This window comes from Hyperolius riggenbachi, chromosome 4 (genome assembly GCF_040937935.1).
Source record: "Hyperolius riggenbachi isolate aHypRig1 chromosome 4, aHypRig1.pri, whole genome shotgun sequence".
Classification (NCBI taxonomy): Eukaryota; Metazoa; Chordata; class Amphibia; order Anura; family Hyperoliidae; genus Hyperolius; species Hyperolius riggenbachi.
In genome coordinates, this window is record NC_090649.1 from 190,135,881 (window position 1) to 190,207,969 (window position 72,089).

The 72,089-nt window shown below is 44.7% G+C and overlaps 1 protein-coding gene and 1 long non-coding RNA gene across 2 annotated transcripts in view; one reads left to right on the forward strand and one right to left on the reverse strand.

Moving 5' to 3' along the window:
* Positions 1-6,298: 6,298 nt before the first annotated feature.
* On the reverse strand, positions 6,299-32,524 carry LOC137571663 (uncharacterized). Its single transcript, XR_011031401.1, has 3 exons — positions 32,404-32,524; positions 19,396-19,579; positions 6,299-6,490 (listed from the first exon to the last, which is right to left on the reverse strand). It is a non-coding gene; the product is annotated as an uncharacterized lncRNA (long non-coding RNA).
* An 11,008-nt stretch (positions 32,525-43,532) lies between these two features.
* ACAP2 (ArfGAP with coiled-coil, ankyrin repeat and PH domains 2) overlaps positions 43,533-72,089 on the forward strand; it is a 121,992-nt gene continuing 93,435 nt past the window's right edge. Inside the window, exon 1 of the mRNA XM_068233321.1 lies at positions 43,533-43,815. Coding sequence (XP_068089422.1) covers positions 43,763-43,815 — 53 coding nt within the window. The 5' untranslated portion in view covers positions 43,533-43,762. The remainder of the gene's footprint in view (positions 43,816-72,089) is intronic.

Genomic DNA, 72,089 nt, shown 5'->3' on the forward strand with positions numbered 1-72,089 from the left:
GGATATAAGCTTTAAGATAAAGTGAGAAATGCGTAATGCAAGTTACTGTTAAATAATGTTATCCAGCTCAAGTGATGGTAGTGTTGCAATAGGGCTCATGGATATGGTCATCTCTGTACTATATCAATGACCCAGTGTTTTAATGCCTGCTGTATGCAGATCAGTTCATTTCTGCTGTATGTACATACAGGTCTGTGCCACTGTGTGTGCTTTACTAGCTGTAGTTAGCAGACCAAATCAGCAACAGTAGCTTAGCACAATGGGAATCATGAGCCTCAAAAGTGTCCTCAGCTGAGAACTATAGCATCAGCAAGCACAATTCTATGAGCTGGATCAATTTAAATAAATGTTTGCTATGAATACTTTTGGTTTACTTTATTATTTTTCTACTTGTGTAGCTCCAGACAAATCAAAACATACTAATGCAATCATGAGAGTGACCGCAGCAGTCTTTAGATGTGACATTTCATGGGTCAAATACTGACATGCGTGGTGTTACATATGCTGCCATTCGGCTGCATTTTAATGGGACTTGAATGCTACTTATAATCAACAGGCTGGGCGCTAAACTGCCCGACAAGTGCGCAGTTCAGTCTCCCATCTGAAAATGGTCTAAAGCCGCATCTACACGAGTAGATGCGGCCGCGATGCTCCTTATCAATCGAGCCGCTGATGCGGCTCGATTGATAAGATCCGACAGGACGGATCTCCGCACCGCCGATTCCCTGCTCGATCCCAGCGAGGGGACAATGGCAGGGAATCGTGCGGGAGATAAGCGGCGCCGGCGGGGACGAGCGGGCACGAGCGGGGAATCGAATGCGGCGCGGCGAGCGGGGACGCGGCGGGCACGCGCAACAGGCCGCCGATAGCCACAACATCTCCCCGTGTAGACGGGGCTTAAAGCTGAAAGAAAGCGTTGTCTGTTACTAGATTGGAGCCAGGGCAGGAGATGAGATTCAGCTTACTATTTTTGAGGAGAAGAGTGATACTCTGAAAGAAAACTATATAATGGAAAAAATAGTTATGCAAGACCCATAAGGCTCCATTACTTTCAGTGGAGAGTCCTATGTTTGTGCCTAATTCACTTTGTTATTAGGTATAGCTTAACAGAGGTTCTCAGTGTACAATTAAATAGTACACATAATTACTAAACAAGAAATGGATGTTTTGTAATTCATACTGTATTTGCAGACTTTGGCTGATGTGAGGTGCTTTAACTTCTCACTTTAAAAATGAGTGTTGCTGTGTGGTGTGCTGCGAGTGCATTCTCTGTGGTGTTGCGACATGCAGGTGAATGTGCTATGTGACAGGACCATGAAGCTTGCTGCTAAAGGATAACTGTGCTTACAAAATACAGCTATTCCAAATGCCCCCCTCAGCCTCTTGAATGCCTTCATTTTATCTCAGAGATTCTGGGGCCTCCAGGAACAGTAAAGCATTAACCAGTTTAACCTTAGTAGTAGCAGTAGAGTTGTACGTGTTAGCCATCAGTAAAAGCAAGACGTTTTGAATCAGGATGATACCATTTATTTGCTAACTTAAAGAGAACCCGAGGTGTGTTTAAAGAATGTTATCTGCATACAGAGGCTGGATCTGCCTATACAGCCCACCCTCTGTTGCTATCCCAAACCCCACTAAGGTCCCCCTGCACTCTGCAATCCCTCATAAATCACAGCCGTGCTGTGAGGCTGTGTTTACATCTGTAGTGTCAGTCTCAGCTGCTCCCCCGCCTCCTGCATAGCTCCGGTCCCTGCCCCCGTCCCTTCCCTCCAATCAGCAGGGAGGGAAGGGCTGCAGGCGGGGACTGGAGTTCTGCAGGAGGCGGGGAGAGCAGCAGACTGACACTATAGAAATAAACACAGCCAGCTCTGACAAGCTGTTTGTCAGCAGCACGGCTGTGATTTATGGAGGGATTGCAGAGTGCAGGGGGACCTTAGGGGGGTTTGGGATAGCAACAGAGGCTGGGCTGTATAGGCAGATCCAGCCTCTGTATGCAGATAATATTCTTCAAACCCACCTCGGGTTCTCTTTAAGAAAATAAGAGTAAGCTTTCGGCTGGGCAGCCTTTGTCAGACTTCAATCCTGTTTTTGAAGGATTGAAGTTTGAGGAAGGCTGCCCAGCCGAAAGCTTACTCTTATTCTTTTAAGTTAGCCAATAAATGGTATCATCCTGATTCAGGATTCTTTGCAATAGAAAGTAAAAGCTTCTCAGGACACCTGCTTTCTAATCAGCAGCACCACCTAATGGTCAGAAGGAGCATTGGCACTTAATGTCTTTTCAGATCCCTCAGTCCCCAATGCCTGTGGGTGCAAACATGGGAACAGGTACCAGGGATCTGAAGCAGCATTAAATGGGCTGAGGGGAGCATTTAGGAGAACTGTGCTTTCACTTAATGATACCTAGAGCTGCTTTCATCATGCATATAGGAAAGCCTCTGCATGGTGTAATCCAATAAGAGAAGGCCAATGCATTACTTGATAATAAATGTTCAATTCAAGATGAACTGACCAAAAATCTTGAAAAAACCCACTAAAGAGTACTATGCATTAACTATTGGGATGTAATTCAAGTTACTATATATAGTAACAACATGGGCTTCTGCAATAAAATATGACTTTTATTACAATATGCTAAAACATCACAAATAATATTAAAATCCCTTTAAGGGAAACGAGCAATAACCCCACAGTGCGCACTGTATAATGACACGGTGTACTACACCATGTGACTTAGTCTATGGCCTGCAGACTCAAAAAATTGTGGCAAAAGATTGTATATATGTGGCTGGAGTAGTCCCAGATAGAGCATTCCTCTCTGTATGCTTGTCCAGTTATATGTTCATCCACTGCAGTGCAATTTCCCCAACAGATGGGCGCTTTGACTCGCCCCATTGAACTGTGAACCTAGCTGTGGGATGACACATACGGACTGTTTCCCAGTGGAGCCTCAGTACTATTGCGGATTACACTGCGAGGGTGAGACGTCACCTGCAGCTGCACGGCAAACACCCAGCCTGACGAACAAAGTATCGCTGCGATGATGTGTGAAACAGCAGGGGCTGATTGGTGAGACCGTTTATGTTTTATAACTACTTACTGAGGCAAGCTGGATGGACTTTGTTTGGCGAGATATAGCAGCTTTTTGATTGTTGGAATCAACAAGTCTACCTACAGACTGCATTTATATTACTGAATCATGGCATTCTATTTATTGATAGATATGGATCCATGAAAGTGGATGAACATATAACTGGACAAGCATACAGAGAGGAATGCTCTATCTGGGACTACTCCAGCCACATATATACAATTTTTTCCCACGATTTTTTGAGTCTGCAGGCCATAGACTAAATCACATGGTGTAGTACACCGTGTCATTATACAGTGCGCACTGTAGGGTTATTGCTCGTTTCCCTTACAGGGATTTTAATATTATTTGTGATGTTTTAGCATCTTGTAATAAAAGTTTTATATTTTATTGCAGAAGCCCGTGTTGTTAATATACGGTATATAGTAACTTGAATTACATCCCAGTAGTTAATGCATAGTACTATTGATAACAAATGTAACTGAATTATACATTCTATGCTAATTTACATCACATAAAGTGCTAAAAGGCAACTATTTTTACGTGTTCTAGACCAGTGTTTCTCAACATTTTATTGGTTTGTACTCCTTTTAAAACCCTATACTCACCAAGTACCCCCTACCATAGTAAATATTATCACAAGTACCCCTTGACACATATATATTTAATTTTTACATAATTGGTTCTAAACAAATTCCAAGCATTTACTATTGCTTTTAATTAACTAAAACACTAATTTGGTGTTGAAATAAGATTGATCATTTTCATAAACTCTAAATTTGTTTTTCTTGGTTAAGTATATAAAGCCCAAGTACCCCCAGAAACCATCAGAAGTACCCCCTGGGGTATGCGTACCACACGTTGAGAACCTAGGTTCTAGACTGTAATTATTCTGACCTTGGAAAAGATATAATTCCTCCTGGCAAGGGCTTAGATACTCTCTCTAATATTTTGTCTCCAGTTACGTAATGCATTAGATGCTTTACAAAACATAAACATTGTAGATTTTAGGCTTTGTTTGCATATATGCATGCCACTAAAACTTGTGTTCAGCGCAATGCATACATGATATTTTGCAGTGTCTGTTACAGCCTGGTGTGAATACATGCCATAAAGGCAACTCATCTGCCACCTGGACATGTGCCTGGTTGTACTGCATTGTGTAAAACGATCCATGCAAAAACAGATCTGTTCATTGCACACCCATCGCCCGCTGCTTTACAACACAACGGACACCGTGTTAACCAAGCTTTATAGGCTTATTTGAAACAGAACCTGTTTTATTTACATTAATATTTCAGAATGTATTACTCATTGCAGTGAGCCCTGTTGTTGGTTTACTTCCTACACACAAAACTGCTCTTCTGTGCATATAGCGTGTATCACACAACTGGTTTTGAAGTAGTGTATAAACTGCTGTTAAACTACTGAACCATCTGGAGATTGCTTCCTGTATATCGTGTGTCAATAAATAATACAAATGGCATTTCTCTTAATTCTATGCATTAAATGTTCTCCTACACAGAGCTGAGATACTTATACAGGTTCCCTTTTCTGAATATATAGTATAGAATATATCTATGTGCTATTGGTATGATTCTTTCTTTACCTCTGAAGAGCAACCTGCCAGTATATCTCCTGCCATGACCTATTACTCGATGGTCTGTTAATTCTGTCTACGGCATTTGGCCCCAAAAATGGCAGTCCGATATTCCCTGGATCAATTCTGCCAGGAGTTGCCCAGTAATTATAGCTGTGGATGTCCTTTGAAGTTAAAGCAGAGGTGAAAGTTTAAAAAGACCAAAGTGTTTCACTTACCTGGCGCTTTTCCCAGCCCCTTCCAGCCTTCCTGTCCCCCGCAGGTCCTCCACGAGCCTCCGTTCTCCCGCTGCCAGCTACTTTCGGTTCAGTCAAAGTGGCAACTGCACCCCAGGCCACGCGTAGCTTTCTTTGCTTTCCTACCTGCTATAGTGTCCTGCTTGTCGACTGTATGACTGAACTGAAAGTAGCTGGTGGCGGGAGAACGGAGGATTGTGGAGGACCGCCGTGGGACAGGAAGGCTGCAAGTGGCGGGCAGAAGAAGCCCCAGGTAAGTGAAACGCTTTAGTTTTTTAAACTATCATTTCCGCTTTAAAGAGACTCTGTAACAAAATTTTCAGCCTTAGTTCTTCTATCCTATAAGTTCCTTTGCCTGTTCTAATGTGCTCTGGCTTACTGCAGCCTTTCCTAATTGCACAGTGGCTGTGTTATCTCTGTTATATGATCTAATCTGTTTTCTTCTGTCGGCTCTGTCTGGCTAAGGCTGGAATGTGTGGAATGTGCTGGACTGCTTGTGATTGGATAGAAGCGATACACACCCTCTGCAGGCCCCCTGCAGGCTCTGTATGACTCAAACACTCTGCTTATGTGAGCCTATCACAAGCTGGTTAGTTTGTTTGTAAACACTGCCTAAAACTGTTAATTACAAGCCAGGATTGCAGCAGGGAGTGGCAGAAACAGCACAGAGGGGCCCAGGAGAACATAATGAATAGAATGGTATGCTTTTTGCTGTAAAAATTTTAGAGTACAGATTCTCTTTAAGTGTGTATGTGAAGTATGTTTTTTTTCTTCTGTAATCAGTGCATGCAAAAACACAGTTTTAAAGATTTAAATTTAATTAATTGTAAATTTTACACTAAGGCCCGATTCACATTAGCTTTTAGCTGTGGGTCCAGCCGTACCGTTCCGGTTTCCGTTTCGCTGAATGGGTAAAAAAATGCAGCAGGACCCAATTTTCCTGACCGTTTCACTCAGCGGACCGGAAACTGAAGGTTTTGCAGCAAAATAGCAACCAATGAAAATGGACGTTTTACAGCACACTGGCTGTAAAACGGACCGGGTCCGCAAAAAAACGCAGATGTGTACCGGGCCTTATTCTAGGTACACACCATACAATTTTCTGTTAGATTTTTTGTTAGATATATTTTTTCCAACAGTGGAAAAAATATACATATAAACAGAAAATCTGACAGAAAATTGTATGGTGTGTGCATCAGGAACAATATCTCATACATTTTTATTTTTTTTACCCAAGATACCTGTAAAGCAGTAACACTAATGTCTTGTACACATGCTGGTTGGGAATGCCTCTGAAAGGAATCTGAGTGTACAGCAGTCTCTGATTTCCATATAGACATGAACACACAGCGTGTTTTTTTTCCTTGAACCAAATCCTCTTATTTATTCTTCATATATAATCTCTTCAGATCACCGATATGGCATATGGATACAAAGACACAGACTTCCAATTCACATAAAAAGACTGCCTGACACGTGTCCCACGGCCACAAGCCGCTTCCTCAGAGGCACACGGGAGGCACACCGTATTCAAACATCCGTGTCTATGTAGGTAATAACCACGATCTGAAGATTAGAGAGAGGTAGCATTCAGCTACGATGTGAAGTGTCCCTGTGCTGCAAGAAGTTTCTGATTTCCTCCTGCACCTGGACCTATGATCAGCATAGCAGATGAACACAGCTCTAGATAGCAACAGAACACATCTTTACAGCCTTGGCATAGCACTGTAGCCCAAGGAATTGGGTCTCAATCCCTATTCTCACACGCGTGAGCAAAGCTTAAACGACACATCCAGTTGTACCACTTCCATGTGGTATGAGGGCCAGCGGATTTTGAATGATATTAATACTGCATGGTCATTGTGAAAATGGCCAGTCCAAATTGGATGTGTGCACACATCGTAAAGATACATGCACATCTAATGTTGATTTGCCAACTTTATAACATTTACTATGAGCGCTTGCCTATAGAAACTGTTGAAATGAATTACAATCTGTTGGCTTTTATACTAGATGGAAGTGGTAAAATTGGACAATCAAGATTGGATATGTGTATGCACCCTAAGCGGTTTAGTGAATTTAATATGAGTAGGGATGATCAATGATATGCAAATATTTGAGTTTATGCAAATGTATGTAATTTTTTTAATGCAAATATATGCAGCTTGAAAATGGACCATTCAAGTCCCACCCAGGTTTAAATTGATTGGTCCAATTACAAGCTGCATATATTTGCATAAAAATGTACATATATTTGCATATCACTGATCATCCCTAAATATGAGGAACAGTCAATTTTCCGTCTGATCACACTGATTAAAGAGAACCTGAAGCGGGTATTTTATATCATAAGAGAACACAGAGGCATGTTCTGTGCAAAATGACATGAGACTGTCTCTATATTGCCGCCTCTAGTTCCCCCTGGGGTCTGCTGTGTTCCCCGAGAAAAGTGCCTGCAGCCTGTTATTCTATATTGGCTCCCCTGCCCCGTCCCTGCAGCTGCCCCCCTACGTGTGCATCCTCCAATTAGGAGCTAAGCCGCAACCTGGGAGGTACTTCCTGGGTCGCGGCTTAGCTTTCCGATTGGAGGAAGCACACGGAGGCTGACAGAGGAGGGGGATAGAATGACAGGCTGCAGGTAAATACAAGGCTAGCGACAAGTAGATTGTCACGAGCATAGCACTTTATTCGGGAGACACAGCAGAACCTAGGGGGAATAGAGGCGGCAATACAGAGACACGGGCATGCAATTATGAACAGAACATGCCTCTGTGTTCTCTTAAGATATAAAATACCCGCCTCGGGTTCCCTTTAAAGCCTCTTTTCCACGGATAGTTGAACTGTGTGCTCAGCAAGCAGTTACCAGGCAGCAGCAAGCAGTTGTGAGAGTTTGAGAGACATTTCACTGCCTATCAACTGTGGAAAGGAGGCGTTAGGCCTCTTTTCCACAGACTGTTGATAGGCTGCGAAATGCCTCTCAAACTCTTACAACTAACTGTTCACTTCTGCCTGGTAACTGCTTGTTGGTGCCAGGTAACTGCTTGTTGCTGCCTGGTAACTGCTTGCTGAGCACACAGTTCAACTGTCCGTGGAAAAGAGGCCTCAAAGTTGGTAAGCATTTCACCACTTTACACCACGTGTTTTCAATCCGATTTCAGCAAAAATGTATTTGCAATTCAAATTGCCACCATCACCAAATTCATACCAATCAATGAAGTAGATAGAGTTCCTTCCTGCATGCAGTTATAAAAAAAAATAAAAATGACTGCCTTTCTTACACGTTTTAACAATATATTCAAAATCCATTATAAGAGCCTTTCATTTTTTATTTCAATGCAATAGATTTATTGAATCGAACATCTATTTTATTATAGAAAATCTGAGCTGAAAATTAAAATGACAATCGTGTATATCCTCTGAGAAAATAAAATGACAATCGTGTATATCCTCTGAGAAAATAAAATGACAATTGTGTATATCCTACTCTTAAATATGATGCCTGTTAAAAAAAAGAATGTTTTTATTGTCTCAGCTAAATGGCAGTCTTTTAGTCGTCCAGAGCCTACAATCTATGGACTTCTGACTTGTTTTTTTTCTTGCAAATATTTTATTGAACAGAAAATAGGCACAAAAAGGACATATAACATATATAGATAATTCAATGCTACAAGGGCTTCTTCCCAACATGGGTCACGATGATCAACAAGGTAGTGTCATAATAGCCATTTTATATCTCAGCTGAGCAGTGACACAGCTCTCATGGGCCTTTTCCAAATCTTGTCACAAACTGTTTTGTATAACTGTAGCCCTTTAGACACTTACCTGATAAGCGCAAGTAAGGGGTCCTTTTCCCCTAGAAAGTGCACTTGCGATTGCGCTTTCTGGGTCTGAGACTGTGCAGGCTGCCTTTTCCACCTGCCGCAATTGCGCCATGCAGTCCTTGGGAATGAAATGCAATCGCGCAGGCTGGCAATTGGCAAAATTGTAGCTCGCAAGTGGAAAGATTTACATGTCAATCACTGTGCTATTGTGATTGGAAAAACAGCTGCAATCTGCTTTTTAAAGCAGATCACAGCTCGTGGAAAAAGGTGATCCGTTTTCACCTCTTCAAATACAACAGTTTGCTTTTTTCCAACCCCTCGCAATGGTTTGTTTAGCGGCAATAAGAATATAAGTAAGCGATTTAAACTGGAGCTTGGTCATAGAAGGGTGCTTAAAGAACAACTGTAACGAGAGGGATATGGAGGTTGCCATACTTATTTCCTTTTAAGCAATACCAGTTGCCTGGCTATCTTGCTTCATGCTGATACTTTGCATCTAATACTTTTAGCCATAGACCATAAACAAGCATATGCAGATCAGATGCTTCTGACATTGTCAGACCTGACAAGATTAGATGCTTGCTTCTGGTTTGTGATTTACTGCAGCTAAAGAAATCAGCAGGACAGCCAGGCAACTGATATTGTTTAAAAGGGGAAAAATATGGCAGCCTCCTTATCTCTGTTTAGTTGTCCTCTAAAATGTAAGCTCTCCAGCCAAGGCTATTTCAGTATGTTAGTACCTGTAAATGAATGGATCAGTCCAAATCTATTGGACCAGAACATAACATGGGGCATGTGCAAAACGTATGCAACATATCACCTGGCTGTCCCCATTCTCTGAAACGGATGTTTGAGCTGCCTGGGGTCAGGTGTGCCAACCTGGCTTGCACCCAAAGCCATTGCATCAACACTATATGCTTCTTTAACTTTAGCTAAGTTGATAGATACTTTGGAAATAGTTTCCCAGGCCTCCTGCCACCCTGTAATATCTCTCTAGCCCCCTAATTCTTGCTACCATTTATTTAATAATCCAACTGGGCTTGAATGGTTAAGCTGGGCCTGTTAATATAACTCGGAAATGTACCTTTTAGTACAGGGATCATTAAGAGCATAACTATAATATAGCCGCCGGGAGATTTGGGCCCATGATAAAGCTGATAAGCAGCTTACCCTGCTCCTGCACAAGTCCTGGCATCGTTAATTACTATTCCCCCTCCGGGTCGACGTGGATGGTAGGGAAATATGCCTAATGCCTATTGGTCCTTTAGCATGAAGCTGTTTGTATGTCTCTCCCCTCACCATAGAACAATACACATTGATTTCTCTATGGGAGAATGTCTGTATGGCCTGGGACCCACTTGAGCGCTTTTGGCAGTGCTTTTGGATTGTCAACAAATGCCAGTGATTCCAAACAGCGCTTTGCCAATGAATGTTTATTGAGGGGAAGCGGTAGAGTGATTATGATTAAGACAAATTGCTAACGCTCTGCAGTGCTTTGGAGTGTTTGCGCTCCAATGCAAAGTACAGGATTGCTGCAAAATCGCTTTGAAATCCTGTATAAAACCAATTTTACTGTGATACTACCCCAACCACCCAAAAAATAAATAAATAAGTTGCTAGAAAGAAAGTAAAATCACTACAACAACCTTCAAGGTGATCACACACACCATACATTTTTTTTTAAATATCTGTTCAATTCAAAAATCTGACCAATGTACCACACACCTATGTTCAATTTTTCCCCAATCATGAATAAAAGAATTTAAAGCTCAGAAAAAATTGATTGGAACTGTACATCAAGTAATTGACAATCCATCACACACCATACAATTATTGATAAAGTTTGTCTGAAATTTCCAACATATCCAATCTCAAAAAATTGAAAAAAAGAGCGAAATTCGATCGGATTTATCAATCGAAAACAAAGAAAAGCTTTCGATTTTTTGGGACAACCAATTTAAATTATTGAATTTGTGAAAAATTTTAATTGTATGGTGTGTGGCCACCTTTTATACTGCGTTTCCTCCAAGTCGGTGTCTTTGATGTGGCTCTTCCTATCGGACGTGGGCTCGTAAGTAGTTACGAGTCCCTAAGGACTTGAATTTGTGATTTAAACGAGGCTTAATTGCCTCAGGTGTGCGGCTGGATGAGTAAAGGGTTAGTTACCCATAAGTCCGTCATCCTCCCTGCACTCCAAACAGCTTGCACGCGTCCTAAGGAGGAAGTGTGCGATGGTGGGGCTTGCAACGCGTCCAATAGGACGCGTGCAAGCTGTTTGCAGCACAGGGAGGATGACGGACCTATGGATAACTAACCCTTTTCTCATCCAGCCGTACAACTGAGGCAATTAAGCGGCATTTAAATCACAAATTCGAGTCTTTAGGGACTTGTAACCATTTGTGAGCCCATGCCTGCTCCCTATATTGCATAGCGTATGTAAGGGTCTTCACAACAAAGCAGGTAATTTTGGCAATCACTGCCGAGTGCCAAAGCTGGGTGCTGTCATAGCATTAGTGCTATGCTGCGCGCCCCGCACAAGAGTAATTTGGGGATTCGGTGATCGCCAGACACTGAATTAAATTTCCCACCGAGCTGCTGGAGGGGGGATAGTATTTAATGCTTCTGGGGATTCATCTCATCCTGCGCTCAGCTCACCGGCAGCTGAAACATACGTACGCCTTCACAAGCCAGAAGCGTTCCCGGAGGATGGGAGGACTGAGGTGACATAGTAGTGCAGACTGCGCTTAGTGCTGGAGCCGCGCAAGATAGGATGCACTTGTGTGATTAAACACTTGCATAGTGTGTACAATACAATATAAATGCCAGGCTTTTACAGGAAACCCTGTACACTGTACAGCGCTGCGTAATATGTCGGCGCTATATAAATACTTAATAATAATAATAACCCTGTATCATTACACACACAAATATATAGAATTTCGCTTTAACTGCTATATGCATGCTGACCACTAGGCGGCAGAACAATCAAACTCACATGATGTAATGCAGCAGCTGAAATAATTCTATCACTGGTATTGGGCAGAACATGTTCTCTGCTGAATATGGACCTGTTTTTATTTTTATCATCTACAGTAAAACTGTAACCAAACACAATTTCAGCCAAGCAGCTGTATGGCCACCCAAAATGAATGTATAAAGCTGGGAATACACTTGTCCAGGCAGACAAAAGAAATTGCTGTGTGATTTTAAAACACCAATTAAGCTACATTGTGATGTTGGACCTGTGTGAATTCTGTGCATCATTATATGTGTTGTCAGTCATTGGTCTTCTGATCATCTGGTGTTCAGCATGTGGATTAGCTTTAGTACCTACATCACAGTTCTCATTGTTAAGTAATAGCCAGGATCATACCACAAAGGCAAGCTGACTAGCAGGGGAAGCTAAAATTGCTATCTTGCTGGGGGCCCTATTTCGCCTTCTGCTCGATTCAGACAATGCAGCTGCCTTGTATACTGTATTTGGCAAAATGGGCTTTGCAGAAAGTAAGGGCTGGAACCCACTAGAGCGATTTTTTTTTTTTTTTTTTTTTTTTTTTTTTTAGCGTTTAGGGAGGTTTTCAAAACACTAGCGATTTCCCTAAACGCTCAGCTAATGTTAATGTATGGGCCAAATTCCACTGGAGCGATTGCGATTAGCAAAATCACTAACGCAGGACATGCAGCATTTTTGATCGTTAGTGCTTCTGCAATGTAAAGTTTATAAACGCTGGCGTAATCACTCGTCAAAACCTACACAGAGCGATTTGCTAGCATTTTTAAATTACTGCACACTGGAAAAAATGCAATTAATTGAAAGGACCAATCAGAAAATAAAATCATAAATCGCTACTCAATCACTGGCAAAAAGCTTACAATTTAAAATCGCAACCAAAATCGCCTTGAAAACGCTCATGAAATTGCTTATAAAATGCTAATTAAAAACGATAGCGATTGCGATTTGTAGTGGGTTCCAGGCCTAAAGGAGGTATGCAACCACCTGCCAGCACCCGGCAGATGAGTGTAAGTGGTGGATAAGCTGTGAACTGTTCTGCTATCAGCTGTACATGTGACAGAGCCCTAATGAATGGGATTAAGCTTGTAGGTATTTCTTATGTGTTGGTTCTCACGCATCTGTTTTTGACTTTTCTGTTTCACTTGTTTTTTCAAAGTTCACAAACCCAACAAGGTACGTTTTTTGGACATAATGAAAGTGTATTGGAAGAAGGGGAGCAAGATTTTATTGGGAATCTACTGTAACTTGCTTTTACCAATTATTTTAAACCTGTTTTTGTTTAACTCAACCCCTCTCACAAACCTCTTTTAACGTCATTCTTCCCTAATGCAGTGCGGCTAGGGAGGTGCAGAGCGCCCCAGCTGACCCCAATAGAGGGTGTAAGGGTGACACCTTCTCTTTGGTTAATCTAACTGGCTCTAAAAGGACACATTCTGTACAAATGTGATTGTAAGCTTGCACAGTGGGAGACATGGCAGCGCTTTCAAACAAAACTTATGCCTGAATGATTTATCTGCATTGATGTGCAGAGCTCCAATAACTGGACTATATTACGCAACTAGCACTCACTACAGGCAAAGGGGGGTGTTAGCTTCAGTGATAATGTGTGCACAAATTATGACCTAATAGACTTCCCCACGGTGGTGACGTACCCCCTTGGGGAAGACCTAACACTAATCTAACGATAAAAACATAATAATCCTCGTGCTGCTTATCAAATAGGTAGGATTGTAAGCTTACCTACCACTTCATGGTAAGCCCCTCTAAGGTAGCCATACACCTGACGATTATGGGCAGAATCGATAGAGAGACAAATTTATCTCTAATCAAATCTGATTAGAGATAAATGTGTCTTTTGTCGATTCTGCCCATATTCTACAGGCTGATTCACATCCGATTTCAGCATGAAATCATCAGGGAATCGGCTGAGCCGCCGCTCTCCCCCTGATGTATAAATGTTCCCCCCCATGTGTGTATTTATACATTACCTGTCCTGTTGCAGTCAGCCGTCCGACGCTATGCACCAGTAGCGTATAGCCACCCGGAGGTTACGGGACACCACGTGGAGGCTGCAACAGGACAGGAAATGTATAAATGCACACACGTGGGAAACATTTATACATTAGGGGGAGAGCGGCAGTGCGGACGCAGCGGCTCAGCTGATTCCCTGAAGATTTCATGCTGAAATCGGACAGGAATCGGCCTGTAGTATATGGGCAGAATCTACAAGAGACAAATTTATCTCTAATCAGATTAGAGATGCACATTTATACATTGTGATGGGAGTTTCATCGTCTTGCTGCTTATTCCGGAAATCGCTGCCGTACCGCCGCACCCCGCTCAAGCAACTTTGGCCCGACATCTTGCAGCATGCACGATAAACAAAGCGACCAATTTCTGTCCCAAAATTGGTCGCTTTGTCAGGCATGCACTTGGCAGCAAAGATTTTCATCCAATTTGATTATAATAATCGAATTGGATGGTAGATCGGCCGCCAAGTCACCTGAAGTATGGCCACCTTTAGGGGTGGTCTACTCTACATTTGCCTACACCCATGAACCTGACCTGCTAAGATCACTGCTGCAGCAGAAAATGTATCTGACATCACTACACAGAAGGTGTTAGGGTTTTTTTTCCACTAAGATATTACATTTTACATACGTTTTCCCATACGCATTTTTTTAAGTTTTTCTGCAAATTTGGAGCATGCAGTCCATATTTTTTGTGCATCGCACCGCATTTGAAAAAACACATTCAATGCAAGTGGCTCCATTGGTTTCAGTTTCAATGCAAATAATCACATTGCAAATTCACATTTAGTGGCAATAGGCCCTAATCCTGGGGATACACGGTACGTTTCTGTACCGTGTATCGACCAGCTGATCCGGCCAGCTGATAATATTCAGCTGGCCCGATCATGCCGCTCGATCCAAGCCGGCGGACAATGGCAGGTAATCGAGCGCTGATAAGGAAGAGCCAGCGGGGACGAGCCGCTGGCTCGATCCGGTGCATAAAACGTGTCGTGTATGCCCGGCATAAGAGCTTTCGTTACATACAGAAAGCAGCCTGGTGGGCATATGCGCGCTGTAGCTGTTTAATTATAGACTTCTTTGGAAAAAAGAAGCTTCTTTTCTTCTTCTTCCACTTTAAAAAACATTGCCGTAGGAGAACCAAAGGGAAACAGTAAATTCGGGCGCCTGAGGCTAGTGGACAAATCGGGCGCCGCCATTCACTCCTATAATAAATATCGTTTAATGGGCGCCCGATAGGAAAAAAGGGCGCCGGTGAAAAATAGCTTTTTAAAAGCGGCGCCCGGAGAATTAATGTTTTATTACTGCTTCTCATGATTACACATTATTTAATGATTTATACATTTTTAAATATTATTTTTAAACGAAAAACAGTACAATATTTTTTTCAAACATTATTTTTAAACGAAAAACAGTACATTTTTTAAACATTATTTTTAAACGAAAAAACCAACAGGGGGGTCTTAGGTTTAGGCACCAACAGGGGGGTCTTAGGTTTAGGCACCAACAGGGGGTCTTAGGTTTAGGCACCAACAGGGGGGTCTTAGGTTTAGGCACCAACAGGGGGGTCTTAGGTTTAGGCACCAACAGGGGGGTCTTAGGTTTAGGCACCAACAGGGGGGTCTTAGGTTTAGGCACTAACAGGAGGGTCTTAGGTTTAGGCACTAACAGGGGGGTCTTAGGTTTAGGCACTAACAGGGGGGTCTAGGGGTTAGGGGTAGGTACAGGGAGGGTTACTTAGGCACCAACAGGGGGGGTCTTAGGTTTAGGCATCAACAGGGGGGTCTAGGGGTTAGGGGTAGGTACAGGGAGGGTTACTTAGTAATTATTTTTTTTTACGTTATTATACGTTTCAGTATTTAAACGAAAGATTAACGTTTTTACAATTGCCGATTTAATGCACATTATTTAATGATTTATAACTTTAAAAAAACATTAATTTTAAACGAAATACAGTACAATACATTTTTAAACGTTATCCATGCTTATCGTTAAAAACCAGGCGCCCTTTTTTCCCAGCGCCCCTTTTTAACGTACGCGAACCAAAGTGCCATCCAATACTAGTGCTACTATTTTTCACCAAATATTTATATTGCTGTGAAACAGACTAATAGACTTGGAATTTCAGCTTTAAACATTTGGTAAATATTTACTTTTATTTCTATTCCTAGATTAAAAAGAACAGTGTTTAATTCTGAGAGCAATTGAAGCGATATAGTTTGAGTTCTTCTATTTGTGCAGTATGAGTGTTTACATGTAAATATATATTTTATTGTAAAGCTTCAGCCTGAGGACTTCTAATGGCCCATATCATATTAACTTTTCTCCAGAGTTCTCTATTTAACCACCCTGGCGTTCTGATTAAATCGCCAGGGTGGCTGCGGGAGGGTTTTTTTTTAAATAAAAAAAAAACTATTTCATGCAGCCAACTGAAAGTTGGCTGCATGAAAGCCCACTAGAGGGCGCTCCGGAGGCGTTCTTCCGATCGCCTCCGGCGGCCAGAAGTAACACGGAAGGCCGCAATAAGCGGCCTTCCGTGTTTCGCTTACCTCGTCGCCATGGCGACGAGCGGAGTGACGTCATGGACGTCAGCCGCCTCCGATCCAGCCCTTAGCGCTGGCCGGAACTGTTTGTTCCGGCTACGCTGGGCTCGGGCGGCTGGGGGGACCCTCTTTCGCCGCTGCACGCGGCGGATCGGCGATCAGGCAGCACACGCGGCTGGCAAAGTGCCGGCTGCGTGTGCTGCTTTTTATTTCATTAAAATCGGCCCAGCAGGGCCTGAGCGGCAGCCTCTGGCGGTGTTGGACGAGCTGAGCTCGTCCAGACCGCTCAGCTGGTTAATAAAGAGGACCTTTAACCAAGGATTGAACTTCATGCCAATCAGTAGCTGATTCCCCCTTTCCCATGAGAAATCTTTACCTTTTCTCCAACAGATCATCAGGGGTGTCTGTATGGTTGATATTGTGGTGAAACCCCTCCCATAGTGTGATGTCATTACCATGGTCTTGACAGTTTGCTGTCTGTGAACCTCATTGCATTGTGTTTTTTTCCCAACTACCAAGCAAGCAATATCTCCCTCTGTGCATACAACTCTCAGTAAATGAACATTCTGTACAGATCAACTGGCAGAACTAAATATGTCACCACCTGTGATACATTTCAGAATGTAACTCATGAGAGAGGAAATATTTTACAATGGGCAAATAATGACTAAATAATCCATTAATGAATATTGTAAAAAAAAATAAGCAATTTTATTCATTATATAATTTTCACTAGAGTTCCTCTTTAAATTGAAATGGAACGGGGAGGAAGTGTGTTATGTGAGCAGAGATGCATTATCTTTGTACTACCTCAAGCAGCAGTGCAGATAGTGTTATGCTGGGCATACACGGCTCAATTTTGCCGCTCAATTCTCCCGTCCGCTCGATTACGCAGGCGATTTTTTAATCTTCTGCTTGTTTTTCTTATCTTTTTCCATTGCCCTCAATGCAGAATCGAGCGGGGAAACGATCGGGCAGGAGGTCGGACATGTCAGAAATGATCTATCGAGCCATCTAAATGGCTCAGAATCAAGCCGTGTATTCTCAGCATTTGACTGATGATGTTAGATACAATTCTCTGCTGAGAGCTGTTCTAATATCAGTGAGGCAAGCTGGTTAATATTTGTCATCAGGAAGATATTGATTGTTTACGAGATTTAATATTGTATACCTACCTTACGACATGTCAAATTAAATATTAACATGTAGACATTTTCAAGGAATCAACAATTCAGATGAAACAATGTCTTCACTTTTCTATCCTCAAGCAGAGTGGAAGAAGTTGTGGAATAAAAACAGGTTTTGGACTAGTCCATCTCTTTATAGGGGTTTCTGAGGGATTTATTTATTTTCAAAAGCACTTAGTGAATGGCAGTTTCTCTGTCCAACTGCCAAAAAAACTGTGTAGGGAGCAGGGAAGCTGACCAGCATCATTGTTTAAGTATTTTTTAGGGAATATCTTTATCAAGAATAAAAGCCTTGCCGAGAATCCCCTATGAAGAGATGGACTAGTCCAAAACCTGTCACTTCTGTCAGTTTTCTACTGCCTACTGTAAGTGACAGCATTATAGGAGAAAAGTAATTTATGGCTCATTTTACTCTGGAAAATACGTATTCCTTATTTGTCTGTTTGCACATATTTTACATTTTACAGTTTTTCGCTGTAGTGCCCCTTTAAGTTAAGTCTGTCCTTTTGTCTTAATTTGTTTTTATTTACTGTATTTCAACATTAATGCAAAGTTTATGGTACGTATACAGTGTGGGAAACAGTACTGTTTTTTAGTTTTTAACATTGACTCCTAAAGAGAACCTGTACTGAGTAAAAATATTTAAAATAAACACATGAGGTAACTTCAAATGAACATTGCATAGTTACCTTGCCATCAGTTCCTCTCAGAAGCTCACCATTTTCTTCTGACAATAATCCCTTCCAGTTCTGACAATATTTTGTCAGATCTGAAATATATCAGTTGCTATCAGTAAAATATCAGTTGCTGTCAGTTATAGCTGAGAGGAAAACTGATGTACCAGGTAATGTCCATGTTTCCCTATGGCTCAAGTGGGCGATGTTACAGTTCAACTGTGTGCTGACCAGAAAGCTGTTATGGGTAATGTCCATTTTCAAAGTGGAGGATGGAAAATTCCCCTGATCACAGTGAACAAACAGGACGCGGGACAGGAGAAAGACACTGAGTAGACGACTACATGGGAGGTAAGTATGACTTGTGTATGCTTATTTTGACTTTTAATTTTCAATTCAGGTTTTCTTTAAGCAACCAGGAAACACACTTATCTGGCATCGGCCGCTCCCCAATGGTGTCAGATAATGGGGAGTTTACTGTAGTAGCTTTGATGTCTTACAGGCTAGTAAAGAGAAGCATTATTGATTGGCAAGCCATATCTGAGAGACTATTGCACACTTATCCAGCATCAGCTAATCCCTGTCGGTGCTGTATAACCGAGACTCTACTAAATTCATAAGATCATTCATTGTTGTCAGAAGTGCCGGTACACGTTTAGATTGACACCAAATGTGGCAAAGAGATCAATTCCTCTCTGATCTAAATTTGATCAGAGAGAGATTGAGTCCTTCAATATATTGCACACAGATTTTCAATAGATTTCATCATGAAATCTGTTGAAAATCTATCGAACTGAAGATGACATTTGCTTGTTGGTAAAGCATATCATATGTGTAAGATAAATTATTAAAATCAGGGGTAGAAACATCTGTTGCAGTATTAAATATTCATTACAGAAAGACAAAGGAAATATAAATAAATGTAACTGGATATACTAGCCTTAAAGTAGCAGGGAAGGACCTATCTTCTTCACCTACTGACTAGTGTGATACGCAAAACAGGAAGCTGAAGAAGATTTTCATTTTAAAAGTTATTATAATGAAATCTTCAATAATACAAAATGTGTATGCAAGTGAACAATATAGTCCACAGTCATAAAAGTGGAAACATCACACAATAAAACTAGGACTACTTACTACCGGTAATACTCATTCACAAAAAGATTTCTGAAAACATCTAGAGATGTTTTTCCAAGTACCTACATTTCATTGTGTAGCTGGCTTCTCCTATTAGTCCAGGGATCCCATGTTTTTTAATGTACGGGCAAGTAGCGTTATTTTTTCCAATAGTTGTTTCCTATCAATTTTGGCGATACCATGAGAGAATCGTTAATAGGGCTTATACCATTGTGAGGCAAGGTTTAGGATATTTAGTTTTGTCATGAACCTGGATTCAAAAACAAAAGAAATAAGCTTAGCAACTTGTTTTTATAACAAATTAAAGTTTGTAGAAAAAAATTAAGACCATGGAATAGAGCCTCTTTAACACTATGGGCTAGATTCACAAACCTGTGCTAACTGTTAGCATGGGTGTGCTAAACAGTTAGCACGTGAAATGCCGCTCGCAGACATTTGCGCGCGATGACGCGGAATTTTGCACGCACAAAAGTCCGTGAGCGGCACTTCACGTGCTAACTGTTTAGCACGCCTGTGCTAACAGTTAGCATGGGTTTGTGAATCAAGCCCTACATTGTATTGCAATGTACAATCTTTCAGGTGTAACATGGGTGCCTCCACAGTAATGAATGGCAGACTTGTGCGCTGTCTGTAAAAATGCATGCAGCAATGCAATATGCACTGCGCTGGAGCAAGTGTGAAAGAGCCCATTTAAAACAATGACCCTGATTCATCAAACAGTGGGAAGATTGGCATGCGCAGGGAGCACACAGTAATTTTATTGGTACTAATGGCAGGGTAGCACCACCCATAAGCTTATTAGCACTATGTTTGTTACCGGGGTTATGGGTGTTTTGCTATGGTAACGTGAGTGGCAGTAATAGGTTAATGGGCAGTGCTCCCCCAGTGTTAGTACTGGTAAAAGTGCCATGTGCTGCCTGTGCACAAACTGTCTTAGGCTACTTACATACCAGTACGTTGCGTTTATGGGACGTTATAGGGCACATAACGTGCCCCTAACGCAACGCCTGGTGGTGTTGGAGCAGGACGTTACCAAGAGCCGCGTTACAAGCAGCTCTTGGTGCGCCTGCTCTGTCGGAGGCGCTGCGGAGACCACGTGAGCGGAGCTCTCCGCATCACGTGGTCCTGCCAGCCAATCAGCGGCCGCTCCAGGAAGTAAACACTGCAAGTGCAGTGAATAATAAGTAGCCATGTGCCTGGCTACGTAGCAGCCTCTCCCCGCCTCCTCTCCGCCCCTAAAATTAAAAAAACCACCCGTACTGAGCATGTGCAAACAACCTAACGCGGCTTAGCTGCGTATAAAGTACTGCATGCAGTACTTTGATCTTGACGTGAAGCGTTACTGTGTAACGCAACGTGGGCACTGTGAACAGCCCATTAATTTATCATTGCTGTGCGGTGGGGGTGCGTTACAGGCTGCTCTAACGTGCGTCTGTAACGTCCCACTGTGAAACCAGCCTTACCGGTGTTTGATGAATTGGGTCCAATAAGTCCTTTCCTACAACAGAACTTTGTTGTTGTGTGCATAAAACCCTACAGTGTGAAATTAGCCTAAGATATGTGAAAGTGGAATTGAACAGGATACAATCTAAGCAAACCAGCTAGAACCACATACAAAAAATGGCACTAAACTATGGTACCCCTAGAGTTCTCAAAAAGAGGCCAGCCAAAGATTAATTGGAAAGTAACTAGAAGGAGAGATACTAGGGGTTTCTGAAAGAGCTGGAAAGAAATAAAAGTCCTTGTGGAGATGCAGGAGTGGCACCACATTTCTTTTGAAATGCCCACAGAAACTAATGAACTAAATGAGAATGCAAACCAGGTGGGTGACTACAGGGGAGGACACCAAAATCAAAGGACACCTGTACACACTTTAGATTTGCAGGTGCAACAATCCTTGTTGAAGAAAATGTACCACGTGTACCGAACTCTAGGGATGTTACCAGCCAAGCGTGTGGATGGACATAGAAGAAGGGGCTTGCAGTGCTTGTAAAACCATGGTGCAAATGGACAAAGGCACGTGGACATAGAGGGTCATTGATCTGATCATAGCCTCATAGGATTAGCAGAAAAACATCTGCTCAACATTAAACAAAACTTCACATCACAAAAGTGATCACACAACCAGGAACAATAGAGGTTGTAATTAAAGCACAGACAGAAGTACACAGTAAGAAAATAAGAAACTGGGAGGATTATTGTAATTCATATTCGCTGTAACAATATAAACACATTAACTGTTACTGCTTTTGCGCACACACTGCTGGAATGTAGAGCTGGTTATGTTGTCCCAACAGCTGAGCATTTGGTAAAAGCACCCAGTTTCCCAGACAATGGCAGTGCGGGGCTGCTGGTGGTTAATCTCACATTCTGCATGCCCTGGAGTCCATAGTGATATTTACAGCTTTCCCCATCCAGATTGCATGCTCACAACTAATGAGTAACATATGTTAGCATAGTCCTGGAGCCAGGCGTCCTATGTATTATTCATGTCAGAATACCACAGCTTCTGTAGGCACAAACAATATTGTTTTCTGCACGTTTTTTCTGCTGATTCTGCAGAAGATAAACTATGCAGAACTGTAAGGAATGAGTTCATATAACCCCCTAGAGTGTAAATAGTGTGGCTGGAGTAAATTAGGGTACTCTATATTTAGTGATTTAATGTAAACGTTTATTTGCAAGGAAAGCACAGTTGTATGATTTTTAGAACATCTCTGGCTATAGCACTCGGCTAGCAATGTACATTTTCGCAGATTCCTGGTACCTGGCTGAAATGGATGCTTTGTGCGAGAATAAGGTTTGGTTCATATTGTCATTAAAATGTTGTGTTTAGCGAAACGGAACAGATCCCAGCAGATGAAACGGATCTTATGCAAAGCAGCAGTAGGGTAGCTATGGAGCTATGGGCCCCGGTGCGAGTTTTACATGGGCCCCTCCCCCAAGCACTTTATATGTAACACTTGATATGGCGCAACAAAACCTGCCAAGGTCATCCACAGTATTAGAGGTGCAAGACGGGGATGGGGAATAGTTTGTTAATGATTACTACTGTTCAAAGCATCTATAGAAGTGATTATTACCACCACAGGATCAATAAATAGCTAATACTTTGGTTGAGGAAGAGCCCCATGGGGTGCCTCTGGCCCAAGGGCCCGATGCGGTCGCTGCCTCTACAACCCCTATTGCTACGCCACTGCAAAGCAGTAGGCTCCATTCACAGCAGTCCAATCAGTCAGTTTCAGTGAACAGAATGCAAGTGTGTGGAGTCTGCGGTAGTTCCAGATCAAACAAAATAAGCAGATGCATTGTGGGTATAGTGAGCAGTTGGTGATGGGTAATAAGAAATCAAAAACTGATGCCCAGTGTTAAAAACTGATCCGATAGAAACCGAAAACGGATTCGTTTTTACAGGATCGGTTTTTGATCAGTGCAATGTGATCCGAGCTTAAGTATCTTCCACCGCCTAGGGTCAGTAAACTTCTGGCCGAAGTCCCTCTCCCCCCTGTTTATAAGGGGTGTGTGGTGATCCTCTTTGACGAGTCAACAGAGAATAAAGCCTGGAACACACTCTGAAACTGGATTGGCCTATATTACCTACTCCATGTAGCATGAGTGTCAACAGACTTTGAATACTATGAACAGATTGTTTATGTAAACGCTCATAATACATGAAGGTGATAAAATTGATCAGTGGTGTGCCAATCAAAATTGGATGTGTGTACCAGGCTTATATTTGGGAGTGAGTGCCAAGGGACGGCTGTGCGCTCTCACACAGATTCTCAAAGGGAGTCAGAGGCAGGGCCGGTCCTGGACTTTCTGCTGCCTGAGGCAAAGATCGTGAAGGCGCCCCGCCCCCCCCCCCCCCCCCCGATACCCCCCCCCCATATCCCTGTCTGTCTCCATCTGCTTGTTCTCCCTCCTGTCTTTCTTAGCGGAATTAAGCCTGATTACACACTTTCAATTACGATTGGCCAATCATTGACCAATTTTACCACCTTCCTTCATGTAGTATAAGGAATACCTACAAAATCTGCTCATAGTGCGCAATATCTGCTGCCCAGCCTCATACTACATGACGCAGGTGGTAAAATTGGTCAGTGATTGGCCAATCATAATTGAACGTGTGTACCAGGCTTTAGCCCTCATCTTAGAAGTGGATGTGTTAGAGGATTTAAATGAATCATGTATAATCCAGGGAGTGGGACCGAGTTGGTTTGCTGAGACAGTGTGTTGGTTGGGTGTGGAGAGGAATCGTGACGATTCCACCCAACACGGTGCACCTGACCCAACCAACACACTGTCTCAGCAAACCAACTTGGTCCCACTCCACTAGGTAGGCTAGCTAGGTAGGTAGGTAGGTGCCCCAATACAAGTTAGATAGGTAGGTGCCCCAGTATAGATTACATAGGTAGCTGCCCTCAGTATAGGTTAGATTGGTAGGTACCTCCATTGTAGGTTAGATAGGTAGGTGCCCCCCAGTATAGGTTAGATTAGGTAGGTGCCCCCCAGTATAGGTTAGATTAGGTAGGTGCCCCACATTATAGGTTAGATTAGGTAGGTTACCCCAGTATAGGTTAGATAGGTAGCTGCCCCCCAGTATAGATTAGATAAGTAGCTGCCCCCCTAAAGGAGGGGAGAGCCGCGGGGAGGGCAGCCCGACCTCTCCCTCCCTCCCTCTCCCAGGGCTGGTCTCTGTGCTCCCCCCTCCAGACTTGACATAGAGCAATGTGCAGGGAAGCCTGTACTAAACGACTCACCTCCCTGCGTTCCCATCGCCGCTCAGTCGCCGCTGGTGTTCTTCTCTCCGCATACGCTGATACACACACTGCTTCCTGTAGTCGGAAGCAGTGTGTGTATCAGCGTATGCGGAGAACAGAAGACCAGCGGCGACTGAGCGGCGATGGGAACGCAGGGAGGTGAGTCGTTTAGTACAGGCTTCCCTGCACATTGCTCTATGTCAAGTCTGGAGGGGGGAGCACGGAGACCAGCCCTGGGAGAGGGAGGGAGGGAGAGGTCGGGCTGCCCTCCCCGCGGCTGCGGTTCTCCCCTCCATACAGCGCACCCCCTCTAGGGCGGCTGGCCCGGCGGCATCACGGTGAGTGGCACGTGGCAGCAGAACTGACGTGCGCTGCACTGCACAGCTTAGTTGGGGGCGGGTCCCAGGCAGAACACAGTCCGGGCGGCCGGGTCAATGACTCACGGTGTGTGCAGGCACGGAGGCGTCACAGCCAGGACTTCACTGCAGCCTGCAGGCAAATTGAGGAAGCAGCCAATCAACCAGCACTCGCTCTCCCATACCTCCCAACTTTTTGAGATGAGAAAGAGGGACACTTAAGCCATGCCCCTGCCACACACCCTGATCACACCCTCGTCACACCCCAAGTCACGTATACCATAAAGATTGGTCCTTTCTATCCTGGTTAATTTTCCTTCATATTAACATTTTAAAATCAGCAATATATCAATTTAAAGGATGGGAATAAAGTTTAGTCAATTGAACACTTTTTTTAGTAGAGAAATATATATATTTACATAGAAAGAGTGACAAAGTCCTGAAAGAGGGACAAATGAGGAGGAAAGAGGGAATGAGGGACAGGGCTCTCAAAGAGGGACTGTCCCTCCAAAAGAGGCTGTTGGGAGCTATGTATAAGAGAAAGGAAGATTAGAAAAAGAGCAAAAGAGGGGACAATTATTGCAAACAAGGGGGGGGGGGGGGGGAGTAAGAGAAGGAAAGAATGAGGACACAGAGCAGAGGAAAGAAGAGAGATTGGTAGAGAAGAAGAGGGGGACAGAGAGTGAGATATCAGTGCAGTTTATCAGGTTTCCTTCTCCTCAAAATTGAGAGGAAAGGGGAGTGAGAGGAGCAATAGAGAAGCAAAGGATAGAGATGGGGAGGAAGGGAAAGCCGAAGAGAAAAAACAAGATAGGATAAGGAAACAGTGAGAGAGTGAAGGAAAGTGAAAAGAGTGAAGGAGGAAATAGGACGTTTTTATTGAGGCAATAAATCAGGCAGGCTGAGAGTGGGACAAAGCACACAGCTGCCCTGCAAAGTTATCTTATCTGCAGACAGTATATATTGCATCTGTTTGCTTACTCGTCCCAGCTCCGTCATCTGAAGCAAAACCTCCGTGTGAAACCTCCGTTCTGCTTCATCCCCTCCCCAGAGACACTGCTTGATACACAGGTAAACTAGTCCAGCAATAAGCCGGGAGAGAACGGCAAGCAGCATTTCCATTTGAGAGGAGTAAGTATTGATGTTCCCGCACTGTGCGAGGGGGCGGAGTGTGAATTGTACACACGCACACACAGTAGGGGGAGGAATGAAGCTCCTGCTTGCCGTAATGGAGCTGCTGGCTCCGTGATCATTTTTTTTTCGCCTCCAACTCTGCCAAGCCACCGGGACAGAAGGGGGGGTTCCCGGGATTGCGGGAGAGCCCCCCCAAATAGAGACAGCCCCGCAGAATGCTCCTCCCCAGGCAGTCAGACTAGAAGGCGGCAAGGACCAGGCGCAGTTACTTCCTGTTATGCCTGATGCCGCCCCTCCACATCTTGCTGCCTGAGGAACCCGCCTCACCCCGCCTCATGGGCGGGCCGGCCCTGGTCAGAGGTCTACTCAAGGATGGATGTATATTTTTTTGCCCTTAGACCAAGTGTATTGGGGCTCCCCTTCCATGTGCAGCAGTGCCCCTCCCATTCCATGTGCAGCCCCCTCTTCCATGTGTATCATCAATGTACTGAAGACCCTCTCTATCATGCACGTCTCCCTTGGGCATCAGCTTCCCTTTTCATGTGTTGCTCTCCATTTGCAGCCTTCTATTTCATAAGTAGCAACCATTCTTTCATGTCCACTCACCCGCTTGTGCTGCAGCAGCCTTTGTGGCTTTTCCAGAAATCTAGCCCTGGGACTACTAATCCCAGACTTTTTGCCTTCTGAGTTCAGAAAGTGCTTAACTACCTAAAGACCGCGTCACGCCGATGGGCGTGACAGTGGCGGCATAATGCTGATTGGCGTCAAGCCCTGGAGCTGCAGTTTACCAGGGAATGCTCTGATGCGATCAAGGCTAGCAGACTGTTCAGAGCCGAAAGGGGAAAGAAATCCTCTTTGGTTACATTTGTACAGCGCAGCTATCTCCTGCAGCGCTGTAAGGGGGGACACTCGGCTGTCCCTCAGAGCGGCACATGATGTGTGCCCTCTCATAGGCTGATGCCTGTGAGAGGCGGGGAAGAGAGCTGATCGCCGTCCTATGGCGATTTAGGATGGCACAGGGGGGAAGGCAGACAAAGGGAGGAAGGATGGAGGGAAAAGCCTCACGTTTTTTAACCTCCCTGGCGGTAAGCCCGAGCTGAGCTCGGGCTATGCCGCGCAGGGGGAGATCTCAGCGATTTTCATTCTGTAAATTGCTGTGCGCGCAGCCAGCACTTTGCTAGCCGCGCGCACAGCTTGATCGCCGCCGCTCTGCGGCAATCGGCCGCACGCAGCGGCTGAAGAGGCCCCCCCCCCGCCAGAGCCCTGCGCTGCCCGGATCAATGAGTTCCGGGCAGCGCTATGGGCTGGATCGGGTGTGCCTGACGTCAGGACGTCGGCCGACGTCCATGACGTCATCCCGATTGTCGCCATGGCGACAGGAGAAGCCAAACAGGGGAACGCGTTATATACGCGTTCCCCTGTTTGCTATAGATGCCGGCGACGATCGGACTAGAGGGCCACATGCGCCCTCTAGTGGTGTTTCATGTAGCTACCACTCTGGTAGCTTTACATGAAACATTAAAAAAAAAAATAAAAAAAAATTGGAATTCTGCAATTTTTGCAGAAAAAATTAACCGCCAAGGAGGCTAAGTCTGTTTAGTTACTGCACAGCTAGACATTTAGGCTAGTTTCACACCAGGATGTTGCGTTTTAGGGGACGTTATGGTCGCATAACGTGCCCCTAACGCAACGCCTGGTGCTCCCTGCTTTGGACGTCAGAGTGAGCCGCGTTGTGCAGCTCACTCTGGCGTCCGTGATGCCGTGATGCGTACTCTTGTGCGCATGCGGCATCACGTGGTCCCGCCGGCCAATCACTGCACAGAGCGGCCGCTCCAGGAAGTAAACACTGCACGTCACTGAGTGCAGTGAATATTAATTAGCCATGTGCCTGGCCGCTCTCCGCTCCTCCCCAACGTTACTGAGCATGTGCAAGCAGTCTAACGCGGCTCTGCCACTTAGAATGTACTGCATGCAGTACTTTGTCTGGTGGCGCAGCATTACTATGTAAAGCAACGTGGGCACTGTGAACAGCCCATTGATTTTTCATTGCTGTGCGGTGGGGTGCGTTACAGGCTGCTCTAACGTGCGCCTGTAACATCCCACTGTGAAACCAGCCTAAGAGCAGGAAGAAAACAGGAGTGAGAGAAACAGCAGAGAGCTCAGCTGACTGTGTCACTCTTATGTAAATCGATAACTAAAAGCTGTAGGATATAAACAGAAGCTGTTCATATCTAAGTAAACAATATTTCGCTACACAAGTCGTCCTTTTGGTTGTTGCTACTTTCCTTTACAAAAAGTTAGTTTCCTTGTCAGTGCATTTTGCAAATTACTTGTGGCTTAGACAGGAGAAGAGAAAAAAGGATGTGAAGAAAACAATATTGCTGTTATATAACACAGCTGACCTCTGTGCATGCATCACATCCACGTAATGTCTGACAAGGACTGGAACACCAGACAAAACTTTTCCCCCCCCTTCTTTTTGGTTTTACTTTTGGATGGAGTTTTATTTACAAATGACTGTTTAAAGGGGCACTATTGCTAAATGTATCTATTTTAGACCCTTTAGCATACATATGTGTTGTTGGAGGATTGTTTTATGACATTATGCACTCTTTTGCAAATGTTTTTTTTTCCTGTCAATAAACATTTAGAGACAGGTATTGACGTCAGTTGTTTTACCTTTCCGACGCCAATGCAGCCTATACCATTCTGAAAGAGGGAGGCATCTTGTCCTGTATAGTGAGTGGCCGTTATTTTCCACCCCTCTGGCCATCTCATGTATTTTTGCCCACCTTGTAACTGCTCTATCGAGCAGTTACTTAGCTTACAGCGGCCGCCGTAAAGAGATGGATGCAGCCGCCTCCGTGCTGCGTACTATGTTGTGAGTGGCTGTGTGTACGCTGCCCGGCTGCCAAGGACCCCCACTTCCTATGCAGGCAATGAAACGGACACCTACTAGCAACCCATTCTTTCATAATCACTTCTTTGAGTTTCTCAGAATTAGTTGGTTTTGGTTTGTCCACCCGCCTCTTGAGGAATGACCACAAGTTCTCAATGGGAATAAGATCTGGGGAGTTTCTGACAGTTTTGACAGTCTCAAAACTTTTGGCCAGGACTGTACACTTTGGCAACTTTCCTTGGTGTTTAAACTTTTTCCCTAGCCTACATGTACAGTGACTTTGGTGTATATCTTATATGTTGCTCGATTATTGATTTCGATTTTACACTTGCGTCGCCCAATGCTTCCGAAGATAGGCAGCTTCGTACTGTGCATGTGAAAGCACACACGTGCGCTGCGCAGTATGAAGCCGCAGTATGAAGCCGCCCGGAAGCACTTGGGGACACGAGCACTCCCAAAGGCATTTTCAACCAGTTAGTCGAATGACTTCAATTTGGGGGACAGCTGTGAACCAGGAGCACAGAGAGAGAACTGGGAAGGCTCTATGGCAGAGGTCCCCAAACTTTTTAGGTCAAGGGCCGGGGTCAACATACTTCAGACTGCTGGGGGTAGGAATATACATAAAATGATGTTGAAAAACATTGAATCTAGGTATTGATTCCCCCAATCATGCCTGGAGGAGAACTCCCAGCAGCAGCCATACAGTCATGCGGCGCTCAAAGAACGTCTTCGTTCACCAGACAGTGAAGCATACCCAGGTGGACAACCTGCAGTCCAGTTGGACAGCAATGTCACCTGATGCAGAATTGGATTAGAAGCCAGCGAAATACTTCTTGCTGGCTTCTACAGTATGTGGATGGATGGGTGATGCCAGCACTGCTATTCTATTTGCGAGCAGCCGATATTTACAGGTACAGTGGGCCGCAACTCTAAGTTATACATTTTGTCTTTGGTGGGGCCAGTGAAAAAGCATCGGCGGGCCGCATTCAGCCTTAGCTTGAGGACCACTGCTCTATGGGATCCAGAGATTTCCCCTTCCAGAGGTAAGTATTTATTTTTTTTAAAGGGGGCTTCAGTACTACTTTAGTAACAAAACAACGCTGTAAGGAATTTAGAAAATGTGAAGAAGCACTTCAAAGCAGTAAGTTTGCAGCCAATTGTAAGAACTCCTTTCTACCTTTTACCAAGATGATAAAGTTGTATCTATTTTACCTATCACTCTTTTGCCAATATTTAATACTGAGAAATAAAAACACACAAAACACTGGTGAGTGGAAAGGGGCAAAATTATAAAGTTGTATCCATTGCCAATTTTACAAATAAGACCCGTGTGTATTTTATGATTTAAAAAAAGCAAAACATGAAATGTCTCTTAAAGCAAATGTCTATAAATAGGCCTCACTTTATTGAGGTTATGATCACGTCTGCAGCATGTACTGCTGGCTGCAGTTTTACTGAAGACAAGCAGTTTTTGATGTCATTACATGCATTTGCTTGCATAGTTTGGGTTGCACTCAAACTAGTTGCTGATTCCATCTGCAGTGGCTCTGCAGTTCTGGCCAGCTCAGGATTGAATAATTACCATTCACCTGTGTGGGAATCTGCATGTCTGCTCCCATTGGATGACCTCAGTATAAAGATCTGCTTCCCGCAGGGCTCCTCGGGCTATCATAGTTTCAGATCAGTCTGTTACTCTGTCTCGGCCCCCCTGGTCCTAGTCCATGTGGACTGCACTGACTCCTGCGCAGGGGTCAGTGAGTCCTTCTAGTTCTGTTTATCACTTATTGTTACTTTGCTAGTCTTGCATCATATATCGGTTCATCGCCAATATATACGCATACTAGCGTGTTTGTTATTTTCCTTGTATTCGTGTTACGTTAATACATCAGTGTCGCTGATATATACGTACTCGAACTGTTTATATCCTGTGTTCAGTCAGTCAGTTTTCAGCACGTTTTGGTAGGTTGCGCGTATCGTGATCACCCGTGCTTAGCTAGTTCAGTCCCGTTCCTGTTACCTTGCGTGGATTGCACTCACTTCTGCATAGAAGTAGCGAATCCTTCCTGGTCCTGCTCCAGTTCTTAGTGTTCCTTGCTTATGTCATATATTGGTTTATCGCCGATATATACATATGTCAGTTAGTCGTTTGTAGTTCATTGATAGCTGTAATCATAATACGCTAGGAAATAATACCTATTGTATATTTGTGTGTATTACGTCTGCCTTCTTTGACTCTATTTCCCGATTATTCTGTTCTGTCCTTGTGAGGCACGCCACCGCTGCAATCGCATTGGCTGCCTCATTCCAGTCTGTCTTGTTTTGGACGCTTGCTGTCACTTAAGCAGTGACTAGTTAAGCAAGCATTCATTCTGTTACCTGTCCTGATCTTCTGAGTTCTGGTTTATGCGCTCAGCGCTACCTTGCGCTGAGCCACTATAGTGAAAGGATTGTTTGTGGCTGTTCAGATCTATGCCTGCTCTGTGCGCCACATCTCCTGTTGGAGTCAGTCCTCTCCTCCGTTAAACTGGGAATATCCTGGTTCCTTGTGCTAGCGTGTGTACCTCCTTCACGTCAGGTTATGCATGTCGTGCTGACTGTGGAGAATATACCACCAAGCGTAACAATTGAGTGCTGGAAAGTTAAAGGACAACTGAAGTGAGAATATGGAGGCTGCCATATTTATTTCCTTTTAAACAATACCAGTTGCCTGGCAGCGCTGCTGGTCTATTTGGCTGCAGTAGTGTCTGAATCACACCAGAAACAAGCATGCAGCCAATCTTGTCAGATCTGGCAATAATGTCAGAAACACCTGATCTGCTGCATGCTTGTTCAGGGTCTATGGCTAAAGATGATCAGAAGTAGAGGATCAGCAGGATAACCAGGCAACTGGTATTGCTTTAAAGGAAATAAATATGGCAGCCTCCATTTCCCTCTCGCTTTAAAGGAATACTTAAGTCAAACTGAAAAAATGACTTTTACTCACCTGGGGCATTCCTTAGCCCCCCGAAGCTGGATGGTGCCCTCGCAGCCCCGCTCCGACCGTCCTGTCCCCGCCGGCGGCTACTTCCGGGTTCGGCGACAGCCGCCGACAGGCTGGGAATGCGGCTGATTTTCCGCGTTCCCTGCCGCTACTATCACCCTCTATGCTGCTATAGCGTATATATATATGCTGCTATAGCGTATATATAGCGTATATATATACGCTATAGCAGTATAGAGGGTGATAATAGCGGCAGGGAACGCGGAAAATCAGCCGCATTCCCAGCCTGTCGCCGAACCCGGAAGTAGCCGCCGGCGGGGACAGGACGGTTGGAGCGGGGCTACGAGGGCACCATCCAGCTTCGGGGGGCTGAGGGATGCCCCAGGTGAGTAAAAGTCTTTTTTTTAGTTTGACCTAAGTATTCCTTTAAGTATTATATGTGTTTGTACTGTTTTGGCAGTGTTGCATATTTCCGCTTGCTTCCTTTTTCTAGGTTGGCCACTAGAAATCACACATGTTTTACCCAAAGACAAAATTGTATCATCTCAAAACACTCAGCTAAACAGGAACTGGAACATTAAACTTTCTGTCCGGTTGGAATTAACGTGTGAAAAACAAAATTCAGGAGGTAGAAGAAACAATTGAAAGCCACCCTCCTAGAAAGTACCTTACACATTTCTCACCATTCACTGATTAGGATTGCTATTCTAGCAAGAAGCAGTTGAGGCTGCACTTTATTGGACACTACACTTCCCATGATACTTAGGGGTACATATTTTAGGAAAATTCCATGAGGTGTCATTGGATTTGGTATTGAATAGGAATAGCATTTGTAATGTATACACTTTAAAAAAGGTCTTGCCCTTTAACAGTTATCAGCTGCAAATGTTCTAAGTACTCTCTTAAAGCAAACCTGTAGTGACAAATATAAGGTCACATACTCACCTAAGGTGAGGGAATGCCTTGGATCCTATTAGAGCTTTCCTGGTCCTCTGTGTCCTGGTCCCAGCGATGTTCCACATTCAAGATATTCCAATTCCACTGCGCTCTCACATACAGCCAATAGTATTCCTAAAAAAACACAAAATGCTACTGTAACACTGGTATAAGTGTACATTGAGTATACTATAACTCAAAGTCCAATCGTCACCTGAGGTCATACACGTGAGGTCAGAAATATGCAGTACAAAAGGATTAATGCAGAGCTAGGTCAGTTAACACGCTAAGTTCATACACTGGTAATCAGATGGCTAAAGTACAAAGGGCTGAGACAAGTGCTAAGTCGATAAACAGGCCGAAGTCATACACATAAGATCAGATGGCTGAGGTACAATTAAGGATGAGACAGAGACAGAGTCTTTAGGCTAGCCAAGGTCTATAACGGGTATGAGATGACTGTAGTACAAAGGGATGAGACTTTAATCAAAGTGGAGGGCACGCCGGGTCATACACAGAAACAATCATAATAATTACAATATATATAAATTACACAATACTAGACTGACTAGAGTATGTATATATATATATCGGCAGTGTCTGCATATATACGTAGCTCTGTGGATCACTAACTAGACTCAGTAGTATAGCAAGGTCCAGCGCTCAGAGAACTGAAAGCTATAATGGACAGCAAGTAACTGAATGCCCAGGGTTTATATAGCAGGAATAGAGCACAGGCCAAGCCCCCAGGAAAATCAGACCAATCAGCAACATCCCTGCAGCAAGTGTCAGCTGACCGCAGGAATCAGCTGACACACTTCAAACACGCCTCCTTAACCTATAAAGGCAGTTCTGAGGTGTGCGCGTCCTCCTAGAAAGACTGGCAGAAACAAAACGTTGACCCACATCTACAGGGGAGCCGGGGATGCGAACATGCTGACTCACATCTACAGGGGTTGCCAGGGATGTGACCGACCAAAGAGGAAGAGGAAGCTTCCTCCAGCTGCTCAGAGCAGCCTCCAGAGACAACACCAGGTAAGTTTGTTACAACTACACATCGCGTAATCCAGTCACAATATTGCCATATATTTCAATTTCACAGTGTGAACCAGGTGATATCACTTGTGCTCCCACTAGTGTTGGGCGAACACCTGGATGTTCGGGTTCGGGAACGTTCGGCGAACATGGCCGCGATGTTCGGCATGTTCGGGCCGAACCCCGAACTCCCCGAACATCCCGCTTTTGGGGGCCCTATGGGATCGCAGGCATAAGGGGGGAGCATGCCCCGATCGCGCGGGGGGGGGGGGGGGGGTCGGAAATTCCCCCCACCCCCTCCGCTAGTGCTCCCCCCTCTGCCCGCTTCCCCATACGAAAGTTTGACGAAAGTAAAATAGTACCGGTGGTGGTAGCTGGCTGCTGCAGTGGCTGGCTGGCACTATGAAGTGACTGAGGAGGAGGAGTCGGAGTAGGACGCGTTGAGGGAGGCCGGGCAGCGGGCGGTTGAGCGGTAGTACCCTTGTGGTACTTCCGCCCTTTCTCTGACCTCACGTCCTCTGCATACGAGGGTACGCGTCACGCGTACCCTCGTATGCGTCATCACGCAGAGGACGTGAGGTCAGAGAAAGGGCGGAAGTACCACAAGGGTACTACCGCTGAACCGCCCGCTGCCCGGCCTCCCTCAACGCGTCCTACTCCGACTCCTCCTCCTCAGTCACTTCATAGTGCCAGCCAGCCAATGCAGCAGCCAGCCACCACCACCGGTACTATTTTACTTTCGTCAAACTTTTGTATGGGGAAGCGGGCAGAGGGGGGAGCGCTAGCGGAGGGGGTGGGGGGAATTTCCGACCCCCCCGCGATCGGGGCATGCTCCCCCCTTATGCCTGCGACCCCATAGGGGGGCCGTATTCGGCCGAACAGGGCCCTGTTCGGCCGAACAGGGGCCCTGTTCGGCCAGGCATTCAGCAGTTCGGGCGAACCCGAACTGTTTGGCCGAACACCACCAGGTGTTCGGCCAAACTCGAACATCACCCGAACAGGGTGATGTTCTGCAGAACCCGAACAGTGGCGAACACTGTTCGCCCAACACTAGCTCCCACCACCCTATACTTAGGAAGGCTCACCAGATTGTAGCCACCTGGCTTCCAGTTGGATCACATGCTCAAACCATATGCTTCACCAAGACATCAGTGAACCATACCAGGGTTTCAAAATCACTTTGCATTTATTCTTCAGTTAAGCCTCTTTCACAGTGGGACGGTGTGTTTAATGCGATGCTAAGGTCGCATAACGTGCCCCTAATGCAACGCATTGAAAGACTATAACTTGGACGTTATAGTACATTCTTTAGCCCTGCGTTTGGTGCGCCGTTTGCGTTGCACAGTGGAGGAATGAAAACGGCGCATGTGTTACATTAAAAAAAAACCCCACATTACTGAGCATGTGCAACACACACAACGCAGCAGATTTATTGCTAAACGCACAGCATGCAGCACTTTCAAAATATTGCTACACGTCGATAAACAGGCCGAAGTCATACACATAAGATCAGATGGCTGAGGTACAATTAAGGATGAGACAGAGACAGAGTCTTTAGGCTAGCCAAGGTCTATAACGGGTATGAGATGACTGTAGTACAAAGGGATGAGACTTTAATCAAAGTGGAGGGCACGCCGGGTCATACACAGAAACAATCATAATAATTACAATATATATAAATTACACAATACTAGACTGACTAGAGTATGTATATATATATATCGGCAGTGTCTGCATATATACGTAGCTCTGTGGATCACTAACTAGACTCAGTAGTATAGCAAGGTCCAGCGCTCAGAGAACTGAAAGCTATAATGGACAGCAAGTAACTGAATGCCCAGGGTTTATATAGCAGGAATAGAGCACAGGCCAAGCCCCCAGGAAAATCAGACCAATCAGCAACATCCCTGCAGCAAGTGTCAGCTGACCGCAGGAATCAGCTGACACACTTCAAACACGCCTCCTTAACCTATAAAGGCAGTTCTGAGGTGTGCGCGTCCTCCTAGAAAGACTGGCAGAAACAAAACGTTGACCCACATCTACAGGGGAGCCGGGGATGCGAACATGCTGACTCACATCTACAGGGGTTGCCAGGGATGTGACCGACCAAAGAGGAAGAGGAAGCTTCCTCCAGCTGCTCAGAGCAGCCTCCAGAGACAACACCAGGTAAGTTTGTTACAACTACACATCGCGTAATCCAGTCACAATATTGCCATATATTTCAATTTCACAGTGTGAACCAGGTGATATCACTTGTGCTCCCACTAGTGTTGGGCGAACACCTGGATGTTCGGGTTCGGGAACGTTCGGCGAACATGGCCGCGATGTTCGGCATGTTCGGGCCGAACCCCGAACTCCCCGAACATCCCGCTTTTGGGGGCCCTATGGGATCGCAGGCATAAGGGGGGAGCATGCCCCGATCGCGCGGGGGGGGGGGGGTCGGAAATTCCCCCCACCCCCTCCGCTAGTGCTCCCCCCTCTGCCCGCTTCCCCATACGAAAGTTTGACGAAAGTAAAATAGTACCGGTGGTGGTAGCTGGCTGCTGCAGTGGCTGGCTGGCACTATGAAGTGACTGAGGAGGAGGAGTCGGAGTAGGACGCGTTGAGGGAGGCCGGGCAGCGGGCGGTTGAGCGGTAGTACCCTTGTGGTACTTCCGCCCTTTCTCTGACCTCACGTCCTCTGCATACGAGGGTACGCGTCACGCGTACCCTCGTATGCGTCATCACGCAGAGGACGTGAGGTCAGAGAAAGGGCGGAAGTACCACAAGGGTACTACCGCTGAACCGCCCGCTGCCCGGCCTCCCTCAACGCGTCCTACTCCGACTCCTCCTCCTCAGTCACTTCATAGTGCCAGCCAGCCACTGCAGCAGCCAGCCACCACCACCGGTACTATTTTACTTTCGTCAAACTTTTGTATGGGGAAGCGGGCAGAGGGGGGAGCGCTAGCGGAGGGGGTGGGGGGAATTTCCGACCCCCCCGCGATCGGGGCATGCTCCCCCCTTATGCCTGCGACCCCATAGGGGGGCCGTATTCGGCCGAACAGGGCCCTGTTCGGCCGAACAGGGGCCCTGTTCGGCCAGGCATTCAGCAGTTCGGGCGAACCCGAACTGTTTGGCCGAACACCACCAGGTGTTCGGCCAAACTCGAACATCACCCGAACAGGGTGATGTTCTGCAGAACCCGAACAGTGGCGAACACTGTTCGCCCAACACTAGCTCCCACCACCCTATACTTAGGAAGGCTCACCAGATTGTAGCCACCTGGCTTCCAGTTGGATCACATGCTCAAACCATATGCTTCACCAAGACATCAGTGAACCATACCAGGGTTTCAAAATCACTTTGCATTTATTCTTCAGTTAAGCCTCTTTCACAGTGGGACGGTGTGTTTAATGCGATGCTAAGGTCGCATAACGTGCCCCTAATGCAACGCATTGAAAGACTATAACTTGGACGTTATAGTACATTCTTTAGCCCTGCGTTTGGTGCGCCGTTTGCGTTGCACAGTGGAGGAATGAAAACGGCGCATGTGTTACATTAAAAAAAAACCCCACATTACTGAGCATGTGCAACACACACAACGCAGCAGATTTATTGCTAAACGCACAGCATGCAGCACTTTCAAAATATTGCTACACGTTACACACAACGCAACGTGTACACTGTGAATGTTGCACAGACTTAATATTGCTGTGTGTTAGTCCACGTTAAAACATTTTCTAACGTGCGACTTTAACGTCGCACTGTGAAAGAGGCCTAAAACTTCAATAAAAACATAAGAACATTATTGCGCAACATGTAAAACTTTTTAGAGTCACATCCACGCTTCTCGCGCCATTTAAAAACTTACAAGCTCCCAAAAGGGTTGAGGCATATCTTAGTGGCGTTCCTAGGGCCCTGAATTGCTTTGCACTGAATAATACAATACAATACAATAACATTTCTATAGCGCTTTTCTCCCATAGGACTCAAAGCGCTTAGGCTCTCTCAGATTCAGTAATTGGTAGTAGGATGAAGTATTCACACAACAAAAGTTATATTTCTGCAAATGCCAGACTGAACAGGTGGGTTTTCAGTCTGGATTTAAACACGTCCAGGGATGGGGCTGTCCTGATCTGTTGAGGTAAGGAGTTCCAAAACGTAGGGGCAGCATGACAGAAGGCTCTGGGACCAAATGTTTCTAAGTGGACTCTGGGTATGACTAGATTATTAGAACCTGTGGATCTGAGAATGTGGGGATTGCTTCGCAGCTGTAACATATCTTTCATGTATCCAGGGCCTAGATTATTCAGGGATTTAAATGTCAGTAGGCCGATCTTGAATAGGACCCTCCATTCTATAGGTAGCCAGTGAAGGGAATGCAGGACTGGCGTTATGTGGCAGTGACGGGGTTGGTTGGTTAGCAGTCTGGCAGCAGTATTCTGTATCAGCTGTAGGCGGTACAAGACCTTTTTTGGAAGGCCAGTGTAGAGAGCATTGCAGTAGTCCAGTCGGGATGTGATGAAGGCGTGGACTAAGGTTGGCAGATCTTCTGGGGGTATGAGGTGCTTGATTTTTGCAATGTTCTTCAGGCAGCGTCCCGCACTCCGATTACCCAGTGCTCTCCGGGCTCCCTCTCGGCGTCCCACCGCTACTTCCTCTTCTTATGGTGATTGCGTCAGGCATACTAGCTCCTCCCTACGCGTTTTGTCATCAACCAGACTCATCAGGGGCTGATGTCCCACATTCGAATCTACCGCCTCCGGGAGCCCTCAGAAGCACCGGGTGCTTTTGTGGACGGTCAGCTCCGTACTGCGCATGCGCACTGATTCTATCTCTTTGCGCGCCATGTGAAATTACACAATACGTATCAACAAAATACAGACTGAGTTATGAGGATTTTTGGATGAAAGTCTTGAATTGATGATTAGCAGCTTAGAAATATTTCAGCAGAGGTTGGTGACACAAAGCAATTCTTTTTATGTTCTGTTTGGAATGTGTGCACAGCTGTTGCGTAGTTGTCTTTTATTTATAGTGTCCAGTGAAATAAATTGGCCCCATGCACACACTAGAGACCAATGGAATTAAAATGATCCCAAAACCTATCTCTGAGAACAGTTTAGCTTTCAAAGCAGATGTTTGGCAGTTCCAAGGAAAGTAATGAAACAGACATAGGCAAATATATGAAAACACATCACCTTACTGTGTTGTACACCTTTAACATGAAAAAAGGCAGATAAAGCAACATAAGTCATATATGTATCTGCACACAGTGACTGCAGTATGTTGGTACCGTGGCCACTGCATGTTAGCTTAGAATTCATATCCTTAAAAATGTGATGTGTTATGAAAAAAAACTTTTTATGCATAATTTACTTCAAATTATGTTCTATTTACTGCATGTAAAAACTGTACCTGAAGTGACATTTAAAGGGCACCTACAGCGACACTATGGTCCCCAGTTGGGGGCTGGGGCGGATCGGCGGGCTGGCTAAGAGGGAACCCATGGCCTGAAGGGAGTTGGAGCAAGCTCCAGATTAGTATAAATGGTTGTTTTGCTTTTACTCAACTCCTTCCTTTACTGTTAGCCCCCAAATTGAAATTTAAATCTATATTGCAATGTTTTATTTAGTATTTAAGTGAGCCAAAAAGCCAATGCTGAACTTAAAGAGACTCTGTAACAACAAAAACCTCCCCTGGGGGGTACTCACCTCGGGTGGGGGAAGCCTCCGGATCCTAATGAGGCTTCCCACGCCGTCCTCTGTCCCACGGGGGTCTCGCCGCAGCCCTCCGAACAGCCGGCGACTGTGCCGACTGTCAGTTCAATATTTACCTTTGCTGGCTCCAGCGGGGGCGCTGTGGCGACTTTCGGCACGGAAATAGACGGAAATACCCGATCTCCGTCGGGTCCGCTCTACTGCACAGGCGCCGGAAACTTGCGCCTGCGCAGTAGAGCAGACCCGATGGCGATCGGGTATTTCCGCCTACTTCGGCGCCGAGAGGCATCAGAGCGCCTGCGCAGGAGCCAGGAAGGTAAATATTGCGTCACGGCTGCTCTGCGGTGGCGGCGCTGGAAGTGCTCCAGCTCTCTCTCCGTGTCAGAGCGGTCAGCTGTTTGGTGGGGAGAATATATTGGCACCTGGTCCTGGGGGGGAGAGGGGGGTCGGCCAGACATAGGCATGCTCTGCTTGCTCAGCAGTATCTGTTATGCGGCTTTGCGTCCGGAGCTGGGGGAAAAGATTACATAGTAAAAAAATTAGATTGATTTTTAAGTTCAGCATTGGCTTTTTGGCTCACTTAAATACTAAATAAAAAATTGCAATAGAGATTTAACTTTCAATTTGGGGGCTAACAGTTACTCTTTAAGCTGCGTTATTATTTTATTTATAATCATGTTTATTTTTTATACCAGTAAAGAACAAATACAATACATACACATAGGTTTCAATTCACAAAGCCATACCACATTCAGTAAAGCAGAAAACAATTGATTTTACCAAATGTCTTTTAAAATGTCAATTCACTAAGGCTGTTATGGAAAAGTAAAATTGCCGACTAGTGAGGTAAATAACCGACTTGCGCTTCTCCTGTACCAGACACAATAACATCAAAAGTTTTTGTAATAATATTAGTATTAATGTGTATTGTCAAATCACTAACTATCACTCAGAGGAGCTCACAATCTAATTCTTTTATGTTTCTATTGTAGTCTAAAGCCAATTTCTGGGGGACCAATAAGCCTATTTGTATATTTTTAGTTTTTAAACATCTCTTCATTTCAAAATAGTACAGGCAGTCAAAGAATACACAACATGTAAAATAATACACTAAACAAACATACACTATATAACATACAGTAATATCAAGTGCAAATTATGACAAACGGAAAATCATTCAAGATATACAAACAATAATTAACATAGAAACAGCTGAGAAGTTCCACTGGACAACAAGAGGTTCCCTAGAAGCAGGGAGGTAAAACATAGGTAAAAAAGTGTATGTGGGGTAAGCTGGACTGGCCTTCAGAGTACATCATATACAAGCATAAGACAAAGGAATGTTCGTTCAAAAGAGCTGTAGAGGCGCATCATCTGTATTCTATTCAGAGTGACCAGGTTTTCAGGAACACATCCGTCTTGTTCTCTAACCTTGCGATAATCTTTTCGGACACCATTGTCAACCCTACTAATAATGGTAGAAACGGACAGAACTCTAGTTCGTCAATTGGCAGCAATGTGGGCTTTTGCCGCAATAATAATATGTTGCATTAATCTGTGTTCGGGGTGTTGGAAGGCTGCAGGTTTGTGGCCCAGCAGAAGAGACCAGGGGTCTTTTCTGACAGTCCTATTGAGAACTCTGGAAATAAATTGTATAACTTTATTCCAAAAATTGGAGACCATTTTCAACACAACCTCCAACCACGATCACCATGTGGATGAGTGTTCTTCTGCTGGTACACCCTCTAAAACAGCGGTCTGAGAAAGAGGGATACATAGCATGGAGCCTATGGGGTGTCAAATAGGTCTGGTGCAGAAGTCGGATAGAGACTTCAATGTGGATGCTGTATAGGCTGCCCTTTGCTAACAGGATCAGTCACATCAGTTGTGGCCTTCTGCACATTCGTGGGAGATCCATGCATGCGCAGAAGACCATGACTGACGCAACTGAGTCTGTCACCGGGGCTGATCGCGGCTGAATTGCAGACCGTGGGAGGACAGCGATGGACTCACACATACTTATGGGGTTTCTTCCTATTAAGTCATCTCTGGTACACTTTAACCCCTTCCCGACAGCCTAACCCCAACAGGCGTCAAGAAGGTAGCGCCACCAGGACTGCTTAACGCCTGGGGGAGGAGATTAGCGGGGATCGATGCGCATGCACAGTCTGCCAGTGGACATAAAAAAAAAAGAAACTGTATTTTCTTTTGCTTGTACAGCGCTGTGATGTAATGCATGGACCCAACGCTGTATAGAAGAATCGCTGTACCGTTGCCTAGGAATGTATCTGTACAACACTGGGGTCCTCAAACACCCAGGAATGCCAAGTGGTTAGCCATATTTTCCCAGGAGAAGACCTCACTTCAGTAAATTGCTCCTGGCCTGGATAGGGTATCTGCACACCTACATGCTTAAGTGACAGCATTCATCCACTGTAAGCATCTCATGGTCATCTCCCCCATCACTGCTAAATAACCAAAGACAGGGGTGAAGAGATCAGGATATCCCATGGACCACACTGGATGTATGCTGGCAATGTGGTGTCGATGTATGCCTCTTATCAAGGCATACTAAAAGCCCATCTACGCAAGCTCAGTAGAGTCCTTCTCATATCCCTCCTCCAGCTTGTCAATATGCATCAAAGCGGAAGGTTAATGTTAGCAGTGCAGAAGTTGGCGTGAGGCAGAGGTCGGAGTAAGTTAGCGTGAGATCACTAGACCACCTACATATTCCCTCACTTAATCTAACCAGTAGTACAGCCCGATAAAAGTATATAGACCATGTAGTACAACTGAACAAAGTAGAACAACTCAACACCACACCTGCTGAGTAGGACTAAAGGTGGCCACTAATGATCCAATCTTTTTCATCAAATTTTACCAAATCTATGTAGTATAACGGTAAATACAGTGACTATATTGAATGGGTAATGTGGGCAGTACCTTATATTACATATAAATGGTTAGATTGCATGAAAAAGATTGGATCATTAGTGGCCACCATCAGGTTGCAACCATTGCAAGGATATGCGAGCATGTTTGGGAACCCCATCAAGACCAGACCTGTAGCGATAAGAGTGGGCTCCCTAATGCTAGGTAGTAGGTACACATGAAACAATTTTCAGACGGATTTACTGTCATGTTGACCATTTCCAACTGCTCTGATCCGATTTCCAATCGATTTTTCGTTCACTATGGAAAATCAATCGGTAATCAGATTGGAATTGTTGGAAATAGTCAACCTGCCAGTAAATCTGTTAGAAAATTGTATTGTGTGTACCTAGCGTAATAGAAGCACAGCAGCCACAAACAGGAGCATGCGTGATTGCAAAACAGTTGTAACAGCGCATGCTTAGCATGCTCCCAGTTGACGCTCCTTCACACACCCATAGGGAAGCGCACAGAAATGGGGCATATGGAGAGGACAAAGCATGCACCCCTCAATGGTACTCAGGGCAGAAAACAGGGGCGTAGCAATAGGGGGTGCAGAGGTAGCGACCGCATCGGGGCCCTTGGGCCAGAGGGGCTCAACTACAGTATTAGCTCTCTATTGGTCCTGTGCTCATAATAATCTCTTCTGTAGATGCTTTGAATAGTGGTAATCATTAACAAATTGTTCCCCATTCCCTTCTTGCACCTCTGACACTGTAGTTGCCATTGGCAGGTTTTGGTGAGCCGTATCAATTGTTATGTATAGAGTGCTTGGGGGGCCCCATTGTAAAACTTGCATCGGGGCCCACAGATCTTTAGCTACGCCACTGGCAGCAAAGTTCCAGTATGGGGAGGCTGGCAAAGCCAAAGGGTCACACAGTATAAAGGGACTAAAAAGAGCCCCAGGTATGGTCACCAATTCTGATCCAGTTCAGGTATGCTTTCAGTTTATCACCAATTGAATAAATCAGATGACCTGATAATAGCTCATTTTAAGATAAATAAAAGTCTTGTTTTATACTGAAAGAAGTTCACGATTATACATAAATTCACCATCCCATACGAGTTTAGCCCAATCATGTGTATTGGCAGTACTTCATCGTCTTGCTATGGTGAAACTTTTCTCTTTGTACTGAGAACGGTTCCTATAGGAAGGAGGGCAGCAGGTAGCAACGTGAGGCCACTTAGCCGGTTACAATGAATACCAGAAAGGTGGAAGCATGAAGAATGTTCAGGGACTGCTCACGTGAGGCGAACAGTTTAGTGACATTTATGACTTCATACACTGAAGAGTTTCCCTGAGGCTAGAATGGGTTAATCCCCGCTCTACCTCGCCCTATCCTTTCCCAGGCCTTCTCACCCTCCCTTCCTGCAGGCTGACTCATCCCACTTCCCTGTCGTCCCTAGCAACCAGGCGCACCCTCGCCATGCCTCCATTGGCTGCTGAAGCTGCTCCTCTCGCGTTGCCACAGGGAGTAGGCGTGGCGAGGTGGGCTGCTTTGGTTGTGGGACTTGGTGATCAGGGAAGCTGGTTGTAATCAGGCTGGAAGGAAGGGAAAGCTTCTCGGGCACAGCGCCACCCAGCGGTCTCCGTTAGATTAGTTTACCTTCTTCCTGTCCGGCTGTGCCTACTGCCCAGCGATCGCGGCCCGGAGCCTGCACCTTCCTCACGTAGCGATCAGAGCGCCAGGCGGGCCGGCGGGGACATGAAGATCATGATGGATTTTGAGGAGTGCCTGAAGGACTCTCCCCGGTTTAGGTAAAGTGGTGGACGGTGCTGTATTATTGGGGAAGGAACACTCTGAAAGTACCAGAAAGTAACGTGTTAGCAGCCCAGCACACCTCTGGGGTTGGCAGCCCGGGTCCCGGGACTTGGAGTGTGACAGGCAGGATTGAGGGAGCTGTGCAGTGCTCGGGGAGTGATAGCTGGTGACTGTACAGGGGTCATGCGGTGCTATCAGGAAGTGCTGACATTACACTATTATATAGAACAGCTGATCAACTGGCAACAGGCTGCAAAACCAAAGATACATGGCTTTTACTGGGAAGTCTGACCAGATTTTATAATAAATAAACTTGGTGGCCTTTGATTGTGTCCTGTTGCTTCGACCTACACGACTTTGGGCAAGAGTTTTCATTGTGCTTTACCAGCATGGTCACTTTAATTTGTCATTTGCCTCGTTAATGGCTTCATCTAGTAAATAATAGTTCTTAATCATCATGAGCAGTTCACGTTGTCTATTATTATTCCAGATTAGCCAGTTTAAAATTGTGATATAGAAAAGTGAAATATGAATATTATATTTTGTTGTATGCATGTTTAACTGCTGTGCTGCATTCCACCAGGAACAAGGGAATTTTTGTGTTGTTATAGGAAAGACATTGACAACTTTTAGTATCATTTGTGAGGATGGCAATATTACTCTGTATTCCATCCTCTAGATTAGTGTTTCTCAACATTAGTATATCATGAACCCCTTTATTACTGACTGTACTGTCCAAGTACCCCTTATTGTGGGGTAGTATTATCGGAGCTAAGGTGCTAGTCTACTTTAGGGGACCCATCAGGAATTCTCATAGGAAACTGTTCTCCAATCACCCTCTTAAAGCACAAAGTGTTGTGATTGGCCAAATAGTGTGGCCATAGTTTGCTACAATCTGTTGAAAACCTATCAGTTTGGGAGTGTGCCATCCACCCAATCACGTTCGCCGAATTCCCATATATGGTTTCCTGCTGGGTCCTCTAGTGTGGACTTCGTTTATTTTAACCGATCTGAAACCTAGCAGTTATAGAAGGTGCTGTCAACCCAATCCCGTTAAAGGAATTTCTCTATGGACTTTCCTGCTGGCTCACCTCAACCATGCTATTGTTCTATTATCCTGAATACCCCTTGACTTGTATCTATTTGCCAGGACAACTGTAAATACTTAATTAGTTTTTTTTTTGCCCCCCCCCCTAAATCTAAACACTTACTATAATTGTCTACACAGCAGGAAACCTCATGGGGAAATTATGCTAACATGATTGGCTGGACAGCACCCTCGTGAACTGCTAGGTTTCAGTAGGTTGTAGTAAACTGCACCCCACGCTCTTCGACGAATCATAGCGCTTCATTCTGTAGAGGGTGCTTTGACTGGAAAACTGTTCGCTTTGAGGTTTTAAAGTGTAACCTGAGATGGGGCTAAAGGGAAAAAAAAATTATGCGTACCTGGGTCTTCCTCCGGCCTGATCAATCCCTCGTTGTCCTCAGTTGCCGCCTGGTTCGTCTGCAACTGGTCCTGGTAAGTCGTCCAGTTGGCGCAGTCCAGCCGCTCGTGCTCCCCCATTGCGCACCTGTAACGGGGAGAATTCTGCGCCTGCTCAGTAGTACTGCGCAGGCGCAGAATGCTCCCGGCCACAGGGGCATGGCCGGGGGCCATGCATGCGCAGTATGCCCTGGACTGGAGTACTTTACTGGGCAATTTGCGGAGGAACCAGGCAGCAACTGAGGATGACAAGGGAGCAAATAGGCCAGAGTTGGCTGGAGGAAGCCCCAGGTATTTAAAAATTGTTTACTTTAACCACTTCGGTACCAGCAGCCTCTGTCCCCTTGAAGGGAACCTTAACTGGCGTGGAAAAAATAATTCACTTACCTGGGGGCTTTCCCAAGCCTCCTGCAGCCGTCCTGTGCCCACGCCCGTCCTTCGGTGCCCTCCGGTTTCCCTCCGCCGCTAAGTTTCGTTTTCGGACGACTGCCAGTCGTCCTCGGGCAAAGCGTCATCTTCTTCCGCATTCCCCGTCGTTAAGAGCCGTAAAGCGCGTCTGCATGACGCGTTTGGCGTCATGCGGACGCGCTTTACGGCTCATTACGACGGGGAATGCGGAAGAAGATGACGCTTTGCCCGAGGACGACTGGCAGTCGTCCGAAAACGAAACTTAGCTGCGGAGGGAGACCGGAGGGCACCGAAGGACCGGCGCGGGCACAGGACGGCTGCAGGAGGCTTGGGAAAGCCCCCAGGTAAGTGAATTATTTTTTTCCACGCCAGTTAAGGTTCCCTTTAAGGACCAGAGGCTGCTGGTACACTAAAACGCAGCATCCTGACGAATCGCCGCAAAAATCCACCGCTCTCGCCGGTCCTCCTGCTCTGTCCCCGCCGCAGGCTGCTTTCTCTGCCGTCTCTATGACGGCAGAGCGCTGTGCGCCGGTCAGGAGCCGCTTTCATTGGCTCCTGACCCTGTCAATCAATGTAAGCCAATGAGAACGGCTTACAGTAATGACAGGACCAGGAGCCAATGAAAACTGCTCCTGCCTGGCTCACAGTGCTCTGCCGTCATAGAGACGGCAGGGCGAGCAAATTGCGGCGAGTAGAAAGCGGCGGGAATGGTGGGGACGCGCGGTGAATGGGCCGTAGAGCTTACGTCCAGTCAGAACCGCAGCGCCACCTGCCCGACTTAGATTTGTACTGCGTCGGTCCGGAAGAAGTTAAAAATAACCCGAGGCGATTCCTTGGAGGCCGATGGGACACAGGCATGTTCTCTGCCTCATGAGCTGTCTCTGTATCATCACCACCACCACTGCACTATCGCTCACCGAAATTAGTGACAATGTTTGTCGCTGTCTCGGAGGGCAATGGGAGGAGAGGGATTCCCTGCTCAAAACGCCCACTAGGGGCGTTCTTGCAGGCTTTCCAGAGCTGCCATTGGGCAGCTCTCCCTGGCCCCACTCCCCTGTCTCCTTGCACGCTTCAGTGGGATAGAGATCTCTCTTTCCAGCGTCGTGACCCAGAGGTCATGAAAGTGAAAGTGGGCCGAAGCGGGCATTTTGGCATCTACCTGATCTGCCCAGCCCCCCAGATCAGGTAGCATAATTTTTTTTTTCCTTTTTTTTTTTTTTTCTTTCTAATTTTATGAGCCCCCCTCGGGCTCTCTTTAAGGCTGCTTTCACAGTGGGACGTTACAGGTGCACGTTAGAGCAGCCTGTAACGCACCCCACTGCACAGCAATGAAAAATCAATGGGCTTGTTCACAGTGCCCACGTTGTGTTACATTGTAACGCAGCACGTCTACATAACGTACTACATGCAGTACTTTACACACGGCTATGCCGCAATAGACTGTTTGCACATGCTCAGTAGGGTTTTTTTTTTTTCATTTTATGGGTGGAGAGGAGGCGGGGAGAGGCTGCTACGTAGCCAGGCACATGGCTACTTATTATTCAGAATCAGAATAATTTATTTCGCCAAGTACAACGGGGGTTGTACCCGAAATTATTTTTGGCACATACAGGGTCGGTGATGGTACAGTAACAGCAGAAACATAGAATACACAAAGTAGTTTCAGAGATATGCAAGCAGTCATCTTGTTACGTTACATTTCACATTGCACATTACACAAAACATTTAGCTAGATGGGTCCGTCTGAGTGCTATGTCGAGCGGAGCTGCCTGCTACATTCTGTGCGGCGCTCAGATACTCTGCAGCAATAACAGACACCCCACCGCATGTCTTGGAAAATGCAGGTGGTGAGAGAGAGAGAAAAAAGGAGCGATAGAATAGAGTCCAAGGGTCCTCATAGGTGGAGAAAAACAGTCCATGCCATGCTTGCTTTAGGTTGCGGCCTGATGCAGTTCAGTGCAGAATGGTGAAAAGATTAGGCTCAGGCTTACGCCCAGATACCAGTGCAGGTGGTCTGCATGGGAATGGCTATCTGAATCCCTATCTGATCAGATTCGATCAGAGAGGGATCTGTCTGTTGGTTGATCTGATGGCAAATCGACCAGTGTATGGCTACCTTTTATTCTCCTAAGAGAGCTGATCCTGCCCATCTCTTCTCTGTGTACCCCATAGACTGGAGCAGAGGGATGAGGTGGGCAGGGTTAAAGGGACACTGTAGGGGGGTCAGTGGAAAATGAGTTGAAGTTACCCGGGGCTTCTAATGGTCCCCCACAGACATCCTGTGCCCGCGCAGCCACTCCCCAATGCCCCGGCCCGCCTCTGGTTCACTTCTGGAATTTCAGACTTTAAAGTCTGAAAATCACTGCGCCTGCATTGCCGTGTCCTCACTCCCGCTGATGGCACCAGGAGCGTACTGCGCAGGCCCAGTATGGTCGGTGACTGCACCGTGCGCTCCTGGTGACATCAGGGGAAGCGAGGACACGGCAACGCAGGCGGAGGGGTTTTCAGACTTTAAGGTCTGAAATTCCAGAAGTGAACCGGAGGCGGGGCCGGAGCATTGGTGATTGGCTGCACGGGCACAGGATGCCTAAGGGGGACCTTTAGAAGCCCTTGGTAACTTCAACTCATTTTCCCCCGACCATTTCCCCCCCCCCCCCCCCGTCATTGAAGGGAGGGGAGAGGAAAGAAAGCTATCAGCTCTCTCTATCTTGAATTGATCCACCAGGATGGATCATTGGCCGGTCTAGGGCTGCTTTATACACCAGGTTATTGGCAGAGGTTGTCGTTATCCACTGTTTCAAGCGACTTTACCCTAGCGTGTGTATGGGAGTTGGCAGTAGATGAGCTGCTCCTCCCAACCTTGGTCATGCAATAGTCAACTATCTCCAGGCATATCAGATTATCCAAAATTGGTAATAACAGATTGTCACTGTCTTCTTCTCCTCCTCCTCCTGGTTAGTTGGAAGTTTGGATGAATTCCGGTGTAATGTCTGATTACGCTGCCTGTTGATTTGCGCTGCCGCGCATGCGCAGTAGGAGACACTGCGGCCACATTTTCTATTGAGTGATGCTGCTGGAGGTAAAATAGTAAATATCTCTGCTCCCACACCTCTTACACTCCCCAAATTTTCAGGGTAGGGAGAGAACCCCCAGAACTACCTCTATACCAAATTGCAGCCCCCGAGACCCGTTGGTTCAGGAGACCGATTACAGAAACCTATCTCGGGAACCAGCTGGTCTCGGGGGCTGCAATTTGGTATAGAGGTAGTTCGGGGGGGTCCTCTCCCTACTCTGAAAATTTGGGGAGTGTAAGAGGTGTGGGAGCGGAGATATTTACTATTTTACCTCCAGCAGCATCCTTAACTTCACACTGAGCATGCGTGCTACTCAGTGTGGAAGGGAGCTTCCGGGCAGCGCATTCAGACATTACACCTGCCTCACTGCCTCCTCCTTCTCCTCCTTCTCCTCCTGATTAGTTGGAGGTTTGGATGAATTCCTGCCATTAACTGGCTTTCCCAGTTATGACTAATCTCAGAATAATCATTCGGGTTGTAAAGGAGTTTGTTTTCCACCTTCTGGCATAAAACTCAGAGAGTAGCCTGGGGGTGGTGGTTTTTCCCCTCTCCCTCTGCATCAAGCTTGCTGGAGTTTCTGAAGGGTTAAACTTGCTGAATATTCTATTCCTTCCCTAGTTTCAGAATAAGAGAACCTATTTATTCTCTTGCTTTACCTTGCGCTGTGCTATATGCTCATACAATGTGTTCTATTGGCATGCTAGTAAATCTTATTGTCTTATTTACTTTTTCTATAGGAGTATTAAGCAGCATTTTATTTTTTTAATGGTGTTGACAAGCTTTCTTTTCTTTCTTTCTTGCATATTGCAGCTAGTAGATTTGTAAGATGGTGGTATGGGAGTTTTGATCAGGTTGTTGGGACCATGCTTATTGTTTCTTTGTACGAATTTATTTTGAATTTGCTTTCATCTCCTGCTTAGAAATTCCCTATGGAGGAAGTGCAGTAACAGCACTGTGACTGTCAACTAATACAGGAAGGAAACAAGTCTGTGTATATATCTTGCTGGTCCACCCAGGCTGGATTGCATACTACTGTAAAGTGACAGTTACAAATACTTCATCTTTAGGCACGTGCTGTGTGTTTGCCTTCTCAGTCTCTTGTATCATACATTTTGTCTGTTATGATTCTTTATTAGCTACCGTAATCATAGATGTAATATATTATCTGCTGTAGCTGCTTTATTGATGCAGAGCTATAGACAACAACAGACCTAGTCATGAAACTTGCTATAGCATCTGTGCTAGTGACAGGTAATGCCAGATAATTCCCCACAAATCTTTGTTAGCATTGTAGTGGTGGTTGGGCTGGTTCTTGCTCGGGTGCTTGTGAGGAGTAGTTTAGCTCTGCTGATCGCCGGTGTTATGTCTGATCCTGCTGCCCGAAAGCTGCCTTCCTCACTGAGTATCACGCATGCTCAGTGGGAACTTAAATATTATTTCCCCGAAATATCTCTGCTTCCACACTTTTACATAAAGCTGTCTTCTGTACCAGCGGAGCTCGGGGGCTGCCATTTGGCACAGAGGTAGTTCGGGGATCCCCTCTCTACCCTGAAGATTTGGGGAGTGTAGGAAGTGTGGAAGCGTCGATATTTGGGCAGCACAATTAAACAGGAAATGTGTCCGCACAGACTTCCACCACACAATCAGGGCAGTGCAAATTTACAGGCAGCACAATCAGACACAACACCGGCGATCAACAAAGAACTGTGACAAATGTATCTTAATGGGACCAGTCTCACCACAGTGCTTGTGATCTGTATAAATCGCAAATGCGATGTATGCAGCAATTTGGCAGCTTTCGCATTGCAAAGTGTAATCACCGAAAAGTCATGCCACAAAATTGCATTCAGCGATCCAAGTGTCAACCAGGCCGTATCCTCTCTGGTCATCTGCGCTCCTCACTGACCATCTGGCAGGTGGAAAGGAGCTGATATGGACACAGCTTCAGCGGCCTTCTATAGTTCTGTACACACGCCATTGTATGAAATAAATGACGGGTTGGGTGAGAATCTTCGCTTCCTGTTCTTCTGGATCTTTATTTTCGCACTTCGGCGAATGATCTGATCCATGGACCATCATATTCAACCGTGCTCCAACATCGTTCCTTCATTGCAAACCATTGAGGATCACTTGTTTTCTTAATCACTATTATTGAAATTGTGTACGGAGGTTAAGTGGCATAAATCCCACCCACCTTCCATCACTATTGCTGTAAATAGAGCTTATCAAAGAGACTCAAGCATGGTGTTTTGACACATCCAAACAAATGTAGAGCTGCATTGTTTCTTTGGATGAGTTCCAGGCTGCTTGTTGTTTCATGGTATTTCCATGCAAACCCAGAATGTTTGCACCTCATTGATAATTCCCAGTTTGAATTGTCTGGAGATCTAAAGCCTCCTTCACAGGGTATAAATAAACTCAGCAGAGGCAGCTGGTCAAGGCTGTCTCTGCTGAGAAACCAGTGTATGTGCAGCTGACTGGTACCTGGTTTAAAGATCTTGCATGCTAGATCTCTAAATCTTCATCTACACGCGTAGATGAGGCTCCGATCCGCCGGATCGCCTCTTCCGCGTCCCCGCTCGCCCGTGCGTGCGTCTGATACGATTCCCCGCTCGTCCCCGCCGGCGCCGCTTATCTTCCGCTCGATTCCCTGCCATTGTCCCCTCGCGGGGAACGAACAGGGAATCGGCGGTGGGGAGATCCGTCCTGTCGGATCTTATCAATCATTGATAAGGAACATCGGAGCCTCATCTACGCGAGTAGATGAGGCTTAATGCCTAGTACACACCATACAATTTTCTGTACGATTTACCTGCCAGGTGAATAATTTCCAACATGATGGAAATGATCTATCTAACCATCTATCTGCTAGCAATTAGGCATTGTTCTACTAACTCAGCAGGAGATAACCAGAAGACAATGCACCAGAGATAATGACCAGTCTGTACCAGTACATAACAGAAAAATCTAACAGAAAATTGTATGGTGTGTACTAGGCATAAAACCTGGTAAAGTAGAATCTTGTTATAGTAAACGTCTGGCTAGTAAACTCATTTCCCCAGTCCTGACCAATGCACTTGTATGAATACATAGTACAATGTATGACCAATACTGATAAAGTAAACCTATTAAGTGATTCTACCAGGGCTGTGAAGTCGGAGTCAAGGATTCGGAGAAATTTTGAGTACCTGAAGTAGAAGTCTGATTTTCATAAACTGAGACCTCAAAGACTGATTATTTTTGTACCGACTCCACAGCCCTGGTAAGTATTAGACTAAGGAGTCGGTGGTGGGCAATCTTGGATGATTTTTGTACCGATTGATTCCGCGCCCGATCGTTTTCCACACTCAATTCTGCAGGCGATTCTCTTATCTTCCGCTCGTTTTTCTTAATTTTTCCCATTGTCCTCCATGCAGAATCGAGCACGGAATCAATCGGGCAGGAGATGGGACATGTTGGAAATTATCTATCGAGCCATCTAAATGGCGCAGAATCGAGCCATGTATTCCCAGCATAACAGGCTCTAGCCTGGTAAATGCAGCAGTAGGTGTTGTGGAGCAATGGAGATTCTGACACAGCAGGTTTAGAGTAAACCTAGCTAAAGACCTTGTCTTAGATGATTTGTAGCCCTGAAATACCATTTCTGTCTCTTAAGGTGGCCACACACCATACCATTTTTTAAATATCTGTTCAATTTAAGAATTGCAATCAGTTTTTCTGACTGATTGTAACATTTCAAAAATCTGACCAATGTACCACACACCTATGTTTAATTTTTCACCAATTATGATAAAAATGATTGAAAACTCTGACAAAATTGCTAGGGTGTGTATATTAATAAATTGACAATTTAACACAAACCATACAATCTTTAGAAAGATTGAAGAAAAATATCTGGCATTCCGGATCATTAAAAATCGAAGAAAACCGGAAATCCGATCGGAATTTTTCAGTCGAATGAAAAATAAGCTTTCGCTTTTTTTTTTCCAGAAGATCCGATCGTGTCTAGCAAATTGCCGTGTAATCGGATCATTTTATTGTATTGTGTGTGTGGCCACCTTTATGCTGACCTCTGTCCAACACTTTGGCAGGGGTCACACTTGTCTTTCAGTTTTCTGTGAGCATTTTCAGCACACCATGTGCATTTTTTATGCAGAAAAACTCACACATTTTTTTTCTGAGCTGCTAATGTAATTTAGAGAGAAGCCGCAAACAATGTGCAGAATTGTGCTGCAGGATGTGGAGTGCATTTTTTGCGTGCAGAAAAAAAGCAAGTGTGAGCTAGCCCATTGATTAACACGAGTTCCCAATTTAAATGCATTTTTCTGTGCAGAAAACACACTCGAAAACAGGCACGTGTGACCCTTCCTTAGGGTGCATATACGCATGGAATTTTGATTAGCCAATTTTACCACTTGTAATATGAGAGCCAACACATTTTGCATACTATGAACGGATGTGTGTAAGCTCTCATACTACATGGAAATGGTAAAATTGGCCAATCAAATTTGGATGTGTATTTGCACCTATAACCACTTTTACCTTTATTCATATGTGTGTGTGTATTTGAAAAATGGTGTAGTGTCCATGGAGCAATAAATGACAAACTATGTGGCAAGACGGATAATCACCTCTGTTGTAGGGCTGAGGTGATTGCAAGTGGTTATTTGGTTTAAAACAAATCATCCATGTAAACAAATCAGTAAATGAAAAATAACAGTAATTTATTTACCATGTATGAATACATAGTACAATGTATGACCAATACTGATAAAGTAAACCTATTAAGGGATTCTACCAGGGCTGTGGAGTCTGAGCAATTTTGAGTACCTGAAGTTGAAGTCGGTGGTTTTCATAAACAGACATCAGAGATGGATGATTTTTGTACCGACTCCACAGACCTGGTGAGTATTAGACTTAAAGAGTAACTGTCAGGCTGCAGAAGCTAATTTAAACCTCTATTCTCCTGTGTTAAACAGTTTAGAAGGAAGCCCAAAAGCCATTAGTGAAGATAAAAATCTCAGTTACCTTTGATGTGTGCTTATCAGCAAGTCTGTTATAGACCCATAAGGACGCAAGCCGCATACTAAACTGCAAAGCATTCTGGGGCTCTCCCCTCGGCTGCTAATGAGACGTTACAGAAGCTTCTAATCAGTCCAGCTCGTAGCACTGATAAATCTCGAGCAGAGTACTCTGCAGGAGTCAGCTATTGTTCCTAGCCACATGGCTCATTAATATTCACTGCACACTGTGTTGTTCAAGTAGGAGCTTATCTGTGATCAGGAAGCAGGCAGGACATGACGACACATTTGACAGAAAAACATGGAGCCTGCCATGAGCTGTCAGGAGCATCTATCTCTGCATATACTATATACAAATTCTGTGAAATCCAAACGTGGACAGTGAAATGCCTATGTAATGTAAGTACAGCCAATCTTTAGCTACTGATATATGTGTTTATTTTCTCTAAGACCTTATACCTAACAGCTCCTCTTTATGGAGTCGGTGTCAGGGCAATTTTGGTTGATTTTTGTACCAACTCCACAGCCCTGGATTCTACTGTATATATCTTCAACATTTTTGAATACTATGAAAGGATGTGTGTAAGCTCTCATACTACATGGAAATGGTAAAATTGGCCAATCAAAATTGGGCAATTTTACCATTGAGTACCTGAAGTATAAACCGGTGGTTTTCATAAACTGAGACATCAGAGAAAAGTAATGCATTTTTATATCAGAATCATTTTTATTCGCTAGGCACGACAAGGTCGTGCTCGGAATTGGGTTTGGCACGTACAATTTAACAGATAAAGGATAGGAAGTCTAGATAACAGAGGACATACAATAAACAGGGAGTCATAGATAAAACAAAAAGAAAAACACATAACCAAAAACGGCTAAAAACAGAAGTCCTGATTAATAATTAGTTTTTGAACAGTGTGCAGTTCTGGAACACAGTGTTGCTCCGGTGCTGGGCTCAGAGCGAGTCAGGAATGCAGGTTAGTGAGTTCAGGAGGGTGACAGCTGAGGGGAAGAAAGCGTTCCTGTGCCTTGAGGTTTTGGTGGCAATGGCTTGAAACCTACGGCCTAACGGAAGTCTGCTGAAGAACCGCTGGCCAGGGTGAGAGGGGTCGCCGGCAATCCTCCGTGCTCTTGAGCGTAGCCTGGAGTTGTGGAAGGGGTCGAGCGAATGTAGAGGTCTGCCGATGATTCTCTCTGCCGATCTAATGACCCTCTGAAGTTTGTATCTGTCTCTGGTGGAGGAGCCAGCGTACCATACTAGGATGGAGGAGCAGAGGACGGACTCGATGGTGGCGGTGTAGAAGCACATCAGTAGCTCTTGAGCCATGCCGAACTTCTTCAGTTGGCGGAGGAAGAAAAGCCTCTGCTGGGCTTTCTTCTGGGTCACGGCTGTGTTTTCCTTCCAGCTCAGGTCTTTGGAGATGGTGGTACCTAGAAGGCGAACGCTGGCTACTCTCTCGACCTCGGTGCCATTGATAAAGATTGGTGGGGGGGGGGGGGGTGGAGGGGCATGCTTCCTGAAATCCACACTCAGCTCTACAGTTTTGGATGAGTTGAGGACCAGCCTGTTCTCCCTACACCACTGGCAAACTCTGTCAACCTCCTGGCGGTAGGCCTGCTCATCGTTGTTTGTTACTAGCCCAACGATGGTGGTGTCATCTGCAAATTTGATGACCTTGAAAGAGTTTTCCTTAGATCTGCAGTTGTTCGTGTAGAGGGAGAACAGGATCGGTGACAGGACGCAGCCTTGTGGGGCCCCTGTGTTCGTTGTCCTCGGTTGAGAGGTGACCTCCCCAAGCTTAATGACTTGTGTTCTGTTAGTTGTGTTCTGTTATCTCCATACTTAGTGGGAGGAAATGCAATGCATTGCGTTCTGTGGCATTGCTTGCAGTGCATCCATTGACTTTTCATTGAGCTCGTTCACACTAAGGGCGCTTTCGCCTTTTTTTTCCAAGCGCAGGCGATTTTCAAAATCGCCCATAAAACTTGTGCAATGAATCTCAATGAGAAGGTTCATATCAGCATGTTGTGCGCTTCGCGGTCGGAAAAGTGGTGCCTGTACCATTTTGGGGGCGTTTTTGCTATAATGGAAGGTACAGGAAAAACGCAAACCACTCTTAAAACCGCTGCGTGCGATTGTGCAGTGATTGTGTGAGTGTTTTTAAGAATAAATACAATGTATTTATTCTTTTCCGGGTCAAAGAGTTCACTTCCTGACATGCGTCAGGGAGTGAATTACAAAACCGCTCTGGAAATGCGCTTAGAAAAGCACTTTAACCAGAAACTAAGCACGCAGTGGAGCGCCAGGAGGGGAGAAAAAAAGCGCACAAATACGCAAAACGTTTGCATTTGCATTTTTAATTTTAGTGAATGAGGCCTCAATGTATTTAACTGCACTAAAGTGCAGTGCTTGAGTGCAGACATCCGAGAGGGCTTTCTATGCACTTTCTGATTTCCTTGCAGATCACAGTACGTGTTCCTGAAATCTGCAATGCATGAGTGTTCACAGACCCCAAGTCTCACAGCTTGCCTGGGAAGCATGTCTTCTGCTACTGTCCTAGCTTCAGTCTAATAATAATAATGGAGTGTCCTCTCACTGCTCTGATCCGTCATTGAGCTCCATGTACAACAGATCTTGGATGGCACACAGTAATCAGTCACGTTCTGCAGAGGCAAAGGAAGCTGGTTTACATCAAAGCATTCTGTGAGTACAAATCCTGATAGCAAGCAGATTCAATCGATATCTGCTTGTAAATGCTTGACTTCCTTGGAACTGATCTAGAGCAGCTGAATGCTGGGTACACACTATGAGATTTTCTGGCCGATTTTACTGTCGGATCGATTTCCAACATGTCCGATTTGCTTCCCGATCGATTTCCGAGCATTTTCCGATCGATTTTCTATTGAAGTGAACGAAAATCGAGTGGAAAATGCTCGGAAATCATTCGGAAAGCAAATCGGACATGTTGGAAATAATCGATCTGACGGTAAATCGGCCAGAAAATCTCAGTGTGTACCCAGCATAATGCCTCGTACACACCATACAATTTTCTGTTAGATTTTCTGTAATTAGATTATTTTCTGTAAAGTACTGGTAGAAAGTGGGTATAGAACAAAAAGTGAACTGACTCTTGGGTGCATGCAAAAATATTTGTAATTTATTAATTTAGTTTAACCATTTAGTGGCATCCTAACGCATTAATACGTCATGCTTTACCCTATTAACGGCAACATGACGTATTAATAAGTCGCGCGTTCCCACCGCTGCTACCGCCGTGTGCGCGCCGCTACGGCCGCCGTTTCCGTCAGGATCCCGTGCTGAGGGATTGGGGAACAGGACCAAACGGTCCTCTACCCAATCGCAGTGCCTGGAGTGAATGGACGTGACCGCGAACAGCGGCTACGTCCATTCACAAAAACAGGAAATGTAACAAATAAAGTGTAAAAAAAAAAAAAAAAGTGAACACTTACTATAACAAGTGTTCACTAGCGCCATCTTGTGGCCAAAAAGTATGACACGTACAAAATACATACATTTACAAGTACATACACATGAGTAATAAAATTAATAAAATTCCACTTCCAACACTCCCCATCAAAAAGAACACACTTGTAAAAAAAAAAATCAGCTTAAAATAAATAAATAAATACTTGCCTTAGGGACTCAGCTTTTTTTAATCTATATTTCATGGGGGAAAATTAATTTTAATTTATTACATTGGGGCTTGTAATTATGGCTAGAACAAAAAAAAAACAGAACAGAAAAATAACACCTATATTTCAAAATAATATACTGTCGCCATACATTGTGATAGGGACATAATTTAAATGGTTTAATAATCGGGACAACTGGGCAAATACAATGTGTTTGTTTTATCCACAGGAGAATGTTTAATTTTAAAACTATAATGGCTGAAAACTGAGAAATAATGATTTGTTTTCTATTTTTTTGTTTTTTCCTCATTAAAATGCATTTAGAATAAAAAAATTCTTAGCAAAATGTACTACCCACAGAAAGCCTAATTGGTGGTGAAAAAAACAAGGTATAGATCATTTTCTTGTGATAAGTAGTAATAAAGTTATTAGGGAATAAAAGGGAGGAGCACTGACAAGTGAAAATTGCTCTGGTCCGTTAGAGTAAAAACCCTTGGGGGTGAACTGGTTAATCAATAAAATAGAAAAGTCAAGAAACCACATATACAAAAATGTTAATACACATAAGACAATAAATAACTAACAAACACTTATTAGATAAAAAGCGGACATAAATATCCCAGGTAGCCCGATTGGAGGCTGCAGTCCTCCAATCCTAATCTATATTAATGTTCCTATAAACCTAGCAGGATGGTAATGCTGTAAGTGAAAAAAATGTGCTGATGCACTATTCATAGAGGTAAGTTCAAAATGATCATAGGAAGTGCCTGTATAAATCCAGAATCCAGTGGTATGCAAAGGACCAAAAGCTTTAGGCCTAAGGCCACGTACACACATCAGACCATAGTCTTTTGAAAATGAAAGATCACAGACCAATGTTACCCCCTTCCATGTAGTATGAGAGCCATACTCTTCACAGTCTTTTCTATGGAGCTGAACTCCCCATCAGAAAAAAATCTTTGCAAGATGCTGCACACTCGGATCTGTACAGACACAAAAGATCAGTATCTGCAAAAGATCTGTTCCTGCCAAAGATCCGTTCCTGCAAATTGCATTCATAGTCTATGAGATCTGCAGATCATCATACACACATTATTTAACCGACATTCATCTGCAGATCAGACAATCATCCGCAGATCTGAAAATCCATCCTGGTGGATCTGATCTGCAGATAAATGTTTGTTAAACAAGGTGTGTATGATGATCTGCAGATCTCATAGACTATGAATGCATTTTGCAGGAACAGATCTTTTGCAGGAACAGATCTTTTGCAGGAACAGATCTTTTGCAGGAACAGATCTTTTGCAGGAACAGATCTTTTGCAGGAACAGATCTTTTGCAGATGCTGATCTTTTGAATGTCTACAGCATCTTTGTGTGCAGCATCTTGCAAAGATTTTTATCTGATGGGGAGTTCAGCTCCATAGAATAGACTGTGTAGGTATGGCTCTCATACTACATGGAAGGGGGTAAAATTGGTCTGTGATCTTTCATTTTCCAAAGACTATGGTCTGATGTGTGTATGAGCCTTTAGTCTGGGCTGTTGATAAACAGCCTTATGATCTAGAATGATATAGATTGATGCCCAAACCTCCGCTTAAATGCACTGTGAAACTCGTTATAGATAGAGTAGTCCTGGACCCACTCGCAGTCCTCAGGAAAGCAGCCACAAATCCGTGGAAACCTTATCTCGTGCTTGGTTATAAATCACAGGTAAAGATGGAGCATAGCGGTGAAGCACAAAGCAGAAGCAGAAGCAATGCCATCAAGCACAATGCAGGTAGCTCAGCAGAATAGCCATGTCAGCAGCATACATCAACAGTTCTTTAAGCAGAAAAGCGAAAGTAGCTGGATTAGCATGAATGAATTAGCTGCATAGTTCCACGCAGATCATGGAGCTGCATGGCAAACAGTACATAATTACCATCCTGCATGAATGGATCGAGATGGATGGGAAGTCCCTTGGTTACAGGAAGGCTCCTGGGATGGTGTCCACAGGTGGACGCGTATGTATCGACATGTTTCGCCGTTACCAATGACGGCCTCTTCAAGAAAGCGTCCTTCTTAGTCTCTGTCCTCATATGGCTAATGCGGACATTTAAATCCTCCAGGCATGCCTTCCCAGCTATCGTGACCCGCCTCATCAGCCGCAAAGGTGGCTGGTACACGGCACGCGACGTCACACGCCATCCAGCGCGTCAAAGCGCATAGAGGCAAACGTGATCACGTCGCGCGTCCCACAGTGGAGCGCAAATAGGAAGTGCAGCGTCCCACTGTCGGCGAGCAAGGGAGGAAAGGGGGAGAGCACGCGCCGGATCACAATTCAATGTCATATGTTTTATGTAAAGAAGAAGACATGAATAATAAAGCATTAATAAAAAATGGATAATGCATAAACTGAGACATAAAAGAAAATATAAATGTAGCAAGAAATGTGCATACATATGTTTGTATACACAAATCATATCCAATGAAAACCATCACTGTAGCAATGTAACAATATGAGGCTGGATGACCGGATCCTATAAATATAATAAGTAATGTAAATGGGCGCACATACAAAGGTGTGTCAACCCAAACTGACCCATATTTAGTAAAAATATGTATAAGTATTTATATAGTAAGAAAGAACCATGCGCATATAGCTTGCCAAAGAAGGAGAGAAAAGAAAAAAGAAGGAAAGAGAAAAGAGAAAGAAAAGAAGGAAGAAGAGGGGGAAGAAACAGTGACATGGTTCTTTCTTACTAAGAAGGACGCTTTCTTGAAGAGGTCGTCATTGGTAACGGCGAAACATGTCGATACATACGCGTCCACCTGTGGACACCATCCCAGGAGCCTTCCTGTAACCAAGGGACTTCCCATCCATCTCGATCCATTCATGCAGGATGGTAATAATGTACTGTTTGCCATGCAGCTCCTTGATCTGCGTGGAACTATGCAGCTAATTCATTCATGCTAATCCAGCTACTTTCGCTTTGCTTCTTAACCCTCCTGGCAGTTTAAAAAAATCCGCCAAGGGGCAGCAAAGTAGTGTTTTAAAAAAATTTTTTTTTTTCATGTAGCGAGACAGTCTTGCTACATGATAGCCGCTGCTTAGCGGCATCCCCCCAGCCCCTCTGATCGCCATCGGAGATCAGGAGATCCTGTTCAAAGAACGGGATCTCCTGGAGGGCTTCCCCTGTCGCCATGGCGACGGGCGGGATGACGTCATCGACGTTGTGACGTCAAAGGGGCCTCCGATCCACCCCACGGCGCTGCCTGGCACTGATTGGCCAGGCAGCGCACGGGGTCTGGGGGGGCGGCGCGACGGATGGCGGTGGATCGGCGGGTAGCGGCGGCGATCGGATACTACACGCAGCTAGCAAAGTGCTAGCTACGTGTAGCAAAAAAAAAATTATGCAAATCGGCCCAGCGGGGCCTGAGCGGTGCTCAGAACGGGCTTACCGCCAGGGAGGTTAAAGAACTGTTGATGTATGCTGCTGACATGGCTATTCTACTGAGCTACCTGCATTGTGCTTGATGGCATTGCTTCTGCTTCTGCTTTGTGCTTCACCGCTATGCTCCATCTTTACCTGTGATTTATAACCAAGCAAGAGATAAGGTTTCCACGGATTTGTGGCTGCTTTCCTGAGGACTGCGAGTGGGTCCAGGACTACTCTATCTATAACGAGTTTCACAGTGCATTTAAGCGGAGGTTTGGGCATCAATCTATATCATTCTAGATCATAAGGCTGTTTATCAACAGCCCAGACTTAGGCCTAGAGTAAATTTTGGTCCTTTGCATACCACTGGATTCTGGATTTATACAGGCACTTCCTATGATCATTTTGAACTTACCTCTATAAATAGTGCATCAGCACATTTTTTTTCACTTACAGCATTACCATCCTGCTAGGTTTATAGGAACATTAATATAGATTAGGATTGGAGGACTGCAGCCTCCCATCGGGCTACCTGGGATATTTATGTCCGCTTTTTATCTAATAAGTGTTTTAGTTATTTGTCTTATGTGTATTAACATTTTTGTGTATGTGGTTTATTGAATTTTCTTTTTTATTGATTAAATTAATAAATTACAAATATTTTTGCATGCACCCAAGAGTCAGTTCACTTTTTGTTCTATACCTACTATTTTTGCTGACATGGTGCATGCGGAAGTTTAATATAGTTGTCTTTTGATTTAAGTTATACTGAGTCTTTCAGACTCTGAGATTATAGCTGTCTGTATCCTGCCTGGGTCTCCTCTTTGCAATATAATCAATTACTGGTAGAAAGTGGTCATTCTCTGGTGCATTGTCTTCTGGTTATCTCCTGCTCAGTAGAACAAGTTAGATAGATAATTTACAACATGTTGGAAATTATCTATCTGGCAGGAAAATCTTACAGAAAATTGTACGGTGTGTACTAGGCATAAAGGTGCCCATATATCTGAAGATGGGCAGATTCGACAGACACAAATCTATCTTTAATCGAATCTGATTGCATATTGAATGTAAAGGTGCGTACGCATGCACTATGGCCGCCAACGCGGGTCCGTCAGACCCTCCCGCTGGGCGGACGATTCACCTGACAGTAGCGCGTGTACGCACTGTCGGCGGACTGATAAGGCTGTTTCTGAACGATCCGCTCAGTGGATCTTTCAGAAACAGCCTTATCAGTTCGCAGACAGTGCGTACACACGCGCTACCGTCTGCTGCAAGTCCGCCCAGCGGGAGGGTCTGACGGACCCGTCGTTGGCGGCCATAGTGCATGTGTACGCACCTTTAGGCTCCCTGTACACTGCAAAACTGATTTGCGATTCCAATTTGCATTCCGATTTTCCCTGGATGCTATCAAAAGAAAAACGCAGCATGCAGTATCGATTAAAAATCGGAATCGCATGTGAAAATCGATTAAACATTGGAATTGCATGTAGTGTGCAAGAGGCCTATGTTTTTTATAATCGCTTATGATTTGCAGGCCACAAACCTTCCTTGGATAGTTGCTGCTCAGTTTTTCCTTGCTTGTTTTGGGACACGTGATTGCTGACTACTTATTTCTTTTGGAGCCTTCCCAAGAAAGGAAATGTTGCTGATTAGAAGACATGAAAAGCCAAAAAACCTGACAGGAATTTCTGAGTGCTGTGTCACAGACTGACCTGAATGTGAGCCTCGCTTGTATGTTTCAGAGAAGAAGCTGAACCATTTTAGAGACAACAGATTTTCTCATTTTTTTTTCATTGTGATGCTCCCTTTAGCCAGGAAGCATTGGGAAACTTATAGGCTTATGTAACTAAGTTAATTATGCATGAAAGATTTTTTTTTTTTTGTTAAATGCTGCAGTTTTTACTTAGGCCTCTTTCACACCAAAACGTTGCATTTTAGGTGACGTTAAGGTCGCATAGCGTACCCCTAACGCAATGCCTGGTGGTGTTGGAGGCGGACGCCAGAGTGAGCCGCGTTGTGCGGCTGTTGGTGCGTCTTTTTTGTCTGACACTCTGCGGGGACCACGTGATCGGAACACTCCGCATCACGTGGTCCCGCCAGCCAATCAGCGGCCGCTCCAGGAAGTAAACACTGCAGTAGTGAAGGGAAGTCCGGCTCTTTTCAATGAATCAAGCCGAACTTCCCATCACTACACTGCAGTGCAGTGAATATTAATTAGCCATGTGGCTAACCATAGCGGACTCTCCCCTCATCCTCTTCTGCTCAAAAAACAAAAAAAACAAAAAAACATACAATACTGAGCATGTGCAAACAGTCTAACAAATGCACAGCATGCTGCACTTTCCAATAACGTCCAGCGTTACTTTGTAACGCAACGTGGGCACTGTGAACAGCCCATTGTTTTTCAATACTGTGAGTTGGGCTGCGTTACAGGCTGCTCTAACGTGCGCCTGTAACGTCCCACTGTGAAAGCAGCCTTACACAATAAAAAAAGTATACATGCTTCACCAATTCATAGATTTTCATCTCCTGCATGACAATTGTCAGCTGCTGCTCGTACCACTGTTACTTGTTAGGGCTGGATCACATTGGGGCGCTGCTACAATGTATCCCTATGGATACATTCACACTGCAGTGGTTGCAATTTCGATCAATCGCAAAAAGTGCTGCATGCAGAATTTTGAGGGCGATTGCTCTGTGATTCCTGTGCTATTGAACGAGAATCACAAGCACAAAGCACGCAAGAATCGTGAGATTTAAGTTAAAATCGCCATCGCGAGCCAAATGCGATTGCGGGCTAGCGACGCACGGAGCGCCTAGTGTGAACTAGCCCTTACTAGAGTCTCACATCCATAATGCAGAGGTGTGGCCTCGCTTTACATAAATGGCTCCCCCTCCCTTTCTGCTGGCATCACCATTTGAGTGTTTCAGGCTGAGTGAAAGCAGGCAGCTGTAAGTTATAAATACGTGCTTGATTGTTAGTGACACTGTGGGGAATGAGAGCTGTACAGGCACGTGACTCAGCTGTAGCCCAGCAGCAGTACTGTTAAGTGGAGGGCGCGGAGCAATGAAAGGGTGGCGCACAAGTTGAACAACTTCTATCAGCCTAGGTAAGTGGGGCGACAATGTGCTGGTCTGTCACCTATTTGTCAGTGTAGTTCAGAAACCCCAGCGTGCTAAATGGGGTTTGGGACAGTTGTACCATGTAAGAATCTTGTCTGAGACTCCAAATGGCTGCTATGACCATGTTCCCTGTAATGTGGTTATGAGGCAATCTATATAGAGCTGCACCCGAGTAGAAACTGGGCATCTCTGGGATCCATTCGGAGATAGAAAATAATATGTTCTAATCTATACAGTTATAAATCTGGATCAGTAATAGTTTATCCTATGATAACTAAAGTCATACCAAAATATGAAGTGCAAGAAACTTCCTTTTTTTTTTTATCCCGTATGACCGGTTCGGAATACACTTGTTCTGCTTGTAAATGGAGTTCCTTTTTAATGTACATTTCACAATATTGTAAGGTTTTCTTCAAGTAACTCAACAGTCTGTCTCTTCCTTTGAAATGTTGGTCTAAAAATAGGCATTTTATTGTAACAGTTGCACTTCTTTTGCATTATAAAGTTTCCATTTCTGTCAAAGGCTATGCCTTGTCATGTAGATTTATCAAGATTATTAGAGAATGCAAGCCAAAGAGTTTCTTGATTTTAATCAGATTATACTAAAAGAAATATAAGGGTTACAGCTATGAAGCAGATGCTATATGCGATCAGCAGCTATGGTTGCCCTTAAAATTTACTTAAAGCGGACCTAAACTCAGAACTTCCTCTCTGCTGTTACCTATAAGCAACAGCATTATTACCTTTTAAACAAAAAAAAAGGTCTTTTGTTAGAGCTGATACAAATCCTGCAATAAACCTGAAGTTTATCTTCTTCCTACTTCCTGCATTTATGGAAGTACACATTGTTATTATTAGCTTTTATTTATATAGCGCCAGCATATTCCGCAGCGCTTTACAAAGCACAAGAAGACGATACGGGGAACATAGGTACAACCAAAAATGTACAGAACTTCCTGTGTTGAGCTCTCTGCTGGTGCAGTCAGCTGACACGGGAGAGATCAAATTACAACTTGTGATTAGTTACAGATGAGTAGACAGGCTAAACTCTCTAAATACATACAAGGTGCTTTAAAAAGAACTTGGCCCCAAAATGCACAAACCTATCAAACAAACCTTCCCCTAAGAAAGTTTTGTAAAGGCTGTGTGTTTTTGGGGTGGTCAGAAAACATTTACTCACCTACAATGGGGTTGCTGCATAGCCTCCATCTTCCACTTTGCCTGTGCTGCAGCTCAAAGTGCCTTTAAAGAGAACCCGAGGTGGGTTTAAAGAATGGTATCTGCATACAGAGGCTGTATCTGCCTATACAGCCCAGCCTCTGTTGCTATCCCAACCCCCACTAAGGTCCCCCTGCACTCTGCAATCCCCCATAAATCACAGCCATGCTGTGAGGCTGTGTTTACATCTGTAGTGTCAGTCTCAGCTGCTCCCCCGCCTCCTGCATAGCTCCGGTCCCTGCCCCCGTCCCTTCCCTCCAATCAGCAGGGAGGGAAGGGAGGCAGGTGGGGACAGGAGTTCTGCAGGAGGCGGGGAGAGCAGCAGACTGACACTATAGAGATAAACACAGCCAGCTCTGACAAGCTGTTTGTCAGCAGCGTGGATGTGATTTATGAGGGATTACAGAGTGCAGGGGGACCTTAGGGGGGTTTGGGATAGCAACAGAGGCTGGGCTGTATAGGCAGATCCAGCCTCTGTATGCAGATAATATTCTTCAAACCCACCTCGGGTTCTCTTTAAAGGAACTTAAACTGATGGATTTTTCCTTTTAGGCTAGTTACACACCAGGACATTGCATTTAGGGGACGTTATAGGGCACATAACGTGCCCCTAACTCAACGCCTGGTGCTCTCTGGTGTGGACGTCGAAGTGAACCGCGTTGTGCAGCTCACTCTGGCGTCCGTGATGCGTACTCTTGGACGCATGCGGCATCACGTGGTCCCGCCCGGCCAATCGCCGCACAGAGCGGCCGCTCCTGGAAGTAAACATCACTGAGTGCAGTGAATATTAATTAGCCATGTGCCCGGCCGCTCTCCCCTCCTCCCCAACACGACTGAGCATGTGCAAACAGTCTAACAGTCAAACAGTCTAACGCGGCTTAGCCACCTAGAACGCACAGCATGCAGCACTTTGCTGCGTTACAATGTAACGCAACGTGGGCAGTGTGAACAGCCCACTTGTGTTACATTGCTGTGCGTTGGGGGAGCGTTACAGGCTTCACTAACGTGCGCCTGTAACGTCCCTGTGTGCAAGAAGCCTTAAACAATACCAGTTGCCTGGCTGTCCTGCTGGTGTATTTGAAGCAGTACTGGCTGAATCGGACATCTGAAACAAGCATGCCGCTAATCCAGTCTGACTTCAGTCAGAGCACCTGATCTGCATGCTTGTTGAGGGGCTGTGGTTAAAAGTATTAGAGACAAAGGATCAGCAGCGGAGTCAGGCAACTGGTATTATTTTAAAAGGAAAAATCCATATGCTTCTCAGTTTAGGTGATGTTGCATGGCTGCCCAGGTAGCTAAAAGGTGTTTTTTTCAGTTTTGGCATGCTTTAAAGGACAACTGTAGTGAGAATAATATTGAGGCTGCCATGTTTATTTACTCTTAAATAATACCAATTGCCTGGCAGCCCTGCTGGTCTATTTGGCTGCAGTAGTGTCTGATTAACACCAATAAACAAGCATGCAACCAATATTGTCAGAGCAGATGATAATATCACTAACACCTGATCTGCTGCATGCTTCTTTAGGATCTATAGATACAAGTTTTAGGTTCCGTTTCCACTATCGCGAATAGCCAATACAAGTGGATAGCCCTGTTTCCACTTGTCAGTAATCCTGTGCGTTTTACTGTGCGGTACAAATCTGCACAGAAGAGCCCTTTAGAATTTGCAACCCCGCACACCGCTATGCGAATCACTGCTAATGTATTTAATAGGGAAATCGCATGCGGTTTTGCATGCGTATTTTACTGCGATTTCGCATGGGATTTTGCATAGAAACTAATGTTAAATCACACAGGCAGTAACTTGGTTAAAATCACAAAAAATACTAACCGATGCGATATCGTATGCGAAATCACTGTAAAATACGCATGCGGAATCACACCCGCATGCGATTTCGTCAGCGGGGAATCGGCGGCGATTCCCCACCGCACTAGTGGAAACGGGCCCTAGAGGCAGAGGATCAGTTGGACAGCCAGGCAACTGGTATTGCTTATAAGGAAATAAACATGAAAGTCTCCATATCCCTCTTGTTACAGTTATCCGCTTAAACCCCGCCCATAGAACATCCAAATCAAAACTAATTGTAAATGCAGCTTTATGTGGAAAATGTAAATAATAAAAACCTGGGTTTTTTTTTTAAGCATTATCATTAATGATCCATATAGTGCACGTCCTCCAGTGCTTAGTATTAAATGTCGTCATGTTTTTCTTGGCAAAGTACAATGGAAAAACTGCTGAAGACCAAAGAAAAAAAAATATAGCAGCCATCAGCGAGCATCTGTATTCAATTGTGTTTATTTTCCGTCTCTCTCTGGAAGTATGTTAGATTAAAATGCAATGTAAGTTGCAGACCTGCTGCCTGTAAACTCTCCTTTATAGTGGAGCTTGTTAATTTAAAACATGACCTATTCTTGAAGGAATATGTAGCCAGGTGCAAGACAAAGTGTAATTGTTTCTCTTATGTTTTGTTGTAGTATGGATTGGATTACACAAATATTTGTATGATGAAAATCACATGCTGTTTACTGGAATCCCTGACAAGCCGCAACAGATTGAGATCATGCTGGTGAAATGTGTTGCTTTATGTTTTAGTAGCGTTTACTTTTTTGTGCTGCCTTGTGTTCTTATGGCTGTTTTATTTGTATACCATTTTTTCTTTTGGTTTGAAAAAAGATATTGGGCTGTTGTAGAAACAGACATGAGAATCAGGGCAGAGACGACAAGAGGCTTGAGCCTCTGTTTATAGTCCTGAGAAGAGGTAGGTGGGTAAGCCTTTCTTTGCCCCCCCCCCCCCTCTCCCTGCGGGTACAGTCCCTCCACCGCATCCTACTGTATATGTATAGCAGCAGTCACCGTGTAGTCTTTCACCTATTCCAGTGCTGCATGTCTGTCTCCTCTACTCTTGATAGCTGTCAGCAGCCACAGCTCTACTGTTGCTTCCATGCGTTCACTTGGAAACCACACAGAGGTAACAGTATAGTGGTCCACTGCTGACTGTTATAAAGAGGAGATGCTGGATGACTGATGAGCAGTGTTGGAGCAGGTAAAATGCATTTCTCCACACCTCTGCATATATGGACTGAAGGCATTGGGGGCACATAGTAATGTGTGTGTGTGTGTGTGTGTGGGGGGGGGGGTTATAATTGCCACACATATTAGAGTTAAAGTGGAACTCCAGTGAAAATAATGTAATAAAAAGTTTCATTTTTACAATAATAATGTATAAATGATTCAGTCAGTGTTTGCCCATTGTAAGATCTTTCCTCTCCCTGATTTACATTCTGACATTTATCACATGGTGACATTTTTACTGCTGGCAGGTGATGTCTGTGGAAGGAGATGCTGCTTGCTTTTTTGGCAGTTGTAAACAGCTGTTATTTCCCACAATGCAACAAGGCTCCCATAGTGTGATGTCAGAACCATAGTCCTGACATCACACTGTGGGAGTGATTTCACCACAATATCAGCCATACAAAGCCATTTGTGAAAAGGAAAATATTTCTCATGGGAAGGGAGGTATCCGCTACTAAGTGGGATGAAGTTCAATTCTGGGTTATGGTTTCTCTTTAACCGAATGCGGACCGACGCAGTTTAACTCTACGTCGGGCGGGTGGCGCTGCGGTTCTGACTGGAAGTAAGCTCTACGTCCCATATCCTTAGTTTAGGTTCCCTTTAAGTGGTAGCCACATTGGCTATGAGTGGGAAGGAGGGGGCTAGGGTTGCTAATCTTTATATTAAGTGGCTTTGCTAGCTTAGGGCCAGGCACAGTTGAAAGAGGCTTCAGTGTGGAGCATGTCTAAGCACCTGTGTGTCAGGGGTAAGGGAGGGAGTATTTTGGTGCTCTAGAATCTTGTCATTGCCCTGATGGGAATGTACAGTAAGTGGGCCTAGAGATATGTTTTAATTCGCTAGTACTGGACTTCTGCTGCCTGAAAAATCACCCATTTCAGCTAACAGACATATTAGCTGAGAGTTTTGGCTGCTATCATGATTGTATGACTGTCACCGAGTGGTCATCACAGCTACATTTGGACTGACGGAGTGAGGCTGACACCAGGTTACACTACATTTACACATCTAGCCTACAGAGCAGGATGCTTACTCATGTGCACTGTCCATGAAGCAATGTGAGGATACGTTTTGCATAGGCTCTGTTATATTTCGGAGGAAGGAAGGGACAAAGATCAGGTTGTATTGGCAGTTTTATGTTGCTGGGTGGTGATCACAGGATTGCATGGACAGAGTTAAAAAAAAAAAAATGTGCCAGGTAACACTGCATAAGGCTCCCTGCACACTGCTTGCAATTCCGATTTTTAATCGGTTTTTACATCCGATTCAGATTCAGATTTTTAATTGTTACTGCATTCTGCATTTTTTCCTCGATTTTTCTGTTGATTCTATTCAGGGAAAATCGGAATTGCAAATCGGTAAACGGAGTTGCAGGGAGCCTAAAAACAGTTTTTCATCCAAGTGCTTAGCTGACTGTAGTCCATATGAGTTCATCTGAGTAAAATAAAGATGACCTCTGATTTACACTCCTTTCTCCTTGAGTCTTTGAATTCTAAAAACAAAATTCTTGAAAAATAAATGCCATGGCAGTATCACAGGAAGTCGGGATCTCTTTCCAGCAGTTACAGCAGTATGATGCTACCTCCACCCCCCCCCCCCCCCCCCCGATTCCATAGTTGATTGCGGCTATATGTTAATAATAATCCAAACATTTGTATAGCGCTTTTTTTCCTCCTCTCGGACTCAAAGCGTTCAAGAGATGCAGCCACTGGGACACGCGCAAGAGGCCAACTTGCAGTGTTAGGGAGTCTTGCCTTGAACTCCTTACTGAATAGGTACTAGCCCTAGCCAGGATTTAAACCCTGGTCTCCCATGTCAAAGACCGTGCCTTTAACCAGTACACTATCCAGCCACTGCTAAACGCCATTATTCAAGTGTGCATCCAGAAAAAGTTGAGACCTGTTCACAGTGGTCAGGTGCGTTGCAGGATTATTCTGCATGTCAACTCACAGCCCATACAATTCTATGGAGCTGTTACCAGTACTACGTTGTAACTCAGCCTTTCTCAACCTTTCTACCCTGGAGGAACCCTACACATAGCTTTTGGATCTCAAGGAACCCCTGCATTTATTTTGCAGGAGGCATGGTCTTTAAAAGTAGGTGTGACTGTTTGTCACTACCCCCATTACACTGCCACTCATTATACTGTATCCTGAGCCCCCAATTTAGTGCTTCTTGTTACAGTACCACCTATGAAAGTGTGCTCTATTATACTTCCCCCACGATGAGGGAAAATGCCAAGGAACCCCTGCAGAGTACTCAAGGAACCCTGGAAGAGAAAGCCTGTTGTAACTGATTGCGTTATTCTAAGTCTATGGCTGGTCTCCATTGCAGTTCGCACTCATAAAACATTATAACACATGCGTTATGCAAATTACCACTGTGAACCTAACCTCAAACACTATCACTGTGAGTTCTGGGAACAAAAATGAGCCACTCTTTAACAAGGATTTTTAACCATTACAAACTATTAATCAGATCACCCATGCAGTATGAATAACGGAGGAGAAGGTATTCAATAAAATAAAACTATAAAACAAAAAATGGAAGTAACCATGGCTTACCTCCTGGAAAGGCTTAGAGGAGAACTGTACTTTTACAGGGAGGCTCACTTCACACTTGACTAAAAACAGGGCGTTTTCTGAATTGGAGAGCACCAGATAAATGGAAATGTTGTAAGAGCCTACGCTATGTATTGGATCCATTCATGCAAAACCATTTACAACACAGGTTGTGCAGTGCATGATCATTACAGATAGTGGAGGAAAGTCAGAGATGTCATAACAGCAATACAGAATCTTAGTCCGGTAATTCTTTGCCCCCACATGTAGTTAAATAACTATCAAAGAAACTGTTCTTCTGTAAACTCTACATACCTATAGAGCTTTTAGCCAGCAACACTAGAAAGCTTTTCAGAGGTATCTCATCACAGCCTGTGTGAAAAAAAAATGCCTTGTTTACCAGTTGTTTGCAACGATTTGTGTCAGCATCGGGCTAGAGGCTACAGCTGTACCATGTAGCTATATTGCTCCGACTCCACAGCCCTGGTTACACTTCTCTGTCACTATTCACTATGTTTGTTGCTGTTCTTTGTAAATGTCATATTTTCTTCACATAAAACATGAAAAGATGAGAAAAAAAAAGCCTTTGTATTGCTATTTGTCCGTAATTACTGGAAATATGTGCCATTTAGAATTTTATTTAACTTTGATAGTTGTCCTGTAAGGAAAAATGTTTAATTTCTTATGTGGCATGTGCATACATATAATTGCCTCAGCTGCCATATCCTTGGATCCTGTCCTTCCATGTGAAGAATCTTAGTTGTGCTCTGTTGTGCATGTAGGCTGCTTAAAGAGACTCTGTAACAAATTGTTTATCTTTATTTCTTCTATGCTATAAGTTCCTATGCCTTTTCTAATGTGGTCTGGCTTACTGCAGCTTTTCCTAATTGCACAGTAGCTGTGTTATCTCTGTTATATGATCTAATCTTCTCTCTATAGTCGGCACAGTCAGGCTGAGGCAGTCAGACTGGAATGTGCAGGGCTGCTTGTGATTAGCTAGAAGCTGTACACACCCCCTGCAGGCTCTGTGTGACTAACACACTCTGCTTAGCTGAGCCTATTAGAAGCTGGTTAGTTTGTTTGTAAACACTGCCTAAAACTGGCAATTACAAGCCAGGTTTGCAGCAGAGAATGGCAGAAACAGCACAGAGGGGACCAGGAGCACATAATGAATAGAATGGTATGCTTTTTATTGTAAGAATTTCAGAGTACAGATTCTCTTTAAGCCAGC